Genomic DNA, 66,924 nt, shown 5'->3' with positions numbered 1-66,924 from the left:
ACTACAAAACATTGCTGAGACAAAGATTAAACAAATGAACAGATATATTAGTGGATTGGAAGACTCCGTATTTTCAAGATGTCAATTCTCCCCCATATTTATTTATAGGTTCAATACAACACCAATTGTAATCAGCAAGCTTTTTTATTTTTAAGAAACTAAGAAGCTGATTCTAAAATTTATATGGAAACACAAAGGAGCTAGAAGAGCCAAAACAACTTTGAAAAAGAACAAAGCTGTAGCAGTTACACTATCTGACTTCAAAATTTACTCTAAAGCTAAAATAATTGAGACAGTGTGATATAAGCTTAAGGATAAACAAACGAATGGAACAGAATAGAGTCCAGAAATATACCCACACTCACATAGTCTATTTTCAACAAAGATGCAAAATCAATTCAATGGGGATATTTTCAACAAACCGTACTGAACCAACAGAGTATCCAAACGCAAAACAAAAATGAACTTTGATCCCTATCTCATACTAACCCCAAAGGACTAGGAGACAAACCCTGGAGCTAAATATACAAGCTAAAACTAAAAAGCTTTTAGAGGAAAACATAGAAGAATGGCTTCATTATTTGGGTTCAGGTAAAGATTTTTTAGGATATAAAGCAATACCTCCCACCCAAAACAAATGATAGACTGTCAAAATTGACAAATTCTAACCAAAAAACTGAAGAAAATGAATTGACAAGCCTCAGTCTATGAGAAAATAGTCACAAAATCATTCTAAGAAAGGATTTGTATCCAGAATATATACTTTAAAAACTATAACTTATCAACAAACATTTAAACAGGCAAAAGACTTGAATAGATACTTCAGAAAAGAAGCTACACAAATAGCCAAGATGTGTGTTGACATGCTGAACATCATTAGTCATCGGAGAAGCACAAAGTAAAACCACAAATAGATACTAGCACCCAACCCACCAAATTGCTAAATGAAAGAGACTGATAACTCCAAGTGTTGTCAAAAAAGCATAAGCAACAGTAACTCTGATACATTGCTGGTAGGAATGTAAATTGCTTTAAAACACTTTAGGAAATATCTGGCAATTTTTAAAATTTTATTAGGGAAAAATTGACATACCATAGAATGCACATACATAAAAATGTGCATTCTGATACGTTTTGACATATATATACAGCCATGAAATCACCACATCAATATAACAAAAATATCCATCACCTGTAAAAGTTCCTCATGCCAGTGTGTGCGCCCTCCCTCCTGCATCTCCCTGCCCATGCCTCCCTAAACCCAGGCAACCACTCATCTGCCACTATAGCTTATTTTGCATTTTCTAGAATTTTATGTAAATAGAATGTACTTTAGTGGGTCATCTGACTTTCACTCAGCATAATTATTTTGATATTCTCTCGTTATTGTGTTTATCAGATCATTCATTTTTATTCATTTGCATAGATATACCACAAATTGTTTATCCACTCATCAGTTGAAAGTTACTTGACTTGTTTCCAGTTTTTTACTATTACAATAGACCTGATATGAACATTTAGGTATAGGTCTTTTTGATGGACACAGGCTTTCATTTGTCTTAGGTAAATACCCAGGAGTAGAATGGCTGAGTCATATGATAATTGTGTGTTTAACTTTTTAGGGAACTTCCAAACTGTTTCCAAAGTGGTTGCACCATTTTACATTCCCATCAGTGGTATATAAGAGTTCCAGGTGCTCCATATCCTTCATAACACTTGGTATTGTCAGTCATTTAAATTTTTAGACATTCCAATGGATATGTAGTGGTATTTCATGGTTGTTTTAATTGGCATTTCCCTGATGACTAATGGTGTTGAGCACTTTTTCATATGCTTTTTTGCAATCCATTTATTTTCTTTGATGAAGTATTTGTTCAAATATTTTACTCATTTAAAAAAAATTAGGTTATCTTATTATTGCATTTTAAGAATGATTTATATATTCTGGATATGAGTCCTTTATTAGATATTTTTCTTCCAGTCTTTGACTTTTCTTTTCATTCTCTTAACAGAGTGTCTTTCAAAGAACAGAAGTTCTGAATTTTGATGAAGTCTAACTTATCATATTTTAGTTTTATAAATCATGATCTTGGTACACATTTAAGAAATCTTTGCCTAACCCAAAGTCACAAAGATTTGCCCCCCTATCTTTTCTATGAGAATTTTTATATATGTTTTAGGTTTTACAATTAGTCCAAGATCCATTTTGAGCTAATTTTGTATATGGCATGAGATACAGATCACAGTTCATTTTTTCTTTTGCATATGAATACCCATCTGTTCCAGCACCATGTTTTGGAAAAGATTATCCCTTCTCCAGTGAATTACCTGTGTGTTTCTGTTGAAAATTGATGAACTGTTCACGTGTGGGTCTGTTTATGGACTCTCCATTTTATTCAACTGATCTATTTGTCTATCTTTGTGTCAACACCACACTCTCTTGATTACTGTAGCTTTACAATGTCCTCAAATCAGGTAGTGTAAATCCCCCAATTTGTTTTCCTATTTCAAAGTTGTTTTGTCAATTCTAGTCCTTTGAATTTCCACATGAATTTTAAAATTGGCTAGTCAATTTCTGGGAAAAAAAATGCCTGTTGGGATTTTAATTGGGATTGCATTGAAACTACATTGAAATTAGCTTTGGTAGAATTGGCATAGTTATCATATTGAGTCTTCTGACCGATGTACACAGAATCTCTCTCCATTTTTTTAAGATTTCTTTCTCTCAGAAACATTTTGTAGTTTTCACTGTCCTAGTATTGCACATCTGTTTTCAGAATTATCTCTAAGTATTTCATATTTTCAATGCTACTGGAAATGGCATTTTAAATTTCAATTTGATTGTTCATTGATAGTATATAAAAATACAATTGCAACCTTACTATTTTTGTCATTTTCTACATAGACAAATTTTCATCTGTTAATGGACTATTTTCTTTCTCACTTTCCAATCTGGATGAATTTTATTTCTTTTTAGTGCTTTATTACACTGACTATAACATCCAGTACAATACTGAATAGAACTGGTGACAGCAGATGTCCTAACCTTGTTCCTGATCTTAGTGAGAAATAATTAGGTCTTTCAGAATTAAGATGTTAGCAGTAGGTTTTCCACAGATGTACATTGTTAAGTCAAGGGTTTCCTTCTAATCATACTTTTTGGAGAATTTTTGTCAGAGTTGGATGTTACATGTTGTCAAATGCTTTTATCTATGTCTAATGAGATGATCACAATGTTGATGTGGTAAATTAGAGTGATTTGTAAATGCTAAACCCAGCTTGCATTCAAGGGATAACCCTTTGGTCTTGAGGTATTAATGTTTTTATACATTGTAGGGTTTATTAAAATTTTCTTCAGAATTTTTTCATCTATGTTCATGAGGGATATTATTCTGTAGATTTACTTTCTTGTAAAGTCTTCATGGTGTTGTTCTCAGGGGAATACTGGCTTCACACAATGAGCTGGGAAGTAGTCCCTCCTCTTCAATTTCTTTGAGTTTGTGAAGAACTGGTGTTATTTCTTCCAGAAATGTTTGGTAAAATTCACCAATGAAAACTATTCGGGTCTGGATTTTTCTTTGTGGAAAGGTTTTTAACTACAAATTCTATTACTCAACAGATATAAGGCCACTCAGGTTATCTATTTCTTTTTTTAAGCGAGCTTAGTAGTTTGTGTCTTTCAAGGAATTTGTCTATTTCATCTGAGTTATCCAATTTATTGGCATAAAGTTATTCATAATATTTATTATCTTTTTAAAATTTGTAGAAACTCTCTGGTGTCATCTTGCTAATTCCTGATGATGGTAACTTGTGTCTTCTCTTTTTTTCCTGATCAGTCTGGCCAGAGGATTATCAATTTTAATGATTTTTAAAAAGATCCATTTTCTCCATTGTTTTTCTGTTTCCTATCATTGATTTTTGCTTACTTTAGGGATGACAGCTCTTTTTTTTAACTTTCAGTACTTTAAAAGTGACATTGCACTGTCTTCTAGCTTGCACTGTTTCCAACAAGAAGTCTGCTGTATTCTTATCTTTAATTCTCTGTACATTTTCCTTTTTTTCTGACTTCTTTTAAAATTTTCTCCTTGTGATTGGTTTTAACCAGTTTGATTATGATGTGCTTAGTCTAGTTTTCTTAATATTTTTTGTTTGTTGGGAGTGTAGGTTTATAGAATTCATTACATTTTTGTTTTTATTTTTTGCCACTATTTTATAAATATTTCTTGTGTACCTGCTTCTCTCTCTCTTCCTTTGAGGTCTCCAATTAAATGTATAATAGGCCACTTGAAGTTGTTCCACAGATGACTTATTCCTTTTTAATTTATTTTCATCTTTTTTTTTTCATTGTTTCATTTTACATTTTGGGTAGTCTCTGATTCTGCGTCAAGTTCACTAATTTTTTCTTCTGCTATTTCTAATGAAGCTATTGATTCCACGCAGTGTATTTTTCATCTCACACATTGTCATTTTCATTTCTAAACATTCAACATATATTTGACAAAGGACTTGTATCCAAAGTAAAGAACTTTTATCACTCATTAATAAAAAGACAAACAACCCAATATAGAATAGGTAAAAAAACTTCAACAGACACTTCAGAAAAGAAGATACAGAATATGTGATAAACATGTGAAAACATCAACAGTCATCAGGGAAATGCAAATTAAAACCACAATCAAGTACTGTTACATAATCATTCAAATGGCTAAAATTTAAGAGACTGACAATATCAAGTATTGGAGAGGATTCAAAACAACTGGAAAGGCGGTATAGCTCAGGGGCATAACATTTGACTGCAAAACAACTGGAACTTTCATACATTGCTAGTGGAACTGTGAAAGGATAAAACCTCTTTGCAAAACAGTTTGTCAATTTCTTCAAAAGTTAAATATACAGTTTCTATCCAACACAGAAATTGAACTCCTGGGTTTTTACCAGGAAAAATGAACACATATGCCCATACAATGACTTGTACAGGAACGTTCATTAACAGCCTTATTCATAAAAACAAAAAACTGAAAGCAATTCAAACATCCATCAACGGGACATTGTTAGATAAACAAATTGTGACATATTCATATATTGAACTACTTCTTGGAAAAAAAGAAAAAAGAATAACTACTATTACACAGGAACAGGGATGAATCTCAAAGTCATTATGTGGAGAGAAGCTACATATAAAAATATACATATCTTATTATTCAATTTATATAAAAATCCAAAAAAGACATCTAAGGTATAATATCAAAAAGCAATAAATAGTTGGGACCAAAGTTTTTTAAATATATATATTTTTTGCAGGAGTGGGGCAATGAGGTTGAGGAGGGATATAATTGACTAAGAAAAGGCAAAAGAAACCTTCTTAAGTGATGGGCGTTTCCTATACCAGGATTATGATGGTTACATATTTGAGGTCTCACTGAATTGTACAAGATAATAAGTGAATTTGATAGTATATAAATTATACCTCAATAAGGTAAGGTTGATTTAAAAATCTATTCCAGCATTTTTAGTTGTTTTCGGTGAGTAGGCCTTGTCTGTCATAATTCCAGAAACAGAACATCCAACATAATTTTTTCATTTCTTTTATTATGTATGATACTACTTCCTGATTTATCTGTTTTAGACCTTATTCATGCGTTTTCCACCATGGTAGATACCCCCATACAGCTACCTTTTCACTTCCCGTCCCCCATCTCAACATAACTATCGCAATTTAAAAAATCAAATAGTGTTTATACCATTTATGACTATGCAAATGTTGTTCAATGCTACAAAATAGTGTACTATTATCACAGCTTCTTTCTTATGCAATGTAATTGTTTTTCCTCCTGTTAATACTTGCCTTTCATTTTCATTAGCCTGGTTTTCCATGTATCTAAGAATTATTTTTCTCCAAAGCTTGGACATTTCTGCCATATGTATATCATTGACATTCTCCATAAACTCAAACACATAATTTCTACTATTTTCCTGGAGACCTCCCTTCCTGAATCCTTCATCTTTCTGCTCCAGTCTGGACCCATTGACTTGGAGACTTCAAAGCAGTCGTGTTGGTACTTCCCTTCTCTGCTCTCCTATCTTTAGTTCCATGCCTTTCTCATTCTTGTTTTACTCTTCAGCTTTGGGGGAGTTCATCATCCAGGTGCCTCCCATTGGAGCTTTTTGGGGGGCTCTTTGTCTCTCTTCTATATTTAGACTACAACTTTCTTCCCTTTATTACGTCAGACATCTTTCTCTTTTTCTTCCAAAATATTCATTGAAATCTCTTGTCTATTGTTTTCTCTCCCTTTCTTCTCAAGAGTTAGTAATTTAAAAAATCTTTTTACTGTCATCTGACCAAGGTTTCAGGAGAGGGAAGAGAAACCTATGTTCTCAATTCATCATTGTAAACTGGAACCCAGGCATGACATTTGAAATGAAGGACACATTCTTGATTTTAACAAAGGAGAGAAAATGAGTACATATACAGTAGATTTGGTGCTATGAAGATGAAGGGATTCATATCAATGGGCTTCAGTTTTATCAGTGAAAGATGAGGCTAGGTCACTAGCTCAGGGTGATGATGAAGGAGGGCCTGTAGGCAGAAAGCTTCTGGAGAGAAGAAAATGTAAGAGTCATCTTACTGAACAGAAAATTACACCCATCAGAGAAACATATTATGAGCTAAATTGTGTTCTCCCCAAATTCATATGTTGAAGTCCTAACCCCCAGTACCTCAAAACGTAACCATATTTGGAGATAAGGTCTTTAAAGAGGTAATTAAAACGAGGCTGTGGGAGTGGGCCCTAATACAATATAGCTGGTGTCCCTATAAGAAAAATTTACACACACAGATTGATACCAGGTATGTGCAAGCACAGCAGGACAACCATGTGAAGACACAGTGAGAAGGCAGCCACCTGAAGCAGGAAAAAGAGGCCCGGAACAGATCCTTCCTATGACTCTCAGAGAACACTCACCTGCCAACACATTGATCTTAGACTTCTAGCCTCCAGAGCGGTGAGAAAATAAATATCTCTTGTTGAAGCCACCCAGCCTGTGGCATTTTGTTATGCCAGCCCTAGCAAACCAATACACACAGTAATGTTGCTGTGCAGTGTTGAGTTCTGAATTGGGGTTGTGGCCAGAACTTTAAACAGAAACTAATAACCCTAACAATGTGCTTTTCTACAGCAATATTCAGCAGTTAAGTGGGTTTCAAACAAGAAAAGGCAAATGGTAGAGTTCATCCAGAGGAATTTCCAGTGAATACATGGGAGACAAAGACACTGAAGGTGAATGCATTATCCTAAATAAATCATAAAGCACCCTCCACCCAGACACCCAAGGCTGAAAATTAGGAGTCATACAAACGGTCACAAACCTCTGTTGATTCTACCCGTTAAACTCTCTCCACCCCCACCATCCAAATTCAATACCTAGCTGGATTACTATAATAGCCACCAGGTCTCTCCATTCCCAGTCTCTTCCTCTACCAAGCCATTCTCCACAATGTTTGTTTTGTTTGTGAGGAAGATGGTCCCTGAGCTAACATCTGTTCCCAATCTTCCTCTACTTCGTCTATCAGACGCCACCACAGCATGGCTTGATAAGTGGCATGTAGGTCCACGCCTGGGATCTGAACCTCTGAACCCAGGGCTGCTGAAGCAGAGTGCACCAACTTAACCACTATGCCACTTGGCCAGCCCCAACACAGTGTTTTCCATTATTCAACTAATTAAAAGTTTTCAATGGCTCCCCATTACTTACGTGACAAAAGCCAAACTTAGTGTCACACAAGATCTTTCATGTTGTGGTCCCTGCCTACCTCTTGAGCCTCATCATCTATCACTTCTCTTCCCCACTCCCAAGTACCCTACATTGCAACTAAACAACTGGCAATTCCATGAATTATCACTAGACTGTTACTTCCGCCTGCAATTCCTGCCACCCATTTGCTTGACAAACAAAGAATCTGCTCAAGGATCACTTCTTCTCCTCAGGCAAGGCTGATAAACGGCCCTTTCCCTGGATTCTTTTTACAATCTATACTTATATCCATTAAGTCACTCATCACACTGTATTACTTATGCTGCACGTTTTACTCAGTGAAACAGTGAACTCCTTGAGGCTAACACCCAATAGCATCAGGTCTCAGTGAAGAAGGACCCTCTATAAATATTTGAGAAGTGGACAACTGGTTGAAACAGAGCCCCAGGAGCTGTGTTACAGATATAAGTCAAGGACTGTTCATAATGCAAGGTTGGCACAGATATATTTTATTACACATGTGATTATTAACAGTTCAGTAGCAATGAGCTTTGCTTGTTGGTAAAAAAAAAAGATTAACTCTATGATGGCTGTGGTGGTAACAGTTGCAGAGTTTTAAGGAGAAAAGTCAAATGTTTCAACAGTATTGCCTTGGCCAAGAAGTGACTGAAACAAAGCTACAATCTTTTATTTATAGTAGTTAGTGTGCTATATTAAAATGAATATGGTCTTCAAATAAACCTAGACCTGAATTCTATCTTTACAGAGTTTATTAGCTGTGTGAACATGGAAACGTTGCTGACATTTCTGAGCTTGCTTCTAATTTGTACAGTGGGGATATCTATTTCACAAGATTGTTTTAAAACTTAAATATGATTAACTGTGCATTAAAACACCTGTCTCCTCATGAATTGTCTTCCATTTCTTTAGATTCAAGCTTTTAATATCCTTCTGCTTCTCTGAGATTCAAGTTACCATTATTTTATCAAACTCCAAAGTCAAAGACAGCTTCTGAGTTATACAGAGATCAGAGCAATAGAAGTAGTTGTGGTATCAAGCACGTCCCCTGTGCCTTCTTTCCTCATCTTTCTCCTAAACAGCGTTAGCGCTCACCATTTCCAGGTATGAAAATAAAAGTTCAGAGATACTAAGTTGCCCATATGCACCAGAGACATTTCTGTGAGCTATAAAAAGCATTCACCAGGTACTTAGACAAGAATATGACCTACCAACAACATAGTTCAGCTTGGTTAGTCAACTGTCATGTGTCAGGAACTCTGTTAGGTGCAACAAATAAAAAAAATCAACGTCTGCACCAAAGCCTACACATACTAGTGGGAGATATTAAAAATGTGAACCCTGTAACTAACAAAACATGGTATTTTTTGTTAATGAAAAGAACATTCAATGAAAACATTCAGTGTAGGCAAATGAGATTGGCACTCATACATCAGTCTTGCTGTTTTACTACCTTCGTGGAAAGCCATTTGGCAACGTGCACCACAGCTTTAAATGGAGAGCTTTGGGCACTAAATTCTACTTATCCATGTGACCTCAATATATTTTCAAAAAGCATATGCAAATAAAAAGACTAAAAGAAAAAATATACGTGAATGAGGATTATCTCTGGGTAATGGGATTGAATTTTTTCTTCTACATATTTTGAAAATTTTCTCTTAAAAGCGTTTAAGTTACGATTTCTGGACTATACAGTAATTCAAACCCAAGTCGCTCTCATTACTGGGAGTGGGGTTTTAGACAAGTTCCTGAAATGTTTCCTCACATGTAAAATAATCCCAAGCAATAAGATTACCGTATTTGGTAACACATGTAAAGCGCTTGACTATTTTTACTATCTTTAGAAAAAGGTTATTTGAAAAAACAAACAATTTTCAACTGATGAATTGTATGGTCTGTTTATTATATCTGAACAAAGATTTCTTAGAATACACCTTCATGTAGCAATTCTGTCCACTTTAAGTAGCAAATCCCAGAAAACCCCGCTATTTTTAGGAGTAAGTTTAACTGGAAAAGCTCATTTTTTCATTTACATGAGGCCATCATTGTCGACAGATGGAAAGCAAACTAACGTTCCAAGACGAAGCTCCCAGCAGCCTCCCCGCTCTGAGGCTCGGGGCTCGGAGCCCGCAGCCCGCCCGCAGCGCTCCGCGCGGCCGCCGCCAAGACGCCCAACTCCCGCCGAGCGGCGCCGCGCACGCGCACGCGCTTCCGGAGGCTCCGCGCTCGGCTCCAAGTCGGGGACAGAGGGGCAGCCCCGGGGGCAGAGCCGAAGGGGGCTGAGGGGGCTTAGGACCACTTCTTGGTGACGTTGAGGTGGCTGAGCTGGTCGACGACAAGTCTGTGCGGGGGGAACCTGGACACGCCGGCCGCCTTGATGGCCTCGAAGGCCGCCGCCCTGCGGCCCGCGGCGTGGCCGAACTCCTGCTCCGCCGTGAGGTAGGGCGCGCTCAGCCAGTAATGGTTCTCAGCCTCTATCTCCAGGCGACGGCGCATGTTCTGTTTCGCGTGGAAAGACACGGCCCGCGGCCGCCGGTGCTTCCCGATCCACTGCCGCCCAGGAATGCGATTGCGGCGGAGCAGGGCGGTCAGGAACATGGCGCCTGTCGAAGAGGACAGAAGCCGGGAACGGCTGGCGACGAGCCGGCCGCGGCACCTGGCAGCAGGCGCGCGAACTCCGCTCGCTGCCACGCGCCATCCCGAGAACGCGCACCGCCCCCGACCCCCGACTCCCGACCCCCAACCCAGAAGGCCGCGGTCAGCCCACCCAGGGTGGACTGGCGAAGGAGCGGACGCCAGCAGCGCCGAAATACACCCACTCACTCACCACGCGCGGTCCTCAGGAGCCCCGCGGCGCCCCGCACGCCGGCCCACACGACGCCGGAAGTGCGCCCGCTGCGCGGAGCCTCTGGGCTCCTTCGCGCGAGACTTCAGCTATCGCGAGAGAGGATTTGTGCGATTCTGCGGGACCAATGACGCTTCCAGCGCCAAGAGTTCAAACGACTGGCGGGCCCTGAATCCGAGTGGCGGTGTTTCCTCGCGCCCGGGGTCCTGCTGAACAGTCCTCATCCATGGAGCTGATCCGAAGCTTCCATGGGAAGCTGCGGTCTCTGGCCATCACCCTAGACCGCGAGACGGCCTGGCTGCAGCGAGCGCTGCACGGAGAGGAAAGCGGTGAGTGAGGCAGGCGGGCGTTGGGTGCACTTGCGGGCGTTGGGTGCACTTGCGCGCGAGGGGCCCTCACGCTGTCCGCAGCCGTCCGGGGTGCGCGTGTCAGAGGGCACTAACAAGGGACAGTGCACGCACAGGAAACGAGACTTGCCTGCAGTGGGAGGAGCGCTTCGGAAGAGCTGTGGGGTGAGGTGGTACACCTATCAAGATGCTCGACCTCTCGTTAGCGCAGCTGCAAGGGGCCGCAAGTGCCGCCTTTTCGTTGCTTACTCGTATGACCCCGCAAGTATGACTGTTTTAGTTCTGTGTGCAACCACAGTACTCTCCTTGAATAGTGAAAGTAGCACGTTATTATGTTGCGAAGAGGAACAGCGGCATTTAGGAAGAAAAATCTAAATTAACAGACTGAGCTCATAATGCATACACTAATTTAGACATGATATGCTTTCAAGTCACATATAATGTGTGTTTATCAATAAAAATACAGTATAAGCAAAATTACACTTTCTTTTTAAAATGCAGCTATTTAGCACTGTTCTTTACATGTGTAGTGACTTTTGTCTCACCCAAATGGTCCATAGTTGCAATAAGAGTCTGTATTTTTCCCAACAAACCATATTTTCAACACAAACACTAGTACTTACTACTGGGGGGAGGGGGTTGTTTTTTGTTTTTTAAATAAATGAAGCAAAATTCTCTACTACAGACCTTTGTATTTTGTGGTCTAGCGGTTAAAATCTGGTGCCCTCACCGCCGCGGGTTGGTTCCTGGTCAGGGAACCACACACCCGTCTGTCTGTCTGTTGTCACATTGTGGTGGCTGCTGTTGCCATGATGCTGAAAGCTGTGCACCAGTATTTCAAATACCAGCAGGGTCACCCATGATGGACAGGTTTCAGCGGAGCTTCCAAACTAAGACTAGAAAGAAGGACCTGGACACCCACTTTCGAAAAAATAGGCCATGAAAACCCTGTGAATAGCAGCGGAGCATCGTCTGATAGAGCGTGGGAAGGGGAGAGGACGGCGCAGAAAGACCAGGTTCTGCTCTGCTGTCCCACAGGGTCGCTAGGAGTTGGAATATCCACTCTACGGCACTAACAACAAAACTTTCGTTTTATAGGTTTTTAAAAGTTATTGCAAGAGTAGTTCAGATTTTGAGATTATTTTATAAATGTCATAATTGTAATGTGCCTTAAAATAGTATACCCTATAGACACAGACTCCTTACTATAATTATATTGTGATTAGTGTTCCAGCCATTTAAAAATGTTTAGTCTTGTGACTGTAAAAACAATGTATGTGCATGGCAAAAAATTTGAAATATGGAAAAGTAGAAAGAAGAAAATAAATATGTCCTGTAACTCTGCCATCAGAAGACACCTCTATTAATATTTTAGTAGCTTTTCTACCATTCTTCTTTTTAGAGTTGCTTTGTTTTTGTTTGATTTTGTTTATATAGTTAAGATAATGCAATAAGACACAAAATTGTGTTAACATTTTTGGATTCTTGCTATATACGTGAATTGCTTTCCGCAAAGCTTGTGCTAACTTACCTTCTTACCAACGTATTACCTGTGTACACAAATTCTGCATTTTCTTTTAGCTTTACAAGAAAAAGTTGGAATAATTTTCAATTCTTGGCCCATATATATTACAGAAAATATGGAATTGTGACAATTAGAGAAAATTATCACAAAAAATTTCACCTTTTATGATTATAGTGATGAATCATTAAATTGGTTGACTTTTTAAAAACATCTTTATTGAGGTATAATTCACATAACATAAAATTCACTGTTCAAAGGATACAATTCAATGGTTTTTAGTATATTCACAGAATTGCACAACTGTCATCACAATAAGTTTGAATTTTCATCACCCCTAAAGGAAGCTTTTCCTGTGTGACTGTTAACAACCATTCCCCATAATCCCACCCTCACCTATCGCACTAGCCTTATGCAACTACTAATCTACTTTCTGTCAATAGATTTGCCTATTCTAGACATTTCATATAAATGAAATCATACAGTATGTAGTCTTTTGTGACCGACATTTCACTTAGCATAATGTTACAGAGTTCATCCATGTCTTAGCATATATCGGTACTTCATTCCATTTTATTGCTGAATAATATTCCCTTGTATGGATATATCACATTTTGTTTGTCTGTTCATCAGTTGATGAACATTTGGATTGTTTCCACTTTTTGGCTATTATGAACAGTGTTGCTGTAAACATTTGTGTGCAAGTTGTTGTGTGAACATAATGTTTTCAGTTCTCTTGGCTACACAATTAGAAGTGGAATTGCTGGGTCATATGGTAACCCTATGTTTAACTGTTTGAGTAACTGCCAAATTGTTTGCCAAAGTGGTTGCACCATTGTACATTTCCACCAGCAATGAATGAGGGTTGAAATTTCTCCGCATCCTTATCAACATTTGTTGTTGTCTGTCTTCTTGATTATAGCTATTCTAGTGTGTATAAAATAGGATATCATTGGGTTAGGTTTGCATTTTCCTAGTGAAAATTGGTCAATTTTTAACAGGTAGAAAGAGAAGATCTTCAAAACAAGCATGTTTTAGAAAAGAGAAATATAATCCTTTTTTAAAAACTGCTTTTACATTATATATATGACCAACTGATAAATAAGAAAGGTGACAGTGCAGTGGGTAAAGAATGTCTTTTCAGTAAATGGTGCCAGGTTAATTGGACACTAATAGGGAAAAAAAGAAGGGATCTTGATCCTTACCACATGCCATATACAAAAATCAATTGATTGTAGTTCTAAATGCAAAAAGCAAAACAATAAAGCTTTTAGAAGAAAACATAAGTGTTGCCATTGGCAAAGATTTTAAAAATAGGACCAAAAGGTTCTCACCAGAAAGGAAAAAATTGCTGAGTAGGACTAAAGTTTTAAAGAAAGGCCTAACACTTTTCTTTGTGATTGACAGGATATAAATTATAAGTAAATACCTATAAGGATTTTATAATTCTAAGAAACTATACTAAATCATATTTTCTATTCTTTTTCCTTATTGTACTTTTTCCTTTCAATATTCATATCGAAGACTTTGAAGATTATCCACTGAGAATTTTACATGACCTTCATTCAGAAGTCCGGACTCTAAAGGTATCACTCCTATAATAATAATTTATCATTTATATGTGGCACTTTTTAAAATCTAAACAGATTGTCAAAAGTTAGAGAAATTATAATGTACTTTCTTCTCTCATAAAAGGGTGATGTCAGTATTCTTCTTGATAAAGCAAGTTTGGAAACTCAAGAAAGCATTGGTTTCATAAAGGCAACAAAAGTACTGATGAAAAAAAATTCAGTGGATATCATGAAAATAAGAGAGTTTTTCCAGAAGTATGGATATAATCCGCGTGCCAAGAAAAATTCAGGTGTGAATAACTTGAGTTTTATAGCATTTGTTTTAGTATTAAAGAAAGAAGGCAGCATGATTAAGTGAAACTACTGTAGGCTTGGCCATGGTTTCTAGTTCTGGCTCTGCCGTTATATGACCATCATTTGATCATCTTTTATTCAACACTCACTGTGTGCTGGATGCAGTGCTGATCAGTGGTGCAATATAAAGACAGTCCTTGCTGTCCTTTCCAAAATGATAGATGAGCGCTAACACAGTGCCAGGTGAAAGAAGAGTATAAGATAAATCTATGTGACTTGAGGATAGTTGGTTTCTAATCAGCTCTGCCAATAAATAGCTGAGAGACCAACCTTCAGGCATGCTATTTCATTTTTCTTGTTCTCAGTTTCCTCTTCTGTAGAACAAGAGATTTTTGGCTATATAAATTGATAGCCCTTTTTAGTTTTAAAATTCTAATGAAGGGTAGTGTAGGACGGTGATTTAGAATTTAGAACCAAACTGCCTGAGTTCACGTCTGATTCCACCACTTACTAGCTGTGTTATTTTTGACCAGTTACTTAACCTTGTGCCTCAGTTTCTCATTTGTAAAGTGGAGATATTTAATAGTATCTACCTCTGAGGTTGTATAAGGCTTAAATGAGATAGAATTTGCTTAGAATAGTACTTGGCATCTTAATTACCCAGTGTTAAATATTGTTATTGTTATGTCCATACTAACAGTATGCTTCCGTGTCTTCATTTCTGTTATGAGAATGATCTTTGTACATAAATAAAATATTAATTGAATTCAACAAATATGTATTGAGGATATGTATGAAAGATATATTAAACAGTCCACATGGTATAAGGGACAGAACTCATTTGACTTTGGTGTGAATAAGCCATGGATTCAATTATTGGCCCCACCAGTTACTACATGTGCGACCGTTGGTATCTTCTCTAAATTGCTTTTTCCTCACTTGTGAAATGGGGATGATAATACATTCCTATGGGGTAGTGATAATGGTGATGATTTTATTTATATCCTTTTCCTTTGGACCCAAAAGATTCTGACAGGGATCTATAGCAATGTCTGATAGACCCCATTTCAACTCCAGACTTTCCTTTAAAAATGGAGTAAACAGAAACAAAAAAGGTCATTGTCAGACATATAAAAATGCATTTCAATTCATAACAAGAAAAGTACAAATATTTTCTTCTTAGAATGCAACAAACAGGAAATTTTAGAAAAAATTTTTCCCGTTTCTTTCAGTAAATATGTATGATTGTTACAATTAATATTTCTAATTTAGCAACCAAATGACATTTTTTCAATATCATTTAAAACAAATCTTTTTGTTAACTCCCTCCCTCCTAAAGCCTAAACATGGCAGCATTTGGAAGCAAAAGACATGGGCTCAAGCCTTGGCTCTTTAAATTTTATCAACTGAGTGTTCTCCAAAATGTTGTTTAGTACCCTCATATAAAAATGAGGAAAAAATATCCTAAGATAATTTGTGCTTGGAGCAGTTAATATGAAAACTAAATGGAGTGAAACATATAAAAATGCCTATCCCATGGGAGATTCCAAATACATTTTGTGTCTCTTCCTTCATTTCACCCTCTCCTTTCTCTTTTCCTTCTTTCCATCACCCCTTTCCAACTACTGATTCATACATTTCTTTTCTTCTCTTTTTTCTTTAAAGATTTTATTTTTCCTTTTTCTCCCAAAGCCCCCCGGTACATAGTTGTATATTTTTAGTTGTGGGTCCTTCTAGTTGTGGCATGTGGGACGCCACGTCAGCATGGCTTGATTAGCGGTGCCATGTCTGCGCCCAGGATCCAAACAGTGAAACCCTGGGCCACCAAAGAGGAGCATAGAAACTTAACAAGTCGGCCCACGGGGCTGGCCCCCATACAACATTTCTTTAACATACATGTTACATTTGTCCTTCTGCATTTTCCTACACCCATTGCATTCTCTACTTTATTACCTTGCTGTCTCACTGAAGCCCTATCGTTTGTTAAGTTAATCTCTGCCCAGATCCTGACCAAATCCACTTATCTTCTTTCTAGTTATCTTTTTGATTTTCTGTTGTCTCTTATACCAAAAGCTAGTATTTCTTCCTCTTGAACTCTTTCTTGGTGCTGTAGGTGCTATCCTGGATGTTTTAACTCCAACTTAAGTTTCACACCAAATTCATTAACCAGTGGTGTACCCAGGAAATGGCAAAGGACTGTGGGAAAAAGTACAGTTGTTAGTAAATTATTTAGTCTTAAATGTCCAGTGTAGTGATTAAGGGTATGGGGTCTGGAGCCATATATAACCTATAGAAGGTGAGAAGCTACAGGTCTGTCTAATGCTCTCCTATTAGTTCTCTCAACTAGGCTTTTGATACAGGTATTCCAGACTGAATGAGGATAAAAATTTATCTCTGTGTAACAGTCTTTCCTTTTTAACTTAGGCATCTGTAAGTTAAAAATCTAAAGTTATAATGTTATACTTTGTGTTAAATCCAGATCATACTTAATTCCACACACTGTAATTAATGTCATTAAATGATAAAATAGTTTCATAATATATTAAGAAAGACTGATAAGTCACATTAACTGGGGAAGAAGTAAGGAAAATGGACTTTTATTTGTGGGTATTGATTTTTCATTTTTTAACACTTTAGTGTATTTCCCTTCTCTACTGTGTCATCAAAATGGTATATGGGTAGACAAGAGGTACATGTCAGAAATTTACTAAATGGACAATTGAAATAAAACTTTTAGAGACTGAGGAGAGAATCAGGACTTTTGCTGATTTAGAACATTTCAAATGAAGCTATTTTATGTGGTTTTAGTACATGAGATTTCCTGGTTTGATGTTTGACCAGAATATGACCTCCTTGGTTTTTCCTCCCAGTGGATGAGCAGGAAGTCATTGAGTCTAAACCAGAGTCTGCTAAGCATGAAAATCTTCAAAAGCCTGATGTGAAGGATGATTTGTCTGACCCTGCTGTTCCAAGCGGTTCTGTTTCTGAGAAGTCTCCACGTAGTCCACAACTTTCAGATTTTGGACTTGAGCGGTACATGGTATCCCAAGTTCTACCAAACCCTCCACAGGCAGTAAACAGCCATAAGGAAGAGCCAAAGATCATAACTCCGTCTTCCAAACAATCACCAGTTAAGGTAATAAAGACTCCAAAATGCGCACTCAAGATGGATGATTTTGAGTGTGTGACTCCTAAATTAGAACACTTCGGTATCTCTGAATATACTATGTGTTTAAATGAAGACTACACAATGGGACTTAAAAATGTGAAGAAGAATAAAAGGTAAGCAGCTTCCTTACAAGGCACACTTTATGGAACTTTCTAAATCTTTTGCATTTATTGATTTTTCCTAGAAGAAATATGATGTTTCAGACACTATCTTTCCTTCAAAATGTTTTCAGATACTTCTTATTTCAAACTTTGCTGAATCGCCAATTCTGTCGGTAAATAAAGTGAGCTATTGGTTTCCTCAGTTTACATGAGGGCCTGAAAAAAGATGGCATTTGGTGGGATAGAGAATAAAATTAAAGGGGTAAAATTAGTAAGAATTTGTGACTTATTTTGTATGGAGACCTGGGAAGAGAAGCAGATCCAGGATGAATCACAGATTTCTGCTTTGTTGCCTGGGGTGATGCTCAGGGAAACAGCTAAGATAAGAGTGCCTTCTGGCTGGAGGTAAGGTGATGGATTTACATGTCGATTTTGGATTTTTGGGTGCCTGTAGAGGTGCTCTTAAGCCTAGGTTTTGTAACGTGAATTTGAAGCTCAGTGATGAATTTCATGCTACACTAAAGAGATTGGGGGTGATTTGTATGGAAATGGTAATTAAAGACTTACATTGAAAATGAAAATACCACGTTATCACAGTAGCCAAGCAATGTCTAAAGATAAATCCATATCTTTCTGAACTGTAATTATTAAAGAAGGAAAATAACCATTCAACTCAAAGAGTCAGGAAAAAAACACACAATTCTGGGGAAAAAAGAAGAGAATAAACACTAAAGATAAAATGTGATTATAAAAGATTTTTACAAGAGTAGAATTGATAAATCTAAGACTGGTTCTTAGTTAAACATAAATATAAATGACAAAATTAGGAACTAAGGCCTATATTTTTGATTTTTTTAAGCTATTAGAAATACTGCAGGATATAGTATTGGGAAATTTGGAAGGTTTAGATAAATGAAAGTTTTTTGAAAACAATACAAAATTATCAAAGCCGACTTGAAGTAGAAAACCAGGATAGAACAAAAGTCAGAGAAAAACTGAAAAAAGTTGTCAGAGAACTACCTCCAAAAAATTCTGGGCACAGATGGTTTTCTGGATTAATCCTTGCACAATTTCAGAGAACATATATGTTCTGTCTTACATAAGAAGTTCTTTTTCTAAGAAGAGTTTTATGTTCTAGTGCAGGTGCCAACACCTCACCTGGGGGGCTGCAGACCCACAAAACCTCTCCATGTTCCATTTCCTCACTAGTAAAATGGATGTATCATACCCATCCTGCTTACCACAGAGTCAGTGGGGGTATAATGTATACAAAATTATAAAACTGCCTTAAGAATGAGATACTATGAAAATAATGATCTTTAAAAAGAACTGTCTGTCTCAGGGGTCTACAAACTGTGGCCACAGGCCAAATCCAGCCTGCTGCCTATTTTCATAAATAAATTGTATTGGAACATAGACTCAAAAAAACGTTATTTTTCTAAAATAGAATAAGACAGAAAACTCTGCAGTGTAGTTTATGAGATTGGTATACCCTGATACAAACACTGAGAAAGCACACAAAAGGCAACTGGCCCAATCTAATTTGTGAATACAGATGTAAAAATCCTAATTAAAATACTCACAAATTGAATTCAACAGAATGTTAAAAGTATAATGGGCAACTTCCAAATTAAGCTTATCCCAGGAATGCAAAGATAGTTAATATTTGGGAACTCATAAAATACATTATTTCTATGACTCAATAATGAAAAAAAGGTACAATAATCTCAATAGATGCCAATAAGGAATAGGAGAAAATTTGACACCTGTTCTTCATTTAAAATGCTTGCTCAAACTCTAAATGAAAGGATGCTTCATTAACATCATAAACAATATAGAGATCTAACTCAGTAGTGAAGCTATCTGTCACCATCATTCAACATCGTTCTTGATGCTCTTGCCAATGTAATGAGATAGGAAATAGAACTAAGAAAGATTTCTAGGCCATTATTTTGTATCTGGGCAACTCAAGAAAGTCACATCTAAAACATCTAGAAATAATAAAAGTTCAAGAAAGAGGCTGACACAAGATATGTTTTATATGAAATAACTATTTAAAATAATATGCTTTCCTATATTTTATTAATAACTAGTTGGTAACTATAGTGGAAAAAGCCCATTCAAATTTGGAACAAAAAAGTAAAATACCCATGCCTGTTGTAGGTGAAAGGCCTATATGATTAAAACCTTAAGACATTTCTGAGTTATATAAAGGGGAAGTTAGGACGAAGATATTATATTCCCGAAGAGAATGACTGGATATTATTAAGATGTTTAATCATATCAAATTAATCTATAGATGTCATACAGTTACAACAAAGCCTCCGTAGGATCAATAGAATTTTTTTTTGAGTTGGAGAAAGAGGGATATTTGACAAAATGATTCTAAAGTTTATTTGGAAGAATAAAAAGTAAGGATAGCTAAGAAAATAATGAAAAATAATAGTAATGAGGGGACTTGACCTACTAGATACTAAAATATATAAAGCTATAGTATGTAAAATTGTATAAAACTGTCACAGAATGGACCTATAACTGGAACAGAATAGCCCAGAAGCACACTCTAATTTACATAAGAATGTAGTATTTCCTGAAGGTGTTTTTGAAGTAAAGATTATTCAGTGAGTTAGGCGAGGACAGTTGGTTGACTGAACCATCTTGAACTAGTCAGTGATACTCCTCAACTATATTTTAGACATCTGGGTAATTGCCTAAAACACCCTTAATAAGATGAGTCCAGAAAAATGCCAAGGTTTTAATCTGTATTTGTGTACTCGTAAAATTCCACTTTATGATTTTGAAGCCATGGGCTATACAATTCCCATATTGGAACTGAGTTGAACTTACAACTTTCCTTTAAGTCAGAGATTCTCAACCGACTTCTAAGTCAAAACTATCAATACAAAATGATTCTTAACCTTTTTTGGGCCATGGATGTACATTAAAAAATAAATATATATATATTTGTTCCATGGGATTTCTGTTCAATAAACAGAACTGAATGTTCATCCAGATTTGATGAAATATAATAAGATTAAATTTTTTCCCACAGATTTAATACTAACTTTTTTTTTTTACCTTATAATTTCCCTGTGAGTCATGCCAATGAGGAGGCCATAGAAACAGAACCAGTGACCAATGATAATTTCTTTGCCACTCCTGGCCTCGTAATCCAGCAGGTGGGAAAAAATGGTAAGTGTAAAAATCAAGTTACTTCTCAGCTATACTCCTTCTAGACTATCTTTGTACAAAAATGGTTCTGTCACCTTGCAGATGCAGCCTTCTGCATCTTCTCAGTTCATAATGTTGGATTATATTAAGTACCATTCCCTTCAGGTTCAGCATGATTTCATACACAAGGAAGATATAATTTTCTGGTATGTTTTTCATACGCTTGCTGATTATATTTAGTATTTGTCAGCTTGTTTTTAACATTTTAACTTAAAACATATAAATATATATAAATTCACCAATCTTTTGATATAGGGCCAGTAGTACCTTTTTTTAAGTTTAGCTTCAGCCTGTTGATTAGAGTTCTACATTATCTTTCTTATGTAAACCACACTCAGATTACCTCAGCTACCATTTCAAATTCTGTGTTTTTTTAAGTAGTACAAGAACTTAAAGAAAATTTTCAGTTGTGTTTTCATATTTGTCCCAGCAAACATGAAAACATTGGTTTCCATGAAAATAAAAAATAAAAAAATCCTGGAGTTTTATGATTTCTTTGAATAATTATTTATAATTGTTTGAGCTATACCAAATTCATTTTCAAGTTTTTTAAAGTAACTTGTCTTTATCAGGTCTTTACAAAGTTTTGGACATATTTTCAGAAAACTTCTCTTTTTCTTCTAATTTCAGTGACATTAAATTAACAAGTATTGCTAGCATAAACAGGAAAAAATACAACTGACTCATAGTAAGCTTACAGCTCGACTTATAAGTTAAAACATGATCATATTAAAGAGTAACCTATTTTAAAAAAGAGGGAGATTGGACCATCACCTCACACTATACTCAGAAATTAATTCCCAGTGAACTGTAAACTTTTTAGAAAATGATAAAGGAGAATATCTTTATGACTTCTGAAGTGGAATGGATTTTTTTTTTAGATTTTATTTTTTTCCTTTTTCTCCCCAAAGCCCCCCGGTACATAGTTGTATATTCTTCGTTGTGGGTCCTTCTAGTTGTAGCATGTGGGACGCTGCCTCAGCGTGGTTTGATGAGCAGTGCCATGTCCGCACCCAGGATTCGAACCAATGAAACACTGGGCTGCCTGCAGCGGAGCGCGCGAACTTAACCACTCGGCCACCGGGCCAGCCCCAGTGGAATGGATTTTTTAAAGAATAGTTACTAGCTGAAATCCTTCAGGATACCGTTGGTAATATATTTTATGGCAGGAATGGAAAGCTTAGGTTTATCCATTAGTAATTTGGTTAAGTGGAAGCTTATTATGAGAGTTTTTATTGTACTTTAGTTTGACCCTATTTTTATGCCACAAAGTACCATTATTAAATTTTTATAGCCTATACTTATTAAAATTTAGTAATTTGTTTACCATTTTCTATGTTTACCATTGCTTCCTATATCCAAGTCATTCCTTCTGGGTTTTATTTTCTTCTTGTTAAAGTACATCCTTTAGTAGTCCTTTCTGAAATGTTATTTATAGTCTGTGTGAAGTAATCTCTAGTTTTGTATGTGTGAAAACATTTTTTTCTTTTGTCTTCCTCACTCCTTTTAAAGATAATTTAGCTGGGTATAGACCACTAGATTGAGGACTGTTTTTGATCAGTATTTTATAGAAATTATTCTGTTGTGATCTGGTATCTGTTGCTGCTGATGAACAGAGGATTATTGGTCTGATCAGCTTTCCTTTGTAGAAAATCTGTCTTTTCTTTCTGGTAGTGTATAAGATTTTTGTCTTTGATAGTCTACATTTCATTTACTGTGTTTAGAATTTGGTGTCATTTTTCAAACTAAGGACTCATGTCATCAATTCTGGAAAATACTCTTGACATTATCTCCTTAATAATATTACCTCTCCCCTCATTCCTCAATTTTTTTCTCCTGAAATTCCTGTAAGGTATGTTTTAGAATGTTATGCTTCAGCCTCCTCAGTTTGTTAACTTCCCTTTGATGTTTTCCTTCCCTCTCTCTATGCTACTTTGTGCTTTTGTTAGAGTTTTCTTCCACTTTCCTATTTCTCTTTTACAGAGTCTAAATTATTGTTTTAATCCATTGATTGAATTTTTACTCCAATGAATACATTTTCTGTTTTCTAAGTTTTTTCTTTCAAATGTAACTGTTTCTTTTTTTTCCTTCCATTAATCATTCTCTTGCTTAGGATTTCTGTGCCATCATTTATCTCTGAATGTTTTAAACACATGTATCTGAAAGACTCTTGAAGGTGTTCATTCTCATTTACTGCTCTGATTCTCTTTCTTGGGTGGTGGTTTCCTCACATGCTTTTAATTTTTAACTGTGAACTCATCTTCAAATGAGGTTGTTTTCATTGGAAGTTCTGTGTGCCATTGTCAGGTCCCAGGGCACCCCTGTGGAGCTGTTTCATGCTTACGCTAGCCCAGGCCCCTTGGGTTTACCAATTGCAGACAAGCTTTGAGGTTAACTGCTTGGCTCAGAATACAAGCTCTGGACACAGGGTGAACTCGGATCCCACAACTGTACACTGTATGGACTTGATATTCTGATTTTTCAATATTTTTCCAAAGAATTTCTACCTTTAGCTTAGCTTGCTTTCATCTTGTTCCCCTGGAGCCAGTATCAGTGGGCAGATATTTTCTAGTCCCTGGTTCACAGCCTTTACTGCTCTTCTGGGCTTTCAGCTTTATGCATCATGCTGTGTTTCAGTTCCTCACACATCAGAGCCTGTGCTCTTAACTCCTGTCTGTGCTTGTCTTAGAATCCCAGGTGTTTAGGTGTATGCGGTTATCAACTACATGGCAAAATTCTGGCCAACAATGGACTGCATATATGACAGTGGTCCCATACTATTAGTACCACATAGCCTAGGTCTGTACTAGGCTATACCATCTGGGTTTGTGTCAGTGCACTCTGTGATGTTCGCACACTGATGAAACCACCTGAGGATGCATTTCTTAGAACGTATCCCCATTGTTAAGCAATGTATGACTGTACTTGGAAATATCAGATTAAATAGATGTTAACATCTTGGTATATTTGCTTCAAATCTTTTTTTTAATTAAAGTTATACATAAGGCTAAATCCCCAGCCCCATTCCGTTATTCTCCTTACCTTCCTCCCCCAAAGTAATGATTATTCTATAGTTACATTGTTTTAAAATTTCATAAGTGGCAAGATCTAATTCATACTTTCATATCTTGCTTTTTTCACTCAAGGTTATGTTATTTATATTAATCCATGTAAGTCCAGTTCATCTATTTTAATTGTTAAGCAGTATTCTATTGTATGAATTTTTAAATTTTTTTTTTTTTTTATTAATGTTATGATAGATTACAACCTTGTGAGATTTCAGTTGTACATTTTTGTTAGTCATGTTGTGGGTACACCACTTCCCCCTCTGTGCCCTCCCCCCACCCCCCCTTTTCCCTGGTAACCACCGATCAGATCTCCTTATCAATATACTAATTTCCACCTATGAGTGGAGTCATATAGAGTTCGTCTTTCTCTGACTGGCTTATTTCGCTTAACATAATACCCTCGAGGTCCATCCACGTTGTTGTGAATGGGCCAATTTTGTCTTTTTTTATGGCTGAGTAGTATTCCATTGTGTATATATACCACATCTTCTTTATCCAATCATCAGTCTCTGGGCATGTAGGCTGGTTCCACGTCTTGGCTATTGTAAATAATGCTGCGATGAACACAGGGGTGCAACGGACTCTTGAGATTTCTGATATCAGGTTCTTAGGATAGATACCCAGTAATGGGATGGCTGGGTCATAGGGTATTTCTATTTTTAACTTTTTGAGAAGTCTCCATACTGTTTTCCATAGTGGCTGTACCAGTTTGCATTCCCACCAACAGTGTATGAGGGTTCCTTTTTCTCCACAACCTCTCCAACATTTGTCACTCTTGGTTTTGGATGTTTTTGCCAATCTAACGGTTGTAAGGTGATATCTTAGTGTAGTTTTGATTTGCATTTCCCTGATGATTAGCGATGATGAACATCTTTTCATGTGTTTATTGGCCATATTCATATCTTCTTTTGAGAAATGTCTGTTCATGTCCTCTGCCCATTTTTTGATCGGGTTGTTTGTTTTTTTGTTGTTAAGCAGTGTGAGTTCTTTGTATATTATGGAGATTAACCCTTTGTCGGATAAGTGGCTTGTAAATATTTTTTCCCAATTAGTGAGCTGATTTTTTGTTTCAATCCTGTTTTCCCTTGCCTTGAAGAAGCTCTTTAGTCTGATGAAGTCCCATTTGTTTATTCTTTCTATTGTTTCCCTCAACTGAGGAGTTATAGTGTCCGAAAAGATTCTTTTGAAACTGATGTCAAAGAGTGTACTGCCTATATTCTCTTCTAGAAGACTTATTGTTTCAGGCCTAATCTTTAGGTCTTTGATCCATTTTGAGTTTATTTTGGTGTGTGGTGAAAAAGAATGGTCAATTTTCAATCTTTTGCATGTGGCTGTCCAGTTTTCCCAGCACCATTTGTTGAAGAGACTTTCTTTTCTCCATTGTAGGCCCTCTGCTCCTTTGTCGAAGATTAGCTGTCCATAGATGTGTGGTTTTATCTCTGGGCTTTCAATTCTGTTCCATTGATCTGTGGGCCTGTTTTTGTACCAGTACCATGCTGTTTTGATCACTGTAGCTTTGTAGTATGTTTTGAAATCGGGGATTGTGATTCCGCTGGCTTTGTTTTTCTTGCTCAGGATTGCTTTAGCAATTCGCGGTCTTTTGTTGCCCCATATGAATTTTAGGATTCTTTGTTCAATTTCTGTGAAGAATGTTCTTGGGATTCTGATTGGGATAGCATTGAATCTGTATATTGCTTTAGGTAGTATGGACATTTTAACTATGTTTATTCTTCCAATCCATGTGCAAGGAATGTCTTTCCATCTCTTTATGTCATTGTCAATTTCTTTCAAGAAAGTCTTGTAGTTTTCATTGTATAGATCCTTCACTTCCTTGGTTAAGTTTATCCCAAGGTATTTTATTCTTTTCGTTGCGATTGTGAATGGGATTGAGTTCTTGAGTTCTTTTTCTGTTAGTTCATTGTTAATGTATAGAAATGCTACTGATTTATGCACATTAATTTTATACCCTGCTACTTTGCTGTAGTTGTTGATTATTTCTAATGGTTTTTCTGTGGATTCTTTGGGGTTTTCTATATATAAGATCATGTCGTCTGCAAACAACGAGAGTTTTACTTCTTCGTTACCTATTTGAATTCCTTTTATTTCTTTTTCCTGCCGAATTGCTCTGGCCAGCACCTCCAGTACTATGTTGAATAGGAGTGGTGAAAGTGGGCACCCTTGTCTTGTTCCTGTCCTCAGTGGGATGGCTTTCAGTTTTTGTCCATTGAGTATGATGTTGGCTGTGGGTCTATCATATATGGCCTTTATTATGTTGAGGTACTTTCCTTCTATACCCATTTTACTGAGGGTTTTTATCATAAATGGGTGCTGGATCTTGTCGAATGCTTTCTCAGCATCTATTGAGATGATCATGTGGTTTTTGTTTTTCATTTTGTTGATGTAGTGTATCACGTTGATTGACTTGCGGATGTTGAACCATCCCTGTGTCCCTGGTATAAATCCCACTTGATCATGGTGTATAATCTTTTTGATGTATTGCTGTAATCGGTTTGCCAAAATTTTGTTGAGGATTTTTGCATCTATGTTCATCAGTGATATCGGCCTGTAGTTCTCCTTCTTTGTGTTGTCCTTGTCAGGTCTGGGGATCAGAGTGATGTTGGCTTCATAGAATGTGTTAGGGAGTTCTCCATCTTTCTCAATTTTCTGGAACAGTTTGAGGAGAATAGGTATTAAGTCTTCTTTGAATGTTTGGTAGAATTCTCCAGAGAAGCCGTCTGGTCCTGGACTCTTATTTTTGGGGAGGTTTTTGATTACCGTTTCTATTTCCTTACTTGTGATTGGCCTATTCAGATTCTCCATTTCTTCCTGAGTCAGTTTGGGGAGATTGTAGGAGTCTAGGAATTTGTCCATTTCTTCCAAGTTGTTCAATTTGTTGGCATATAGTTTTTCATAGTATTCTCTTATGATCTCTTGTATTTCATTGGTATCTGTTGTGATTTCTCCCCTGTCATTCCTAATTTTATTAATTTGCGATTTCTCTCTTCTTTTCTTGGTGAGTCTGGATAGGGGTTTGTCGATTTTGTTAATTCTTTCGAAGAACCAACTCTTTGTTTCATTGATCCTTTCTATTGTCTTGTTTCAATATCGTTTATTTCTGCTCTTATTTTTATTATTTCCCTCCTTCTACTGACTCTGGGCTTTGTTTGTTCTTCTTTTTCTAGTTCTGTTAGGCGTCGTTTGAGGTTGCTTATGTGAGCTTTTTCTTGTTTAGTGAGGTGAGCCTGTATTGCGATGAATTTCCCTCTTAGGACTGCTTTTGCTGCATCCCAAATGATTTGGTATGTCGTGTTCTCATTTTCATTAGTCTCCAGATAAAATTTGATTTCTTCTTTAATTTCTTCAATGATCCATTGTTTGTTGAGAAGCGTGTTGTTTAGTCTCCACATTTTTGCACCTTTCTCTGCTTTTTTCTTGTAGTTGATTTCTAGTTTAATAGCATTATGATCAGAAAAGATGCTTGATATTATTTCAACTCTCTTGTATTTATTGATGTTTGCTTTGTTTCCCAAAATATGGTCAATCCTTGAGAATGTTCCATGTGCACTTGAGAAGAATGTGTAACCTGCTGTTTTTGGATGAAGTGTTCTATATATATCTATTAAGTCCATCTGGTCTGATTTTTCATTTAATTCTATTATTTCCTTGTTGATTTTCTGTCTGGATGTTCTGTCCATTGGTGTTAATGGTGTGTTGAGGTCCCCTACTATTATTGTATTGTTGTTGATGTCTTCTTTTAGTTCTATTAAGAGTTGCTTTACAAATTTTGGTGCTCCTGTGTTGGGTGCATATATATTTATAAGTGTTATGTCTTCTTGGTGGAGAGTCCCTTTTATCATTATATACTGTCCCTCTTTATCTTTCTTTATCTGTTTTGCTTTGAAATCTACCTTGTCTGATATTAGTATAGCGACACCTGCTTTCTTTTGTTCATTATTAGCTTGGAGTATTGTTCTCCATCCCTTCACTCTGAGTCTGTGTTTGTCTTTGGGGCTGAGGTGTGTTTCCTGGAGGCAGCATATTGTTGGGTCTTGTTCTTTGATCCATCCTGCCACTCTGTGTCTTTTGATTGGGGAGTTCAATCCATTTACATTTAGAGTGACTATTGAGATGTGGGGGCCTACCACCACCATTTTGTGTCTTGTTTTCCAGTTTTCTTCAGTTTCCTTTGTTTCTCGTCCCATGGTTTAATCTGTTCTGATGTAGAGCTGCTACTCTCTGTTGTTGTCCTTCTACTTATCTCCTCTGCTCTTGGTTTTGTAGCCCCTTTCCTTTTTTGGATTTTTCAGGAATGAGGGTTTTCCTGAGGATTTCCTGAAGAGGAGGTTTTGTGACAATGAACTCCCTTAATTTTTGTTTATCTGGGAAAGTTTTTATTTCTCCATCGTATTTGAAGGATATTTTCGCTGGGTAGAGAATTCTCGGCTGTAGATTTTTGTCCTTCAGGTTTTTGAATATATCATTCCACTCTCTTCTAGCCTGTAAAGTTTCTGCTGAGAAATCTGCTGATAGCCTGATGGGGGTTGCTTTGTAGGTTAGTTTCTTTTGCCTGGCTGTCCTTAGTATTTTCTCCTTATCGTTGACTTTTGCTAGCTTCACTACTATATGCCGTGGAGTTGGTCTTCTTGCATTTTTTGAATTTTTAAATTTTATTAATTCACTTTATTTATTCATTTGCTTATTAAGGGATAGTTAAGTTGTTTTTATTTTTTACTATTACAGGCAGTGCTCTAATGAATTGTCCCCCGTGCACATGTGTTTCTCATATCTAGGAGTAGATTTCTAGATCAAAGGGGATGCACATCTTCACTTATTCTAGAAAATGCTAACTTGTTGCCTAAGAGTGGCTGTTTTGATTTATTCTCACCGGCAGCAGTATTTGAGTTCCTGTTTCTCCACCTTTTCTAACACTTGATTTTTAGACTTAATAAAATTTTGTCAATCTGATCATTTTTCTAATATGTTTACTTTTTCTATTTGATTTTTTTTAAAGATTGCTTTCATGATACTATAGATATCAAATGTCTGTACAGTAGTCCCCCTTATCCGTGGTTGCAGTTACCTGCAGTCAATCGTGGTTCAAAAGTATTAAATGGAAAATTCCAGAAATAATTTATAAGTTTTAAATTGCTCACCATTCTGGGTAGTGTGATGAAATCTCAACTGTTTTGCTCGCCCAGGATGTGAATCATCCCTTTGTCCAGCATATCCACGCTGTATGTACTACCCACCTGTTAGTCACTTAGTAGCCATCTCTGTTATCAGATGGCGGTCACGGTATTGCAGTGCTTGTGTTTAAGTAGACCCTTACTTTACTTAATAATGGTCCCAAAGCACAAGAGTAGTGATGCTGGCAATTCAGATTTGCCAAAGAGAAGCCGTGAGGTGCTTCCTTTAAGTGAAAAGGTGAAAGTTCTTGACTGAATAAGAAAAAAAATCCTATGCTGAGATTGCTAAGACCTACAGTAACTTTTATTATAGTGAACTACTATAATTGTTCTATTTTGTTATTATTGTTGTTAATCTCTTACTGTGCCTGATTTATAAATTAAACTTTATCATGGGTGTGTATGTATAGGGAAAAACATAGCATGTATATGTATGGTTTGGTGCTATCCCAGTTTTCAGGCATCCTCAGGGATCTTAGAACGTACCCCCTGTGGACCAGGGTGGGCTATTGTGTGTGCATGGTGCTGTTTCTAGGATCTCTTTTTTTGTTCCAATAGTCAGTTTTTCCATCCCTGTCTAATGTTACTCTATTTATAATTACTATAGCTTTAGAGTAAGTCCTACTATCTTGGAAGGCAAGTGAGCTCCTCACCCTCTTCCTCCTCCTTTTTCTTCTTCAGAAATTTGATTTTCTCCATAAGGTCTTACACAGTTTTTAATAGATTTATATGTAAGTATTCTTTTTTGTTGCTATTGTGAAAATATCTTTTTTCAAATTATTTTTGTTTGTTTCTCTTACACTAGAACTATTCATTGTTGTATATTGTACTTATACCTTGCAACCTTGCTGAACTGTTACTAGTGCTAATGGTAATTAGATATATGAATATGACAGTTTTGTTTTTTCCTGTCCAATCAAGCACACACTATAATTTCTTAAATTAGTAAAAATAAAGTACACAGATTATATTGACACAGATTATAGCTTAAAAGTTGAAATCTTTATTTCAACTTTATTTTAAAATATTTATTTTCAACCATTGTATGTGTCTTCTAGATGCTGAGTATACAGATTCTCCTTTGGCACCCACATTTTGCACTCCTGGTTTGAAAATTCCTTCTGCAGGGAACAGTACAGCTTTGGTAATATCTCCATAAAAATGAAAGGTCTACTCTTTTTCCTAATAACTCAGATATACTACTTTTTCAGACTCAAACAATCTGTTTAAAAAACTTAGACTCATGCAGCCTTGTAATATACTTCTGGAGAATAATTCAGCAGCATATATCAACAGCTTTAAGAATTTTTCATACCCTTTAACAATGTCTCAGAATTTATTCTAAGGCACATTGGGACAAAGAAGTTAGAGGAAGGAACAGCATTATTTTTAAGAGCAAAACATGGGAAATAATCTAAATGTCAAATAAGTGAGGAGAGGCAAAATACATTAAGCTATACCCGTAAGATCTGGCATTATGTAACTATCATATGTTTTGAAAAACATGTGAACATAGAATGTTTTCAAGAAATATTTAATGATATGGAAAATGACATTTGTGTATGTATACACACACACTTATATACACATACACATGTATTTTATTTTAAGGAAAAAGAATGGATGGAGACAAACCAAAATGTGGTTATCCATGGGTGATACATTTATGGGTAATTTTTATGCTATTTTTTTCCCAAATTTTTCCCAGTGAACAAATTTACTATAATCAAAACTTCATCCGTTTTTAAAGTTGGTGTGAACACTTAAGACAACCAATACAGTAGATTGGGCTGTCCGATAGAACTTTCTACAATGAGGAATGTTCCATAATCTATGCTGTCCAGTATGGTAGCTACTAGTCCCGTGTAGCTAGCTACTGAGCACATAAAACATGACTAGTGCATCTGAGGAACGACTTTTTAATTTTTTAAAATTTTATTAATTTAAAATTAAATTTAAATAGTCCCATGTAGCCTTGTAGCTACTATAGTGGACAGTGTAGCTATAGATAAACAAAATGCCGAAGCTATCAACTGAAGTATCAGGTTATCTGCCTGCCGCCTGCCATTTACAGTTAACCCACTTCTGATGTTCCTGTTGATGTGGAAGGCGCTCTACTGATGTGACTCCCTCTTTATTAGCTTTATTAACTCTGACCCTACGGAGATGGAGTGACTTACCCGACTGCTCAAATCTAGCATGAGTGACTGCATGCTAAGCTTCCCTCAGGGCTGCTTTCTTCCTCTAGGGAGTGAGAGCGTGTGGTAACACTTCTGCTCTTCCATGCTGTCTGGGCCAGTTTAGTGTTGCCTGAACCTGGATGGGTGAATCTGTTTAAATCTGGGGTTCAGTCAGCAAGTCCATTTAGTTTTCATATTAAGCTCTAGCTCAGCCTTTGTTAGTAATGAAGATGGTACTTTGTCATCTATGTGCCATTGCTTTGTTTTCTTGATTTTATTTATTACTCATTCAGGGAAGAAGGGGTCATTTTTGGGCCTACTTAGAGACCCCAAAAGAACTAATAATTTTTATTTACTATATTACTTTATACCATCATAATTTAATGGTTTATTTTTATTCAACAGGTGTCCACAGATTATCCATTATCAAAAACAAATAGTTTAACAGATGATTTGGAAATGAAAGACTGTGCATCATTAGTTTTAAATTCAGACGAGTGCTTTGAGAATTTTGCAAATCCCTCTTCTCCTACGATTTCTTCTTATGAGAATCTGCTCAGAACACCTACACCTCCAGAAGTAACTACAATTCCAGAAGATATTCTCCAGGTTATTTTCCCAGGCTGTTTTTTTTTTTTTTTTTTCTGATATTTTCTTTTCAAACTTGGATATTTATATTAAAGACCTGAAACTTATATAAACTGTATTATTTATCATTGGGCTAATATGCTGGTTTGGGTATCAAGAACATCTAAATTCTGAGCTTTTAGGCCCAAGCTAGTGACATCATCATACTTTTATGCCCTCTTGGGGCATTTTCTCTTTACCTTTAACTTCATGTTCGGAAATGTATCCTTACAATATTTTCTAATAGTTGTTCAACAATGGCCATGTTGACCGTTGTCTCCATTGGAGATGTTGCTGGCAAAGTCAGAAATGTCATTTACCCTTAGTATTTCAGAGTGGGTTACGATGAATAACTAGATCAGTATTTCTTTTTTTTTTTTTTTTAAGATTTTATTTTTTTCCTTTTTCTCCCCAAGCTCCCCGGTTCATAGTTGTGTATTTTTGGTTGTAGGTCCCTCTGGTTGTGGCATGTGGGATGCTGCCTCAGCATGGCCTGATGAGCCGTGCTGTGTGTCCACGCCCAGGATTTTAACTGGCGAAACCCTGGGCCGCCAAAGCAGAGTGTGCAAACTCAACCACTCAGCCACGGAGCCGGCCCCCATATCAGTGTTTCTTGAACTTGAGACATCCTGGACCTTAGTTTGAGAAATACTGATTTAAATATATTGGGATATTTGATTCTTTAGGACAACATCATTTACCACTTGTCTACTACTGATTTATAATAACTGCCAACCCTAGAACCAGTCTGATTCTTTGAGCATCCCCTCCCTTAACAGAAGTTACAGTGTCTGGCAGTTATTGCTTGGGCAAATGAATTCTTTTTTTTTTTTTTTTTTTTTTTTTTTAAAGATTTTATTTTTCCTTTTTCTCCCCAATGCCCCCCAGTACATAGCTGTATATTCTTCGTTGTGGGTCCTTCTAGTTGTGGCATGTGGGACACTGCCTCAGCGTGGTCCGATGAGCAGTGCCATGTCCGCACCCAGGATTCGAACCAACGAAACACTGGGCCGCCTGCAGCGGAGCGCGCGAACCCAACCACTCGGCCACGGGGCCAGCCCTCTTTTTTTTTTTTTTTTTTTAAGATTTTTATTTTTCCTTTTTCTCCCCAAAGGCCCCCGGTACATAGTTGTATATTTTTAGTTGTGGGTCTTTCTAGTTGTGGCACCTGGGACACCACCTCAGCATGGCCTGATGAGCGGTGCCATGTCCACGCCCAGGATCCGAACTGGCAAAGCGCTGGGCCGCCGAAGCACAGCGCATGAACTCAACCACTTGGCCACGGGGCTGGCCCTAAATGGAATTCTTTTTTTTTTTTTTTTTTTTAAAGATTTTATTTTTTCCTTTTTCTCCCCAAAGCCCCCCGGTACATAGTTGTGTATTCTTCGTTGTGGGTTCCTCTAGTTGTGGCATGTGGGACGCTGCCTCAGCGTGGTCTAGACGAGCAGTGCCATGTCCGTGCCCAGGATTCGAACCGACGAAACACTGGGCCGCCTGCAGCGGAGCGCGCGAACTTAACCACTCGGCCACGGGGCCAGCCCCCCTAAATGGAATTCTTAATAACCATTCTAGAAACCTTCCTAGCTTATGGAGAGCCATGAGAAAGATAAAACTACTTGGGAAAATACCCAAATGCCATTAGAATGGACTCATCCTAGGAGATCAGTAAAGTATTTGTTATCCTCCTTCCTCTGTCTTCTCTGCTTTCCTGGGCATTATAATAAACTAAATGAGGAAGGAGTATCTTCTGTCTGCTTCACTGTGGGTGATCCTGCTTTTTATTTCTACATTAAAGCAGAGAAACCTTGTATTTAATGTATCACATTATGTATGAAAAAAAATCATAGCTGACATTTCAGATTCTTCTTTTTTTCTAATCCTTATTGCTGATGATCTTTGTTTTCAGTATTTATTTCACCTCTTTCCTATATATATTTTCTTTGTAAAGGCTTAATTTGCTCTCAGGGATGCACTGCTACCTGTTTCCATTAACCTTAGAGTACATTTTATTAGAAGGCTTTAGAAATCAAGACTCCACATCCCAGTTACATTTCTAATATCTTCATCTTTTTCTGTGCTATTGAACTGTCTGTGCAGCTAAAAAATTCTGTACGTAACCCATATCCTCAAATTTTCTATGGCTTTTCTTGAATGTTTTATAACAAGTTATATGTATGTTGTTCATATGACCTGATAAAAAGGAATTTGCTTTGTTTTAGATTTTATCGAAATACAACTCAAACCTAGCTACTCCAGTAGCAGTTAAAGCTGTGCCACCCAGCAGAGTATTTCTTACTAAATATGAAGGACAGAACATCCAAGATGTTGGCAACAAAGAAAACTGGTGAAAGTGAGTATATTACCATTCTAAAGAAAGTACATATGTTATTTAAGGAGAACATTTAAAAATTAACAGTTGATTGGTAGTAAAAACTTTTTAGTTGACATTTGCCAGCTTAGGTTAACAGCCTCTCTCTTTTTCTTGATGTGTAACTTATGATCCCTGTAACTGAAACTCCCACACTAGCAACTTTGATGATATCATTGGGAATCTATTCCCAACTATTTTATAAGTGTAAAAATACATGGTCACAACATTGTCTCATTGTTTTGTTGATGGCTACTAATTATACTTGATATTTTTTATTTGTATTTTTTGCAGAAATTCTAGTGGATCCATCCATCCATTATAGAAATGGAACAGAATGAGATGAAAGCAAAGCTGGACTTATTTTGTAATCACATTCCTACATCTTTCTCCCTTTTTAAAAACCAACCCATATTAAAGATGAACATGGACACTGATGTCATATATGCTTTTTCTTAAGTTTTGATTTAGTTTAACCTCAGTCTAATTGACATGTTGCTCATTCATTCAGTTTTTAAGGATCATTACTATTTCATTGATTTCAAGTTTATGCTGCCTAATTTAATGAATGGTTTAAGTAATATTAAGAAGCAGGATAAATAATTTTTAAAATTCAAATGTTACTGTTTGCTACTCAAATAAGGCCACTTCCAGTATTCTCAGAGCTTAATGGTTATTATTGTCTGCTAGAGCCAGGCTTCTTCCCCGATTCTAGCTCTGCCCTTCTCCTGTCTCCTCTCCTGACTGTCCCACAGTCTTTTACACCTTTTATTTCAACAAGGTTCTTTTAAGACACTGTTGTTACAAATGACAGCTTAAATTAATTTAGGAAAAGAGGAATTCGCAGGCCTAGGTAACTGCACTATAGTAGGTCTCAAGTGGAATCAGGGACTTACCTGCTGTCAGGATGTGTTTTTCCTCTTTCTCCTCTCAGCTTTTTATTTCATGTCAGCTCTTTCCAGCACATGGCTGCTGACCTCTCCAGGTTCCCCTTTCCAGCTTGGCTACCCAACAAAGCCTGAGCCTCACTTTCTCTGGAAGGTCCTGATTCATTCTGGGCCAGGTGCCCTTCTCTGAACTGTCAGCTGTGGCCACAGGAGACAGGAACCGGATGCTTCTAGAGCTGATAGCTCCAGACTGCCCTGGGAGACCGGATGCCTCTAGAGCTGATAGCTCCAGACTGCCCTGGGGGACCGAATGCCTCTAGAGCTATCTGATAGCTCCGGACTGCCTTGTTCATCAAGCCTAAGATCCTTCCTTCCAATTTAAGTACAACTGGAAAGTAATTTTATCTAATTAAATTCATGAAAGTACTGTTGGCAAACTTCAGATTACAGCCAATGGAAAAATACAGGCCTGGCATATTGTGGAGACGAGTTAAAAATCCGAGAAGAAATAATTGACAAGTAAAATGACAAGATGCTTCAGAGGCTTAGCTTTCAGGACAGTAAAGATTACCCTCTTTTATGATTGTGCCTTGCAAGTCAAATATGAAGACTTCACATTGTGCTCTCATTTTAAAATTGTCACTAAAACAAAACTTTGTTTATTCTTTGTTCTAGGAATTACTGTGTAGTTATAATTTCTGCTAAATATGGTGTAAAATAAGTTATTTTTAAGATCTTTAGTTTTATTTTTCACGGTAAAGCTATAGTCACCCTTATATATGATGATGACTCTCAAATGTCTGTCAACTTTGTTTCCCTATTTAAAATACCACAGTTATATGTATGTAAATCCACAGAATGGATGTGACTGCTTGAGGAGGGAGGGGGTGTATTCAAAGAGTACTAAGGGCTGAATCCAGAAGTTCCACTAACTTTAGAAGATGGAAAGAGGCAGAGCAGTCTAGCAAAGGAGACTGAGAAGAGGCCAATGAAGTAGGAAAAAAAATATTTCAAGAAGAGTGATCAATTCTGTCAGTATTGCTGAGAATCCAAGTAAAAGGACAGAACTGACCACTGGGCTTGGCAAAAATGATGTTATTGACAGCACTAATTTTGATGGACTGCTAGGAATAGAAGTCTGAAGTGGACTGAAGAGAATAAAGCTGAGGAAGCAAAGAATGGATTGAGACAGCTCTTGTGATGAATTTTGCTGAAGGGAGGAAATGGTGTTGCAGCTAGAGAAGGATATGGAGCAAAAATGGCTTTTTTTAAAAAAAAAAGATGGGAAATGTTACATTAAGCATTTCTGATTGCCTGGTAGCGCTCTCCACTTGTTTTGTGATGGCCTCTCAAATTCAGTTTATCCAAAATTTCTCTTTCCCTGACCCTTACCACTTTCCTATGATCTTAAGTTTCTGTTACTTAGAACTGTTTCTAGCTTATCAAGTTCAAATGTTAGGATCTTTCAAGCATGTCTCTCCTTGCTTAAAATCCTTCAGTGTCTTCCCATTGCTCCTCAAATGAAATCCGAGATCCATAAGAGGACCTACATAACTCTGTATAATTTGTCCCTGGGTTACTTCTCCCTCTTTTCTTCTAACTTGTGCTGTAGCACACTAGTCATCTTTTTCTTCCTTTCTTTCCTGCCTCAGGGCTTCACGCGTACTGCTCTCTGCCTAGAGTACTTTTTCCCACCCACTCTGCTTAAGTAACTCTCCCTCTCATCTTTATGCTGTAGATACACATTTTTGTCTGCCCACCACTATTGCCCCTTTACAGGAAAACAATATTCTGATTTGCCTTGAAGAAGTCATAGTCCAGCTCCCAGCTTAACCAAGCAGCATCAGTCCCTGACGACACCAGTCAGTCAAGTCAATGAAAGCCAATGCTGGGACTGGGAGCAGCACTTCCCTGGATATACAGAGACGTACACCTGGAGCTGCTGGCTACCCTCTTGCCACCTCCAAGGGAGAACCTGCCTGAGAATGGAGCCAGCACACACAAGCCCTATCGAGAGCAAGTGAGTTGAGCTGTGAGAACTTTCAGCCCAGTGATCCAGACGGGCCTGAAGCCAGCTGGCTCTAACTCGAGACCTTTCAATTAAATGATTCATGATTTTTGAAATCATTCAAAGAATGATTCATTAATGTGCTTAAGCTAGCTGGAGCTTTCTTGTTATTTGAAACTCTTAAGAGTCTTGGTTTATCCCCTTCAGGTCTGAGATTCATCATTTTATCAGACTTTACCTGTTTTCCCAGGCTAAAAGAAGTCCTCTCTCTCAGTTCTTTCTCAGCACCCTATTCTCATCCTTCATATAACATGGTAGAATTTGTAATAAAATATTTGAATGTACATTAGTGTTTGTCTCCCCCACCGGACCATAAGTTCATTGAGGGCAGGGATCTTCTTGGTTCTTTACGCTGGTACCTAGCAATTTAAAATATTTATTGAATGATTTAGTGATAACATCACACACTTACTGAGGTCTTACTATGCTAGGCACAGTTATAAAAACATTTACTGAGTTATTTCTTAGTACCTACTTTGTAAGAGTTAAGCTATCATCCCGATTTTTCAGATTAGGAGATTGTGGCTTTAATGATTGATTTTCCTCTCCCACGTCCCATTTCCCACCCCAAATCTTACTGATGGCCTCTAACATCTCTGGGATGTGTCCCCTCCCCTCTACCACCATCTCAATTCTCACCTAGATTATTCCAACAGCATCTGACATTCCTCTTTCTCCTGAACTCCAGGCAAAATTAGTACATAATGAGTGCTCCCTTGATTGTATGAGTTCCCATTTCCACTTCCATGCCTTTGTTCATGCTGTACCCTTTATCAGGAGTATAAACCCAACCCCTCTTTTAGGAGTTGAAGCAGGCCAAACGCCATCTCCAGTAGCAACCGTTTCTCGCAACACTTTCCTAACTACCTTTTATCATCAGTATTTACACCTTCTTTCATTACTAGACATTGTAGGACTGAGGAAGGATCTGTATTTGTGTCAGATTTCTCTGTGTATCACCAGGCCCACAGTACCTGCTGAGAGGCAGTCATTAAATCTATTTTATTCTCTGGCAAAGTAGTGGAAAGTGTGAGAAGAGTTCGAGTAATTGGGCACACTACAAATTCTGACAATTTCCAATAATTACTCTGGAATTTACACACATTTTGGAAATGTTTCAGGAGGTTCACCTTATTCATAATTTAAACTGCTTTAACTTCATCAAATACCATCTGAAGTTTTGTTAGGAGTTGGTTGTAACTGGGCTGGCCTGCCAGCCTGGGTAGGGTAGGAAATTCTGAACAACTAAAGGCACAAAGTGAGGGGCTACAAATGCCTTTTTTCTTCTTTTAAAATAGCTATTTATTGAACATTCACTATCCACCAGGCATTCCTCTAAGCACCATTTCATTGGCTTCTCCCAACAGTCTGATGAGGTAGGTATGTAGTAACACCTTTATACAATAAATTCTGCCTAACATTCCCAGGCTGAAGGGAATTTTTAGTATTAGAATTATTAGTATTTAGGTAGTATTAACTAGTACTAAGTATTAAAATTGCTTTTTAGGTTTTAGCTTATGGGGGGAAAAACCCATGACTTTGTCTTTATAGACTAGTTACCCAGTCATGATGAATCCCTTCTAACAGAATAAACATACTTCCTTCAACTTTACTCCATTTCAGACTCCAAGAAATTAACAGCTATTGGCAAAACCTGTATCTAAGCAATAAAGTACAAATCAGAACATGAAGACATCATTTGGCTGCTCTAATACTCAGTCTGGAAACCATGACCATATCATTTCTTTAAAAGGAGGTGTTTTGGTTTGTACAAAAACAAACAGGTCCACGTACTGTACCTTGACTGTACCTTGTCAGAAATTTACAATGCACAGGATAACTTCACTGTAAGAGCTGTAACAGTGTAGTGTGGGTTGAGGTCAAAAGAAACTATGAAAGAATTATTTTTGGAAACGTATGTTCCCACTACTCTACTGTCGGCTATCTAGGTTCATATGCCTCACTTGTGAGCTGCTGTTTAAAGCAGGTCTCAATTTCAAATGTAAGTGGAAACTATAGTCATAGTATCTCAGTTGTAAAGGTCAAATGAGAGAATGCCTAGTAAAGATCCTTAGCATGGTATTTGGCACAACTAAGCACTCAAATTATAATTATTATGATAACCTTAGGTTTAGGGTGTTGACTTCTCAGTTTCACAAAAACCAAGTTTGGAATTTGTGTTTGAATAGAAAGAGGTAGGCTGAGTTCAGCTTTTTATTTAACAGTTTAAATTTTAGAGAATTTTAGACCTAGCCTAACAGTTTAATAGCTTTCCCTTCCCTTCACACCCGCCCCTCACATGCACAAAATTGATATATGAAACATTAGCTGAAGAGCTGGGCCTGTGGCCGAGTGGTTAAGTTCGCGCGCTCTGCTTCAGCAGCCCAGGGTTTCACTGGTTCGAATCCTGGGCGCTGACATGGCACCGCTCATCAGGCCATGCTGAGGTGGCGTCCCACATGCCACAACTAGAAGGACCCACAACTAAAAATACACAACTATGTACCAGGGGGCTTTTGGAGAAAAAAGAAAAAAAAAAGAAACATCACCTGGGCCAATGATTACTATGGGTATGAGAGTTCCGGTTATGTTTTGTAAAATTTAAGTATAAACTTAACGTTGAGACTCCCTATTAAGGATGTGGTAAAAAAACGAAAATACCAAGTTCACGTATGCTGTGAGAAAAATGAAAAGATATTACAGGCAATGCATATGCTATTAACTCACATACTCCAAAGGGAAAATTTCAACTCCAAAATACCTTACAAGCAAGTGAGGCAGTCAGGATACTAAAGCACTGAGCGTGGTAACCATTTATTTCTATTTTATATTTGAGAAGACAGCTCAGTTACTCCAAAGCCATACTTCCCAAAGTCAGAGGTAAATAAGGACCAAGTAAGTCTTTTGATTCTTAACATTATATTCAGTAATAAATTCACTAGGTATTCTTTAACTGTACTTTTGGTGGAAGACTGAAATCTTTAAAAGGAAAAATTCCATGTTGGAACCAAGCAAATAAACCACTTTATTTCAACTAGGAGAATAACCTGGAATTACAGGAGAGCCCTCACTGTATGAGTTCACACCATTATGAAAAATTGGCTTACGAAGGTCCTGTATTTAGTTCCTGCCTTCTTGATCTGCGTAGTAAATCAATTACTTCCCCACAAATAGGAAGGTAATCATGGCTCCTCTTCTCTAAAATATTAGGTATAAATTAATTTTAAGACTTAAAGAACTCAAGCTTATCTAGTCTGAATGAAGAAAGAATCTAAGGGTTTGGAGTAAAACACAGGGTACGAGGCACTAGGCGAGATTCCAGGCTTGTCTCTGCCACCTGCTGACTGACTTTGCAACAGGGACCCAATTCCACAGAATCATTTTAGATTTTAAAAGGCTGCTTTTGTAAGATAAAACTGCAATTTTGCTTTGAAAATCACTGCTAGAACATACATATTTTTACATTTTGGAATACACATTTTTAATTTTCTACTGTAATAGACTAAAGGTAATTAGGTCTATCACATACTGTCATACTCTACAAACATCAAAATGAGAATGTAATAGTGCCACGGAAGATATGGTCCCAGTTTTGACTGAACTCCACTTTACGGCTAATAGCTAACATTTGTTTCTTACACGTCAGGCACTATTCTAAGCCCTTTGCAAATATTTAATCCTCACAATCCTAAGGACTGCTATCTCCATTTTACAAATTAAAAAAACAAACAGATTCAAGTAACTTGTCCAAGGTTGAAGAGATACAGGTGCAACCGGATTTCAACGTTTGGCCTAACTGGTTTTAACCGCTACGCATACTGCCTCTCAAATCAGATGTCAGATACAAACCAGACCCTGCACTTAACGGGAGGGGTGCATATCCCCTACTGACTCACCTTGACCTCATCCCTGGCTCTTCTCCCTTGGTCTTAAGTTCCTCTTTCGTCCCTCCCTCCATTTTCAGATCTTCTTCAAGGTCAACTTTCCACCCTCACCCTAAGTTCTAACTCTTGTTTCCTCTATACTGCTTCCTGTCCTCAAGATGCCATGTTCTCTCCATTTTTGAAACCTAAAAAGCCCTCACTGTGGCAGCAGTTCTCCTTTTCTCTTTTTATGTCACTGTACTTTGATTCAGGCAGGCCAATCTCTTCAAACAGACAGCTTCTTCAACCTGCCTTGGCTCACAGTATTCTAAAATGCCTCTGCTGCCACGCTACCTCACTCATACAGGTCCTTTTTCTAACTGCATACAATCGTCCGGGTCACGAACTCTATTTAATATAATCCCCATGGCTTTCTTGTTCTGCCCCATTTGGGCTTAAACATACCATCCTCCACTACTCAGCTACCCCAAATACTAAATGAAACCCTGTTCCCATGCATCCATTAATTTTCACACTCAGGTGAATTGCACACATATATTTAACAATACAGTTTTACATAGAAGGCTAAGAGCACTTTTCTTCATATTTTACAGAAGGACTTGAAACATATGGACTTTCTATTAATTTTCATACCATAGCACAGCCAAATCTAACTCCTAAATAGATGCATTACAATTTGTTTAAAGGCTTAATGGCAACAATGAGGGGAAGAAAAAAGCATAAGTTTATTTTACATAACTGAATGAAAAATAAATTCAAGAAATAGTAAATAAAATTTAATATGGTCTCATGCGCCCTGAAGGAGGTGGTGCCCGATTTGGAGGGGTAATTGCTATGTCCAAATAATCTCCTATTTGGAACTTCTGCGACTGCAGGGTCATGGAATCGTCAGTCCCCTTTCTCCCAGACATGGTGCTGCCAATCTCCTTTACTCTGCAGAAAAGGAGATCAACTATTAATGGATCACAAATCAATGCAACTTAATATGTACTACAAAGTGAATATGGGACTGGATTTGGTCCATTATCTTATGGGACAGTTAAAAATTTAAGTACTATATTAAGCCAAACCAGATATTAATACAAATCTATATTCCCCCCACTAAAGAGATTCATTAAAGGGGTTATCCCTATCAGTTAAAACATATCAAAACCAAAAAGAGATTATAGGAATTAAAAACAAAAAGTTACTTACCGATAGCCAGGTCTTTTAAGATCCGTAAAAACAATTGCAAAATTGAAGTGTGTGCCCTTCTTTCTAGCTTCTGGGTAGACTTCTTTTACTAAACTAGTCAGTTCTTTCAAGGTTGCATCCATCCTGAATTTTTTTTAAAAAAGATAGTACATTTGATTAATCAGCAATAATATAACAAGGATATTGACATACAACGAGTTATTTATATGTGTCTGAACTACAACTTATGTTAGAAACTGTCCAGGTCTTATACTTGAGTTAATTTTAAAGCACCTAATATTACTATTTGCCCTCAAATACTCCCCCCCTTACCAGCCTCAATGTCTGAAATCGTGATGAATTTAAAGTTTAGCATGTCAGTATGTTGAAAGGGACTTCAGAATTACATATGTTATCTTTTGTTGCTATGTAACATCTTATCGGCCTAGTCATTTACCCCTTCAAAGTTAACTAGTCCAAACACTTAAAAGAACTGTATTTCATTATTTCTAAGACACATACTTTTCCACATTTTAGCTTCTCTGAAATTAGAATGCATCTTAGAATCAATGTGATAGGAAAGCATTTTCATAAAGATGTGCCGTATCTTTCCTTTCTAAGATGGAATCTTATGATGAGTTTCACAATAGATGGGTGTCCTAAAGCTAACGAAACATTAAATTTTCTCAAGACCAAACATAGTCTCCTTTCAAAATATATATTCCTGCCCTGCAAATACTTATTTCAACTCAGAACTTAAGATAGTCCTTTGAGCTAATATGGCACAATCTGGAAAAATCTTTTAAAAGATAAGCATCTTGGAAACAGTAACAAACCAGTATAAATTTTTACATTGATTTCTTTTATGACAACAGGGAAAAAGAAATAGATGACTTGGAACTTGAAGGAGCACTGCCTATAAGGTGCTACAATATGACACAAGGATACCAGGCACTCATGAAGAATGAGAACTCCACTGTATACCATCGAGCAGGGAATCAAATGCCCAAGAGGCCATTTAGTTTTAACTCTGCACCCCATATACAAATCTCCACCAAATCATACTCAAGTAAAACTAGGGCTTCAACTGCTACCACCATTTTACTGAGAGTAAAAATATCCAGGATGACCACATCATCTTCCGTTCCCTACTGCTGCTGAATCTTTCTAAATATGCTGGTAACAGATTCAACAGTATTCCCCCCAAAACATGCCCTTCCTCCCCTATTACCATCAAAACTACCATCACCCACTTAGTTGCCCACGTCATAAACCTAAGCATTGTTAACTTCCTTCCACCTCCATCCCGTCGTTTCTACCTCCCATACAGATCAAATCTTTTTTTCTCCATCCCCTCCATCACTGCTTTATTTTAGCCTCTTATTTAACTGTATATGTTGCCTTCAACTCATCTCCATCTCAGTTTTTTAAAGTTCCTGTTTTTGCACAAAACAAATATGCCAAGTAAAACCTGTTACCACCTCCCAGGGAGGAGTCCAACTGTGTAGAGGATAGCAAAGAACAATGCCTCCTACCAGGAGCAGCAGTCCCAGGATGCCAGCCTACTGCATGGTTGCAGGTGCTGGGGTTGCCAAGAAAGACATGACTCACTCAGGCACTGGATGGAACAACGCTTTACTTGCAGCGAGCAGGGTCAGCTTCAACAGTGAGTGTGGGTCCCCCACTGCCAGCAGGCCTCACCCTGCAGCTGATGCACAGACACGTCTGCACTCATTCCCGTTGTGCTGCAGGCGAAAGACCCCCCTTCCCTCCCCACTAGGAATGGATATAGCAGTGGGGTTGGTGAGGTGCCACATGACGCACATGTTTAAGGAAAACAAAGAAGAACATATCAAGCCCAGAACAGGGAAAGATACTCCCAAAGAGCAATGCCCAGTAGAGGCAGTCAGGATTCTCTCTCTCTGTTTTCAAGGAAAAGTTCCAGGCCCAAGGCCACTCAGGTGGGCATGAAAAGGGCAAAAAACTGCACATGACTGTCTTTCTCAACTTGATACGTATTCATTACTTAAACAAGGGAAAAGCCATATCCAAGAATTCAACAAATTATTTCACCAACCAGAAATAACCAGTGATGCTAACATCCCTCTAGGCATCTTTTAATGCATACACAGTGCTACAGAAGAAAATAGTCTTAATATTATCAAGCATGTTATACATGCTGAGACTATAATACAAAAATGTAACTCACACTTCAAACATTATACATATTTTTAACAAAAATTAATTTTACTTGAAATTTAACAGAAGAAAAACTAAAGTGAAATTGAAGGAATTCTTAAAGTTTCAGATATTCACATTGTTACTCTTCCTCTCACCTTCTAGTTTTGCAGCTAATTTTTACTTTGTCAGAGTTCATATTCTGTTCTGTAACAATTACCCTGGTTATTTTAACTTTGTCCTCACTCATCTCCAGTGTTGGCATGAGGTCTGAGGCCAGAATGATTTTTTAAATCTGTTTGGAGGTGTTTTTTTTCACCTGATATTCTGAGATGTTTATTCTATATCAATTATTCCCTCGTACACAGTATAGACTTATGAGGTGTACGAGAAAGGATTCTTTCTTCCTCTCTAAACAAATTGCCAAGTGTTGCTTTCTGACAACTAGTCTAAAGCTTGAATACACAGGTGAAGAACACAAGAGCTCCCTTCAGGCTGAACTCTTTTCTGGGTGACTGTTAGGGTCAGTTTTGTGTCAATTTGGCAAAGCTACAGCCCCTGGTTATTCAATCAAATGCTAAGGCAGGTATTGTGTATGGTACTTTGTGGGTGGGATTAAACTCTATAATCAGTTGACTTTAAATTAAGGAGATTATCCTAGATAATAAGTAAACCTCACCCAATCAATTTGAGTCAGTCTGATTCAATCAGTTGAAAAGGCTTCATGAGCACAGCTGAGCCTTTCCTGAAGAAATTCTGGCTATAGCCAGCAGCTTTAGCTCATGCTTGAGAGTTCCAGCCTGCCCTTCCTGATAGCCTGCCCTACAGATTAGGGACTTAGGTGCCTAGGCAGCCCCACAATTGTGTAAACCAATTCTCTGCAATAAATCTCTTATAATATATATCTCCTACTGATTCTTTTTTTCTGGTTGAACCTTGCTACAGCGACCTACGTCATTATCTTCCAGTAACCTGTTTAATGACCACCCAAGTGCAGGAGATATACCACTCCTGTGGTATGTGGCTTGTTCCCCCAACTGCACACAGTGCCTTGGACTTTGGCAAACTGACTTTGCTTCTGCTGGGCTGGACTTCCACTCCTTTTCCCTGACTTGTCTTGGGGCTGCCTACTTTAGCCCCTCAGGCTACTTCTACAAATTGAGAATTCACAAGATTTGTTCACTAATCTTCCCTCCTCACTGCTCCTGGGAGTGGGAGCAGGGCTCTGTGCTACCCCCACACCAACCATCAAGTCTTTCAGAGTCTTTGTCTTCTTTAGCCACCATTCTGAGGTACAACATAAGGCTGTCTTTCCTTGTTTGCTTGCAGTTTATGGACAGCACAGTTTAGGAGAGGATTTTTTTGTAATTTTTTTTTTCTTGATTGGGAGTAAAGGGTCTGTGGAACAATCTCACCCTGCCATCTTCACCCTAAAGTCTTAGTATTTATTCATCTGCTTCCTCCATTCAACTGAGCTTACTACAGTATAGGAAGGGGCAGTGCCCTCTCTACTTTGTACTTTCAGGGTCTTAAGCACAGCACCTGGCAAATAGGAACTCTCATTTGTTGGAGGAAATATACACCTTAATCTCTGAACAGAGGTGTTCCCATCAATCCATTAACAACAGTTCTTCCCTATAAGTTAAATCAACCTTCCTGGAACTTTTATCCCGGAATGATACTGAATTAGAATCTTACTATTACATACATTTAACAAGCACCTCCAGAAAGACAAATAAGGTCCCAATCTTTAAAGAACTGAGTTCGAGTATACTGGGCTTCCAGTTTAAAATCACACACCTTTTTGGGAATGTAAAATGCTGTGTGAAAATAGCGGTTCCTTGAAAAGTTAAACAGAATGACGGTAGGATTCAGCAATCCCATTTCTGGGAATATACCCAAAAGAAGTGAAAGCAGGGACTCAGACACATGTACACCCATGTTCATAGCAGCCTTCTTCACAATAGCCCAAAGGTGGCAACAACCCCCAAGTGCCCATCAACAGATTCATGGACGAACAAAATGTGCTATGTCCACACAATGAACTATTATTCAGCCATAAAAAAGAACGAAGTTCTGACACATGCTACAACATGGATGAAGCTTGGAAACATCATACTCAATGAAACAGGCCAGACACAAAAGGACAGTAATTGTATGAATCCACTTATACAAAATACCTAGGATAAAATTCATAGGAATGGGGAGTTACTGTGCAACAGAATTTCTGTTGTGGAGGGGAATGAAAAAGTTTTGGAAATAGATAATGGCAATGGTTGCACAATGTGAATATATTTAATACCACCAAATCGTACAGTTAAAAAGGCAAATGTTATATATATATTTTACCACGACAGACATATTTTAAAAAATTATACACCTTTTCCTGCTACTAAAACGACATTATGATGTCAAACCAAGGCATTACATGCAGCTTGCTGCACCTAACGGTCCTGCTCAGACTTGAGGGTAGGGAAGGTACACATAAGACAGACATTCGGGGGCAGGTCTTCACTAAACACACATCAAAAGCTTATCCATTAAGCACCAGATGAGAAATCACTCGGTTTTTGTTTCTGATGCTATAGCACCGAAGGCGTCATATTACGTGGAAATGCTCTTCAAGGATAACTACTACCACCCAACAGCATCACTCCCCCCACCATGTTATTCTAGTACCATTTACCCAACCAGGAGCCCCTTAAGGGCGGCTACCGCATTTTAATTACCTACCTATCACTTTTGTACCCAGCAGCCGTAACAGTGATAGCAATCTTGGGTCTGTCAGTTCTTTACAACCCAAAAGTTTAAATACTAAACGTTAAAAGAATTACAAAGCAGGCAAATCCCCGTCTACCTAACAGCTAAAACCTCTAACTTTCTGAGAGCTGCCGCAAAAGCCCCGAGCGGGAGAGACAGTGAAGACGAGGACAAGCGTCCCCGGCAAGGGCAGCGGCCCGCCCGCGGCCTCACCAAGTGTAGATCTGCAGCTCGCTGGACGGCACGTTTCCGCGGGAGAACTCGTCCATTCGGTGGTGGCGGCCGTTATTGGTGGTGAACACACGCAGCAGCAGCGGGCATGTCTGGCGGAGAGAAGAGGAAGGGAAAGGGCAGGAGTTAAAGAAAGCGAGTCCGGAGCTCGCTTCCCTTCCGGAGGCGTCGCGGCCTCCGAGCCGCCCTGGGAGCAAAAAGCCCGCCGCCTTCAGCGCACCGGCCCCGTCGGGCCCACCACCATCTCCTTCCGGACCCCACACCTTCTCCCGATCGATCGGCTTTTCCGGCTCCTTCTTAATTTCCTCCTGAGTAACGCGCGACTCCACCGCCATCTTCCTCCTACGGCCCGCGAGACGCTCGCTCTGACCTCCGACCCCCGCAGCTAACATGAGAACGAAGCCTCTCGCGAGGAGAAACTCGAGGCTTTATAGAGGACCAAGGGTGGGGGCGGGGCGTTCCCTAGCGCAGGCGCAATTCATTGTCTGGCGCGTGGCCCCTGGCCCGGCCGCGCCTGCGTGTTGCGTCCTCAGGGAAAAGGCGGGCACTGGCGCCCACGGGGCGGAGCCTCAGAGGGAGGTGCCTGCTGTCGTTCGGTGGTCCCTGTTGCCGCGGTGTTTGTTCCCTGAAACATTCACAGGCCAGATTAGGTTACAGTGGCGTGTTCACACGAAATGATGAAAACTTAATGAACACAAAACAGTACGGAAGGTGAGTGAACAAGCAAAACCATGACTTTTCAGCAAGATAGCCGCCTCTTCTCTGGTGAAGGAGTGAGAAGCGCGCGCGGCCGCGGCCACCGGCCGTCTGGTCGGGAGAAGGGGGAGGGGACTCTCCACACCACACGCGATTGCAGGCGCCTCAGGGACGGAAGGGCCACCGGCAAAGCTAGGACTGCCTGGAACTAACTCACGGAACTGTCTTCGCGACGGCTGGGTCGGAATGCCTGAAACGAAAAGCGCTAACCAGAAAAGAGTGATAAAGTTGATATGTTAAAATTGAAGAGAAAAGCTGACCTTCAAAATACCATCATAAAGAGAGAAAAAAGTAAACCACAGACTGGGAGAAGAGATCTGTGATGCGTGTCATGGGCAAAAGCTAGTGTCCAGGATATACCAGAACTTCCAAAGAAAATGCGGACAGCCCAACAGAAAAATGGGGAAGAGAGGTGAACAGGTGCTTGTGAAACGAAGAAATCCAAATAGCCAATAAACGCGTATGTGCCCAGGCTCGGTACTAGCCAGGGAACACGTTTAAATCACAGTGATTGGCTTTAACCAAACCACACCCGCTAGCTTGGCAAAAATTAGAAACTCTGACATCAACAATTTTTGGTAGACTAATGGGAATTCTCTAATACTCGAGGGGAGAGCACAAATTGGTATACCCACTTTGGAAAGTAGTTTTGGATTATTTAGCAAAGTTAAAGATATGTATAATTTGGACTTAACACTTCTACTCCTCTAGAGAAAATCTTGCTCAGGTATATCCAGAGAGGTTACAAGAATGTTCTCAACAGTATTGTTCATAAGAACAGAAATCTGGAAACAACGCAAGTGTCCATCAAGGGTACAATCGTTCAGTGAATTGTGGTATACTATACAGCAACAAGTCTACCAAACAGCTGTGGAATACTATACAGTGACAGAAATGAACAAACTACAGATATGTGAAACCACAACCAGGTGAAACAACATGAAGTTCACAAACATGATGAGTGTAAGAAACCAAAGACAAAAGAATATCTACCACGTGAATCCATTTTTATAACATTCAAAAGCAGGCAATGCTAAACTATATTGTGCAGGATACATTCCCAGGTGATAAAACTATAAAAAGCAAAATGATGAAGTAATTACCAAAAAAGTCAGAATGATAATTACCTCTGAGAACAGAAGGGGATCGAGACCAGGGAGGGGCAAAGGAGGTACTTCTGGAGCGTTGGCAGCATTGTTTTTTTTGACCTAGTTGGTGGTAACACAGTCTTTGATTTTAAATTATTCTTTTGACAATAAATTTATGTTTTACACACTCTTCTGTGTGAATACTGTATCTTCCTATTTTAAAAACTAGCACCTGAAAGAAAAAAAGAATGCCTGTGAATCAATACCAGCCCTCATGGTCTAGTGGTTAAGATCCGGTGCTCTCATCACTGTGGCCCAGCTTTGTTTTCCCAGTCAGGGAACCACATCACCGGTGTGTCATGGTGCAGAGGCTGTGTGTTGCTGTGATGTTGCAAGTTAGGCCACTGGTATTTCAAATACCAGAAGGGTCACCCATGGTGGACAGCTTTCAGTTTCCACCCACTTCTGAAAAATCTGGCCATGAAAACCCTATGAATAGCAGTGGAATATTGCTGATAGAGCAATGGAGGGTGAGAGGATAGCACAAAAAGACCAGGCAGGGTTCTGCTCTGCTGTCCACAGGGTCGCTGGGGTTGAAGTGGACACGATGGCACTAACAACAACAAATGAATCAATAAGAAAAAGGCAAACAACCCAATAGAAAAATGAAGAGGCATGATAGGCATTTCACAGAGGAAAAACTACAAGTTACGTGTAAACAGGAAGGATACCAAACCTCACGAATAATCCTAGAAATGCACTTTTAAACCATGTTAGATAACATTTCACTCTACAGTACTAGATTGGCCGAAACACAAAAGTCTGACAACCAAGTGCTGGCAAGAACAGAGACTTCTTACAGATTACTCTCATCCACTTTGGAAAAATTGGCATTATGCAGAAAAGCTGGATATATGTGCACACCTTAAGACCTAGCTATTCCACTCCTATTTGTATTCCTCTGAGAAACTGTTACACATGAGCACCAGGCAACAGGTTGAGTAATGTTGTAACATCTTTATTCATAATACCTAGAAACAACCTGAATGTCTACCAAGAGTATATTCATAAAAAGAAACACCCTGAAGACTTGGACGCAAAGACTAAAATATGGGTTTTTTTTTTAAAGATTTTATGTTTTCCCTTTTTCTCCCCAAAGCACCCTGGTACATAGTTGTATACTCTTAGTTGTGGGTCCTTCTAGAAGGTTTGATGAGCAGTGCCATGTCCGCACCCAGGATTCGAACTGATGAAACACTGGGTCGCCTGCAGCAGAGCGCGGGCACTTAACCACTGGGCCCCTAAAATATGGTTTTTTTAAAAGCTAGAATTAAAAAAACAAGTCATAGAAGAATGTATACAATAGGATTCAACTTATGGAAAGTTCAAAAATAGGAACCTGCAAACCCCCCCGCCCCAAATATTGTTTAGGGAAACAAACACAAGCAGCAAAACTATAAAGAGAAGCAAGGGAATGATTAACATAAATTCATGGTAGTGTTACCTTTAAAAGTAATCTTGGGTGATGAAATTCATGGAGAGCATTTAGAGAGCTTCTAAGGTACTAGTACTGTACTCGTTCTCACTAAGAGGGGTGTGGGTTTTCATTCTTTACAGGCATACCTCAGAGACGTTACAAGTTCTGTTCCAGACCACCACAATAAAGCAAATATTGCAATAAAGTGAATCACACGAATTTTTTGGTTTCCCAGTGTATGTAAAAGTTATGTTTCCACTATACTATAGTCTAAGTGTGCAATAGCATTATGTCTAAAAAACCAATGTAGTATCTTAATTAAAAAATACGTTATTGCTAAAAAATGCTAGCCATCATCTGAGCCTACAGTGAGTTGTAATCTTTTTGCTCATGGAGGGTCTTGTAAAAAATGCAATATCTGCAAAGTGCAATAAAATGAGGTATGCCTGTACACTGTAGATACATTTTAGATACTCTCTCGTGTGTGTGATTTAGATCACTGTTAAAAAAAAAAGTTTTTAACTGCTTAGGGATGGGAGCTTGCATGTCATCAGTATTCAGTTTTTTAAAAAGATGATATTTAAATTTTCCACACAGTTCTGTGATCCTAATAAGTCTTTTCCAAAACCTCCATAGTGTAAAAATACAGACACATGAGGGCACTCTAGTCAACCAATTCAAGGGAAAACATTGAAACTGAAAATGAAGTACCTCACAACCTTTTATTGGTTATATTGGGGAGGTTTAGTTTCTTATATGTAAGCTGTCATTTCAGACATTTCCAAATGACAAGCTCTCATCAAAACTGAGTTTTCCAATACCTTGGGGCAGTGGAACTGCAGTATGTTTTAGAATAGTGGTTAAGGTAGCTTTTTGACCTCCTTCAATCCACCTACTTAGCCTTCTAGGTCCAGGTCTGAACACAAATTATAATATTTAAGCATATGCATCCTTTCTCTTTAAAATTTACACAAACAAGTATTACATTTCTAGGTATATACCCAAAAGAATTGAAAACAAGAACTCAAATAGATATTTGAACACCAATATTCATAGCATCATTATTCACAATAGCCAAAAAGTGGAAACAACCCAAGTGTCTGTCAACATATGAATAGATATAAATACAGTGGAATATTATTCAGCCTTAAAAAGGAATGAAGAACTGAAACATGCCAACACAGGGAGGAACCTTGAAAACATTATTCCAAGTGAAATAAGCCAGACACAAAAGAGCAAATATTGTATGATTCCACTCATGAGGCACCTATGATAGGCAGATTTATAGAGGCAGAAAGTAGAATAGAGGTTACCTGGTCTGGGGGCGGGGGGTGTGATAGGAGTGGGGAGTTATTATTTAATGGTACGGAGTTTCTGTTTGGGACAATGAAGAAATTCTGGAGACGGATGGTGGTGATGGTTGCACAACACTCTGAATATACCTACTGCCACTGAATTGTGCACCTAAAAATAGTTAAAATCATAAATTTTGTTATGCATATTTCACCACAATGCAATTTTTTTAAAAGAGTGAACATTTGAGGTATGTTAAAATAAATCATCAAACTTTCTCCACCTTTCTTTTTCTCTTTTTTATATATTCTGGCATTTTGAATTGGGGGAAAGGTAGATTATCCCAATTAAAATCAGAAATATGTAATGGGAAATTTTACAGAATATGCCTCAGTCAGTCACTACAGTTCCGTAGCTTTTTCTGCTGCTGAGAGTAAGGCTTTCTGATGGCAGGAAAATAGATATTCCTGAACATGTACAAAATGTCTTTCTGGAAGAGATTAAATAGAATATGTTTTTCGTAGGATTTTCTGACTCTTTTTATAAAAGTTGTGGATTGTAAATTTGAACCTCTCTGGGGGTTTATTAAAGCTTTTCAAATTCCTAAAATGAGCTTCTTTCCTTTAGGTGCATCTGTGGGAGACCGGGTATATGGCATTTATAAGCACAATATTTATTTCTGTGGTTCTATTTCTGAAAGAAGCGTATGTAAACACTCAGTAAAGCATCTACTTGTTACCAAGAATAGAAAAAATATATAACTTTCCATAACCATTCCTAGAAGAATTAAGCCTGGAGACAGTATAATTATTACTTAGAAGATAGGTTGTTTTATATTACCCTAAAAACTGTATTTTTACAAATAAGCATATATGTGTGTTTGGTATTAGCAGTACAAGCATTAGTGAACCAGTGCTGCCATGAACCAGTCTTGATACTCCTAACTGGTCTTGCTGTGTCACCCTACAGTCGGTCTTCACATTACAGCTGGAGGGGTCGTGTTTTTAAAGGCTGCTCCCGCTGAAATTCACTGTGAGGTAAGGGGTCTGGGAGGCCATTTTTTAACTAGCTTCTCCAGTTGTTCTGAGAACCATCTCATTTAGAGTACATATTAAGCCAATGGGACAGAATGAGGGATCACATTGGCTTTTCAGGGAGTTGAAATATCTCTCATTTTACCCCCTATTTTAAGCATTTGAATGATTAAATTGAAAGTGGTCTTTTTCTGTGTGTATGTGAGGAAGATAGGCCCTGAGCTAACATCTGTGCCAATCCTCTTCTATTTTGTGTGTGGGATGCCTTCACAGCATGGCTTGATGAGCAGTGTGTAGGTCCGTGCCCAGGATCCAAACCTCCTTAAGAGGAGCGTGGGAACTTAACCACTATGCCACCAGGCCAGCCCCTGAAAATGTTTTTTAAACAGACATCTTCTTCCTCAAGAGTCTGCAGAATGTCAACACATATTTACCAGAAGCAAGTTGTAGAAGGCTACTAAAAAGCTTAACTGACGGTTAAAAGCTTAGGCTTTGAAGTTAGATAGATCTTAAATTTAAACTTTAGCTCCATCACTTGCTAACTGGTTAATCTTGAAGCTCTTAACAGCTCTAAGTCACAGATTCCTGATCCATAAGTTAGGTAACGAAATAGTGAATAGCCTGTTATGAGGAATAAATGCATCTAAAATAGCTGGCACAGTGTCTGCTATATACTAAGCACTCAACAAATGTGAGCCATTATAATCATCATCATCACCAGAATCATGTAGATTTGATCTCCTTTCGCAATGAGGCAAGGGGTGAGAATTAAGAGGCTAATTTCCTGTCAATTTTCTCTATTGCCCAAGGATAGCTGATTCCATGAAAACTTCATGAAAAAAATAGCATTGCTGTATAATTATTTAATTATAAATCTTCATCAATTTATTATCATGCACATTCAAATAAAGATGCACTAATCTTCAACCACTGCAGAATACTAAGAGCATGTTTATTCAATTGGGAAAAGAAAAAAGCAGCTGTGGGAATTATTTGGTTTAGGTATTGAACCATAAAATCTGTAAGGAGTGCTTTTTTAGGAGACTTGGGGTGGCTCTTCTGGCCCTGATTCTAAGGTTGCACATGAAGAAAGATCGCCAACAATTTATTAGTTCTTTGGCATTAGACAATGTATGTGGATAGATGTCTTTGTGGTATTGATGTCCACCATGGCATAAATAAAATTTAAGGCCCTGCTTTATATATACCTAACACTAAAATATGTATTAAATGATTAAACACATTTTAAAGTGCTTAGGTAACTATCTCAGTATCATATTCTCACCTTTTAGATTTATGGGTAATAATAATATTAGTTAATATTCATTGATCACTGTATTGATTATCTTTTTATTGCTGTGTAACAATCACCTGAAAACATAGAAGCTTAAGACAACAGACATCTTATTTGGGCCAGGCTCAGCTAGCAGTTCTACCCGTCTCACCTCACTTCCCTCATACAACTGTAGCTACCTGATAGCTCGACCTGAGGGCAGGGGGATTCGATGATCCAGGATGACTTCACTTCCCTGTCTGGATGTTGGTGCTGGCTGTTGGCTGGGCCAGGTGTCTTTAACAGGCTACTCCAGGCTTCTTTACCTCCTAGTATCAGGGTTCCAATAGAGTGAGAGCAGAAGCTGCAAGGCATCTTGAGGACTGGGCTCATTAGCAACACAACTTCATTTTTGCCACATTCTTTTGGTCAAAGCAAGTCACAAGGCCATGCCAAGGATCAAGAAAGTGGAGAAATAGACTTCACTTCTTGGTCAGAGTTGCAGCTAAGACACACTGCAAAGGGACATGTGCACAGGGATGGGAGGAATTTGTGGCCATTTTTTTACTATGTACATGCTAGGCACTTTGCTACACATTTTGTATACATTATATCATTTAGTTTTCACAACTATCCTGTGAGATGTGTATATTATGAAACCTATTTTACAGATGAGAAAACTGAAACACAGAGACGTTATGTAACTTAAAATTTCTAATGAGGGAAATGTTTATTAAGAGTTCTTAATGAAGGGCTGTCCCCGTGGTGGAGTGGTTAAGTTCTCACGCTCTGCTTCCGCAGCCCAGGGTTTCGCTGGTTCGGATGGTGGGCGCATAAATGGCACCGCTTATGAAGCCATGTTGAGGCAGCGTCCCACATGCCACAACTAGAAGGACCACAACTAAAAATATACAACTATGTACTCGGCTTTGGAGAGAGAAAGGAAAAATAAAATCTTTAAAAAAAAAGTTCTTAATGAGTAAAACTATGCTAACGTCAAGTTTAAAAGGATAAAAATATAAATATATATATAAATATAATAAATATAAAAATATATAAAGTAATTCAATTATGTTTTTAAAATATGTACACCCATATACACAAACATCCTAGAAGAAATATTCAAAAATATTAACAAATTCCTCTGAGTTGGAACATAATGGATATTTGTGATTTCCCTCTTTTTCGTATTTTCCACATTCTTCATAATGAGTATATATTTACTTCTAGAAATTAAAAAGTAATGTTTTAAAACGTAAATCTCTACCAAAGCTCACATCAGAAGAAATAGATTATCTGAGTAGACCAATATCAAAGGAATTGAATTCAATAATTAATAACTTTCCACAACAGAAAGCACCAGGCCCATATGGGTTCACTGGTAAATTCTACCAAACATTTAAGGAAGAAATTATACCAATTCTTTACAATCTCTTCCAGAAAATAGAAGCAGAAAGAATACTGCTTAACTCATTCCATGAGGCCAGCATTACTCTAATACCCAAACCAGAAAAAGACATTACAAGTAAGTAAAACTATAAACCAATATTTCTCATGAACATAGATGTAAAAATCATCAAAAAATATTAGCAAATCAAACCAAATAATGTATAAAAAGAATTACACACTATGACCAAATGGGATTTAATCCCTGGTAGGCAAGGCTGGTTCAGCTTTCATAAATTAATTAATGTAATCCATCACATCAACAGGCTAAAGAAGGAAGATCATATGATCATATCAATAGATGCAGGAAGAGTATTTGCCAAAATCCAATACCCATTTACGATAAAAACCCTTAGCAAACTAGGAATAGAGGGAAATTTATCAGTTTGATAAATAACATCTACAAAAAACCTACAGCTAATATCATATTTAATGGTGAGAAACTTGAAGCTTTCCCACTAAGATCAGGACAAGGGAAGAATGTCCCCTCTCATCACCTCTATACAATTTTGTACTGGAATTCCTTGCTGATGAAATAAGGAAATTATAGGAATATAGTTTGGGAAGGAAGAAATAAAACTGTCTTAGTTTGTAGATGACGTGATTGTGTATGTAGATAAATCCAAAATACTGACACTACCAAATGCTGGCAAGGATTCTTGTGGAGCAGTAAGAGCTCTCATTCATTGCACGTGGGAATGCAAATAGTACAGCCACTTTGGAAGACAGTTTGGCAATTTCTTACAAAACTAAACATACTCTTTCCATAGGATCCAGCAATCATACTCCTTGATATTTACTCAAAGGAGTTGAAAACTTACGTCCACACAAAAACCTGCAGACACAGATGTTTATAGCAGTTTTATTCATAACTGCCAAAATTTGGAAGCAGCCAAGGCATCCTTCTGTAGATGAATAGATAAATAAACTATGGTCCATTCAGGCAATGGAATATTATTCAGCACTCTAAAGAAATGAGCTATCAATCCATGGAGGACCCTTAAATGCATATTACTAAGTGAAAGAAGCCAATCCAAAAAAAGCTACATGTTGTATGATTTCAACTATATGACGTTCTAGAAAAGGCAAAACTATGGAGACAGAAAACGTTCAATGGTTGCCAGGGGTTGGGAGGAGGAAGTGATGAACAGGGAGATCACAAGGACATTTAGGGCAGTGAAACTATTCTGTATGATACTGTAATGGTGGATACATCCTATTATACATTTGTCTAAACCCATAGAATGTACAACACCAAGAGTGAACCCTAATGTAAACTACGGACTTTAAGTGACCGTGACTTGTCAATGTAGGTTCACCGATTCTAACAAATGTATCACTCTGGTGGGGGATGTTGATAGTGGAGGAGGCTGTGCACGTAGGGAGACAAGGGTTATATGGAAACTCTCTATACTTTCTGCTCAATTTTGCAGTGAACCTAAAACTACTCTAAAAACTAAAGTCTATTAAAAAATGTTTAGAGAGTTTCAAAATCATGAATCTCATCCAGTGAAAAGTCGCTATTTACATTATTCCCTTGAAGTCTTATTCTCATTTATATTTTCATCATTGTGTATATCTAATAATTTTCATATCTCAACATTTTTTGCCATTTTTCACCATTCTAATGTTGAAGGTCTCAGAACTTACCCTGGTAATTTCATTAATAGTAAGTTTAATAAAAATGGCCTGCAAATTGGGGCTGGCCCTGTGGCCGAGTGGTTAAGTTCGCGCGCTCCGCTGCAGGCGGCCCAGTGTTTCGTTGGTTCGAATCCTGGGCGCGGACATGGCACTGCTCGTCAGACCACGCTGAGGCAGCGTCCCACATACCACAGCTGGAAGAACCCACAACGAAGAATATACAACTATGTACTGGGGGGGCTTTGGGGAGAAAAAGGAAATAATAAAATCTTAAAAAAAAAAAAAAAAAAAAAAATGGCCTGCAAATTGGTGAGGGCCGCTTGTATGAAATTGTATATTTGGTCACTAATTGTTTCTTAAATTGATATCTATTGCATTCAGAAAAAGTTCTTAATCCTGAAAAAAATAAAATATGTTAATTTTTAAAATGTAATTATGTTTTTACAAAAGTGAATCTCAAATAATTTTTACAGTTTTATTTTGTTCTGCTTTCAAACACCCTCAGTTAACTAAGTTCTACTTAGTATCCGATCCGGTTGAGATCTCTAGGCAAACATCTCAATGTTTCAGCTTTAGACAGTTTACTGAATGGTTCCTAAATAATCTCCAACGGCCTGAAGAAGTTCAATGCACTAACTGCCTCATTTACTAAGGGAGAACCTCCGGCCTGGCAACTTTAAAGTCCATTGAAGGCAGATTCAGTATCATACCTTAAAATCACGTGGTCAAGCATGCCAAACTTTTGAGCAATTTTTCCCAGCAGCCTGAAAAACCAAGAACTACAAAATTATAAAATTAAGAATTGCTGCCAGAATTTGAAACTGGAATTCATTAATATGGATTGTCATTTCTCTATAAAAATATACCTGCTTGAGTGTTGCAGATATTTTTAGGTATTCCATAGACTAACAAAATTTTTTTATAACAGGCAAAATTCTGCTAACTAAATATTGTTTTTCTCATTTTTAGCATTAAATCACATAGGTTTGATCATTATATTACTTCCCCTTAGTAAATAAAATTTTCTTCTACCAAGTGAAATATTATGTTAGAATGATTCCATAAAATTATTTAATTATTGGGCAAAAAAATTCATAAGAAAGGTCAAATTTTTCATAAAGTGTATAAAAAATACTGAAAAGAAACTGCTCATTTTACATCTTTACAAGCAGTTTCAATGTTATAAAAGTAAGAAACCATAAAAATAATTTAGATTATTCACCAGTATCCACGTGCTGAATCAAATTTCTTTACTAAATATTACGTGAAGTATAATTTACATTGCAAATTTCATTAAATAATTGGGAAATCAACTCCTAGTACTTATCATGATTTCACTTTTGGTTTTCAGACAAGAGTTGTACAAATAGGAAAATTAGGCATGTTTACTTTGATTCATATGTATTTTTAAAATTTTAAAAATATCTCAAAATTTATTTTTTCTCCTATCTAAGCATAATACTAGTATCTGCATTTTTTTCTTTTTTTTGAGGAAGATTAGCCCTGAGCTAACTACTGCCAGTCCTCCTCTTTTTAGCTGAGGAAGCCTGGCCCTGAGCTCACATTGTGCCTGTCTTCCTCTACTTTATATGTAGGACGCCTACCACAGCATGGCGTGCCAAGCGGTGCCAAGTCCACACCCGGGATCCTAACCGGAGAACCCGGGCCGCCGAGAAGCCGAACGTGCAAACTTAACCGCTGCGCCACTGGGCCAGCCCCATAGTATCTGCATTTTATTAAGTGACACTCAATTTAAAATATGGTCACCACTACCACCACCATTAAAACCTGAGGTCATCAGGCAAAAATATTTCTTTCCTTAAAATGAAGCCTCCGCTTATCTGTTTTTGCAACTAAGCATTTAATATAAGATCTCTCCTACTCTGCAAATATTAGGATCACAAAGGCAGAGCTGAGAGTTTTGATAGTCTTTATAATTTACCTGCTTTCATGAAAAACCAAAAACAAACACCAGGAGTAGGCCAAGGCTGACTCAGAACAAAGCCCCAAATTACTGTCAAGGAACAGGCTGACCTAGGGAGTGTAGCCTGCATGTCTCTCTTCCATCTTCGTATCTGACCCATCAGCAAGCATGTTGATCCTGCCCTTCACTTTCAAATCCCTTCACTTCTTTCTGTATCCACTGTCATTATTTTAATCTAATGAATGGGCTGGTCCCAAAAGATATGGCTTGTACAGTGGACGCTGTTTTTATAGACATTTTGATGAGTAGATTTGGTCCTTAGGTATTTTGCTAAGAAGTTTTCGTTTTGAAGGAAAAAGTAAGATCTTTTTGCTTTGGGTTTTTTTTTTTTTAATACCTATAAAGTATGGTATGACATAAAGAGTATTTGATTTTTTTCCATAAGAGCATTAGGAAATAATGACATAGAAACTAGTCTGAGCCTGGCTCTTCCCTGTTTTAGTTGCTGTCTGGAGGGAAGACGCATGTCCTCCCTGAAAAATGGAGATGATAAGAAAAGACACATTTACCTCACAGGATTATTGTGAAGAGCAAATAAAGGTAGTGTGACACTGTAAACCAATTCACCTAATAAACAACCATTTACTGAACACCTACTCCATAGCATGCCCGGCACTATGTAGGTGCTGAGCACAAGGTGGTGAAGAAGGACCAATTCCCTCTCTCTTGGACGGGGACATTAGGGTAGATGAGACAGCAAATAAAAAAGAACAACAAAGACACGTGTGTGTGTGTATGTGTGTGCGTGTGTGTGTGTAGTTTCAGATTGACAAATAGAAATGGCGAGCAATAGGATATATTGGAGTATATGAGGAAGACATTTAGTGTAAATCTAATTTGGCCTGACTTTGTTTTTCCAAAAAGGCCTGACATGGCCATTGACCACGCATAGTATATCTGCCTTAAACATTTCCTAGGCAAGAACAATGGCCCTTGAGATAAAGGTACAACTTCCCCCCACATTGGCATTTCCTTACGGATAAGCATCTTTCCTTAGACTAGGAACTGATTGCTGGGCTCACCTGTGACCACCTAGCTCGAGACAACAGATGTGCTTCCTGCTATGCCCACAGAGACAGCAGACCCGCTACCTGCTGTGTCCATCAATCGCTGTGCCCACAGGGCAAGTTTGTGACTATTGTAAGAGGGACTTTTTAATCATATGTGAAACATCCTCTTTGATGGTCTATAGCCACCCCGTGCACCCCCACTTCTTTGGAGTGCTCCGTTCCTTTGTGGAAGGACTCTCCTGAGCTATATGGTCCTCATATTTCAGCTCAGAATAAACTCACCCCAATTTTGATTTATAGATTGGTTATGGATTACTTGTGTCGACCACATCAAGGTACCTCGATAGAGGAACAAACAGGGCGATGTGCTCTCAAGCAATACTCCTGAGGCAAAGCAGGCAGGCAGATGAAGGTCTGGAAAGTGGGGGTTCCAGGCCGGAGGGGAGCTCTGGGGTGAGGCTGACATGCCTCAGGCAGAGTGTGCTGGAGACTGAAAAGCAGCCAAGATGACTGAGGCAGCGAGAGCAAAGGAAAGAAAGGAATCAGACGAGGCCGGGGAGGCCTCACCTATCAGAGGCCATGGCAGGAGTTTGAATTTTAATTGGAATAGGAAACTAGTGGCTGGGATGCTTATTGCAAGGAAAAAAAGACTGGCCAATTTGAGAAAAGGAATTGACTGAAAAGAAGTTGGAAAGTTCACAGGACCACCAAGAAGCCTGATGAATCAGGCTTGGAAACCGGGCAACTGCTCAGTGAAGTGGGCAGTGGGCAGAACAGGCAGAATCATGTTCCAGAACGAGTGTGGAGGAGATGGCTGCTGCCACCGAGTGCATTCCAGCAGGCCTGCCTCCACACCACCTGCTGCCCCCAGATAGCTGGAGTTCAGGAAAGTGCCTCCAATGGATCCTTTCCGCCTCTGAGGGAGAGAAAGATGGAAGAGGCTTCAAACACAGGGCTGCCAAAACATTAGTGTCTGCCCTAAAGGTGCTCCTGAGCATTTTAAGCACAACTACAACTGCACTAGGCCAGGCATTACTCACCGACCACCCGTGTCATTGATCCACTTTGCAGACAATGCCTGAAGAAGAAAGCAGATGGTTCTGGATGCCCTTGTTCATACTCACATCACACACGCTGATGGTCGTAACGTTTTCTTATTCTAAGACCAAACATTATGACATATTTTAAAATATTAGATGTTGCAGAATTAAGACATAACTTATTTGAAAGAAAAGCATTTGCTTGCCTGTTGCAATGGTAATGTTTTCTGTTAAAGGAAATCTGAGCATTCATTGTAGGGAGAAAATTTTTCACTGCTGAGAGTCTTCCTCATTGGGGATGTGATTCACTTACCTTCTTGGCAACCAGATGCAAGTCCAGAAGAATGTCTGCGTTAATCAGTCTCTTTCAAAATCCTAAATTCTGAGCAAGGAACAGAGAGAAAAAGCCAATTTGAATAGGTTTGTATTGTATGCAGAAGACATTTCAAAATGGCTGGCCAAGAGAGTAGACAGTAACAAGTGTGCATACATGGTTTTGCCCAGGGAAAGTCATTGCTCTTCAGTAACAAAGATCAGCCTTAATACTAGGCTTCTGAAAGGAGGCAAACAGGCTGGCAGTTATAGGCCAAGTGAAGACAACTTTAACTGGCATAAGTTCAAGACGATAACATTGCAGGACCGGAAATTGTGACCAGATTACTTCTGGGAGTAGTACAAGTGGTGGAGTAGTACAAGTGTTGGAGTAGTACAAGTAGTGGATTAGTAAAAGTGGTGGAGTACAAGTGGTGGAGTAGTACAAGTGGTGGAGTAGTACAAGTGGTGGAGTAGTACAAGTAGTGGATTAGTACAAGTGGTGGAGTACAAGTGGTGGAGTAGTACAAGTGGTGGAGTAGTACAGTGGTGGAGCAGTACAGTGGTGGAGCAGTACAGTGGTGGAGCAGTACAGTGGTGGAGCAGTACAGTGGTGGAGCAGTACAGTGGTGGAGTAGTACAGTGGTGGAGCAGTACAGTGGTGGAGCAGTACAGTGGTGGAGCAGTACAATGGTGGAGTAGTACAGTGGTGGAGTAGTACAGTTGTGGAGCAGTATAAGTGGTGGAGTACAAGTGGTGGAATAGTACAAGTAGTGAATTAGTACAAGTGGTGGAGTAGTACAGTGGTGGAGTAGTACAATGGTGGAGTAGTACAGTGGTGGAGTAGTACAATGGTGGAGTAGTACAGTGGTGGAGCAGTACAGTGGTGGAGTAGTACAATGGTGGAGTAGTACAGTGGTGGAGTAGTACAGTTGTGGAGCAGTATAAGTGGTGGAGTACAAGTGGTGGAATAGTACAAGTAGTGAATTAGTACAAGTGGTGGAGTAGTACAGTGGTGGAGTAGTACAATGGTGGAGTAGTACAGTGGTGGAGCAGTATAAGTGGTGGAGTACAAGTGGTGGAATAGTACAAGTAGTGAATTAGTACAAGTGGTGGAGTAGTACAGTGGTGGAGTAGTACAATGGTGGAGTAGTACAGTGGTGGAGCAGTATAAGTGGTGGAGTACAAGTGGTGGAATAGTACAAGTAGTGAATTAGTACAAGTGGTGGAGTAGTACAGTGGTGGAGTAGTACAATGGTGGAGTAGTACAGTGGTGGAGTAGTACAATGGTGGAGTAGTACAGTGTTGGAGTAGTACAGTGGTGGAGTAGTACAGTGGTGGAGTAGTACAGTGGTGGAGCAGTACAATGGTGGAGTAGTACAATGGTGGAGTAGTACAGTGGTGGAGTAGTACAGTGGTGGAGTAGTACAGTGGTGGAGTAGTACAGTGGTGGAGTAGTACAGTGGTGGAGTAGTACAATGGTGGAGTAGTACAGTGTTGGAGTAGTACAGTGGTGGAGTAGTACAATGGTGGAGTAGTACAGTGGTGGAGTAGTACAATGGTGGAGTAGTACAGTGGTGGAGCAGTATAAGTGGTGGAGTACAAGTGGTGGAATAGTACAAGTAGTGAATTAGTACAAGTGGTAGAGTACAAGTGGTAGAGTACAAGTGGTGGAGTAGTACAAGTAGTGGAGTAGTACTGCGAAAACCATTGAGACATCCATGTCATTTAAACAATAGTCACTCGCTTTTGGGTTGTCAATCCTGGTTGCACATTAGAATCACCTGGGGGGAAAAAACCCACAAAACTGAAACAAATGAAAAATTTCCAGGGAAAGGCCCGGGACTCTGCAGCTCTAAGAGCTCCCCAGGTGACTGCCATGTACAGCCAAGACTGGGAATCTCTACTAAACCTCCATGCTTGCTGACTTGGGAAAGCATGAGCTTTGAAATTCAAGAAGCTGGGCAGTTTCTGTGCAAAGCTATTAAGGTCTTGGATATCTTTGTTATTTATGTAGTTCTAAGTTCAAAGAATTTTTAAGAGTTAGGGCCAGATCTAATTTTTGCTTGATCTATCTTGGTGGGTAAAATAGCATGCCTCTGTTTTTTCTTGTTGTTGTTTTTTTGTTTTTTTTTTTAAAGATTTTATTTTTTCCTTTTTCTCCCCAAAGCCCCCCGGTACATAGTTGTGTATTCTTCGTTGTGGGTTCTTCTAGTTGTGGCATGTGGGACGCTGCCTCAGCGTGGTCTGATGAGCAGTGCCATGTCCGCGCCCAGGATTCGAACTAACGAAACACTGGGCCGCCTGTAGCGGAGCGCGCAAACTTAACCACTCGGCCACGGGGCCAGCCCCTTTCTTGTTGTTTTTTAAACATTTAAATTTTAATTGGCTGTACATAAGAAACTAATCGAAGCTTGGGAATTTGTAATAGATGTATTTCTCTTCATATCCATCATCTTTAGACTTTAAACACCTTCTGATTTGTAACTCAGCTTAATTTTTTTTCTCTGCTAAGGTATAAAGGCATGTAACTGTAAATTTGTACTTTCTACAGAGGGTATGAATTGCGTATGATTGGGTAGCACCTGGAACCCTACAGCAGACTAGTTGTCATTCTTCAGGAAGAAAGGGAACTTCCTGCTTTGTACTGGGACACACAGACTGGGACTTATGGGGAGGCTGGCGAAGTCTCGGGTGCCTCCGGTGAGTGGAACATCCCCACCTGCTCCTGACTACACGAGCTGCCACTCTGGGCAGAGCCAGTGCCCACGCTGGATGGGCAGGGTGCTGCTGGGACCTGAACCAGACACCTGCTCAGCGAGTGCTGTGAGCCTTGCAACGTTATAAACTCCTGAAACCTTAGCTTCCTAGCTGGAAGAAAACGAAAAGCCTCTCAGAGAGCAGCATGGGCTACCCATAGTGTTGGTAGTAAATGTGCTTAAGGGTTCCAGTAAGTTCACCTGCGGAGTGCATGTTTTACGACGTCTGGAGTGAGACCCGGGGAGCTCGCCAGGGGACCAGAGGCAGCTGGCCTGTGGACCTGTCTCTGAGAAACACCAGCCATGGGCAGGGCAGGGGCTTCCCCAGGAAGAGCGAGTATAACTAAGAGAGCTGAATTCCTGATTATAAAAGATATTTTTGTTGTTGCTGCTGTTTTTCATGCGGTGTGCTAGGCATGGTGATGCTTGCTTTCCCTTTTTTTAATCTTCCTTCGTTTGTCCTCCGTTTATCTCCACTGTCTTCCGCGGAAGCCTCAGACCTACATTTCCCAGAAACCCTTGCCGCCAGGGTTATAGGATTTACATTCTTCCCATAACAGCAACTTGTGCATTATTTGAAAGGTAAAAGGACACAGCAGCCGCTAGCAGTGGGCCGACGTGTGGAGCTGGCAGCGGGGCGGGTCCTCGGCGAGCCCGGCCGCTGCCCGTGGGTGGCGGTGCCTGACCCGAGGCTGCAGCGCCCGCCCCGAGGCTCTGTCCCGCAGCCGGGACGCGTCTGGAAACTAATACCTGCTTCCCTCGGCTTTTGCTCCTTTAGAGCTACCAACAGATTTTTAAGCACCTGATTCCATAAATTAAATTTCCCACTTGATGGGAAAACAGAGGGGCTCCATGAATTGTAATGAGGGCATTAGGATGGATTTGGATGGATGCAAGTACCCTGAACCTCTAAACCTCACTGATTATTTCTTGCCAGCAGAAGCAGCCTTTCCTATATGTCTGAGGCCCTGAAAAATCTGCCTTGCTTGAAGCCCTGAAAAATCTCTTCTCAGGATAGTACATTTTAAGGAAATGTTCTCCTCAAGATCTAATCCCACCTACTTGTTTTTTTAGACTGTAATCAAAGTCAACAGTCCCCAGGGACCAGGTTCAAATCTGACGCAGGGAGGCAGAGGAGTCTATATTATGTGCAGAAGAATGCAAAATGTTTTGGGAACTCGATACCATTCACAACCTCCCAAGTCTTTCCTGGGAAGGCCTCCAACATTCCTGTGAGCAGGTCCACTCCACCTGCATCACCAATGCCGCTGAATACCCATGGGCCAAGGTGTAGGAAGGTCTGAGGCCAAGGGCAGCATGCTTCGTCCCCCGAGCGTCACACTATAGTATAAGGGAATCCAGTTCCTCTTGTGCCCCAGTTGTTCCCTGGTACTTGGTGGAACAGCTCCTTCGTTTTTACTTTTTAGTCCCTCGTACTCCCCATCAAATTAAAAGTGAGTCCAGACGAACTGAGCTGGGAGACAGCTGGAAGGGGTGAACCGAATGCTCTGGTGTCCATCACGCTCCCCTCAGGCGACCAAGACCTTCTTTTGCTTTTCAACAAATCCAAGACCTATCAGTTGTGAGATGCATGGTTACTGTATGTACCACTAAGAGGGCTTGGAAAGCATTGCGAACTGTAGTTGGAAGATGCCATCGATTAGAAGACACATCCTGATCCAGAAGTGTTAAAATGAGAAGGAAGAAAAAAGCATTTCTTCGAATGGGTGGGAAATAGTAAATCAAGCTCCTTGGACCTGGCTCCTCTCCTCAGAATTCCTTGTTTCCCAGCACGTACCCTCTTTCTCATAAGAAACATCTGGACATTCCTTCAGTTCACAAGACATGCCCAGACATGGCAGATTTCTGCTTCTATCAACTAGGAAGCCTTGATTTCAAAGATTTTTAAAAGACATGGAAACTGTCTATGGTCATGTTAAGCAAAAAAGTCTATAATATAGTATGTAAAATATATTATCAATAGTTTAAAAAATGCGTGGAGAAAACTGGAGACAAATATTCTCAGAAAAAATATTTACAACCTATTAACAAAGGGCTAATATCTTATGAAAAGAATTCATAAGAAAAAAGATGAAAAATCCAATAGAAAAAGAAAACAACAAAGATTATTATTAAGTTCAGCTATTCAATAAAAATTTATTGAACACATTATGTTTCGGGCTCTGTATAGGCTCTGGGGATGTTCAGTAAATCAGAAAAAAACCTCTGTCTCAGTGAAGTTCTAGTGTTCTGAAGGAAGACGGGCAATGAACAAATAAATAATACATTAGAAAGTGATCATTGCTATGAAAAAAGTAAAGCAGGGTAAGGGTATTGGGAGTGCTTGGGTG

The 66,924-nt window shown here is 38.6% G+C and overlaps 3 protein-coding genes across 4 annotated transcripts; 1 reads left to right on the top strand and 2 right to left on the bottom strand.

Moving 5' to 3' along the window:
• Positions 1-9,641: 9,641 nt before the first annotated feature.
• MRPL57 (mitochondrial ribosomal protein L57) lies at positions 9,642-11,085 on the bottom strand. Its single transcript, XM_014837152.3, has 2 exons — positions 10,598-11,085; positions 9,642-10,373 (listed from the first exon to the last, which is right to left on the bottom strand). Exon 2 carries the CDS (start codon positions 10,366-10,368, stop codon positions 10,060-10,062), a length of 309 nt encoding a protein of 102 aa, XP_014692638.1. The 5' UTR covers positions 10,369-10,373; positions 10,598-11,085; the 3' UTR covers positions 9,642-10,059.
• Positions 10,812-34,711, top strand: SKA3 (spindle and kinetochore associated complex subunit 3). Of its 2 annotated transcripts, none has more exons than XM_014837150.3 (9): positions 10,812-10,944; positions 14,009-14,070; positions 14,180-14,345; positions 17,220-17,631; positions 20,717-20,811; positions 30,163-30,248; positions 31,690-31,893; positions 34,131-34,261; positions 34,574-34,711. In XM_014837150.3, exons 1-8 carry the CDS (start codon positions 10,842-10,844, stop codon positions 34,257-34,259), a joined length of 1,257 nt encoding a protein of 418 aa, XP_014692636.1. In that variant the 5' UTR covers positions 10,812-10,841; the 3' UTR covers positions 34,260-34,261; positions 34,574-34,711. The 2 variants fall into 2 exon arrangements, with proteins under 2 accessions (XP_014692636.1, XP_070376481.1); XM_070520380.1 differs by lacking the exon at positions 10,812-10,944 and adding an exon at positions 11,921-11,978.
• Positions 34,712-40,032: 5,321 nt separating this feature from the next.
• SAP18 (Sin3A associated protein 18) lies at positions 40,033-47,928 on the bottom strand. The gene is made up of 4 exons (XM_014837151.3): positions 47,724-47,928; positions 47,443-47,552; positions 42,313-42,435; positions 40,033-42,051 (listed from the first exon to the last, which is right to left on the bottom strand). The coding sequence occupies exons 1-4, from the start codon at positions 47,850-47,852 to the stop codon at positions 41,895-41,897; spliced, it is 519 nt and encodes a 172-aa protein (XP_014692637.1). The 5' UTR covers positions 47,853-47,928; the 3' UTR covers positions 40,033-41,894.
• Between the last annotated feature and the right edge of the window lie 18,996 nt (positions 47,929-66,924).

The sequence above is a fragment of the Equus asinus genome, chromosome 11 (genome assembly GCF_041296235.1).
Source record: "Equus asinus isolate D_3611 breed Donkey chromosome 11, EquAss-T2T_v2, whole genome shotgun sequence".
NCBI classification, from domain to species: Eukaryota; Metazoa; Chordata; class Mammalia; order Perissodactyla; family Equidae; genus Equus; species Equus asinus.
The sequence above is the reverse complement of the archived record's forward strand: the minus strand, read 5'-3'. Positions and strand labels throughout refer to the sequence as shown.

Coding starts and splice junctions, on each gene's coding strand:
- MRPL57 (XM_014837152.3), bottom strand. CDS start 10,368: ATGTTCCTGACCGCCCTGCTCCGCCGCAATCGCATTCCTGGGCGGCAG.
- SKA3 (XM_014837150.3), top strand. CDS start 10,842: ATGGAGCTGATCCGAAGCTTCCATGGGAAGCTGCGGTCTCTGGCCATC. Junction 14,071..14,179: donor CAGAAGTCCGGACTCTAAAG/GTATCACTCCTA, acceptor CTCTCATAAAAG/GGTGATGTCAGTATTCTTCT. Junction 20,812..30,162: donor CCAGCAGGTGGGAAAAAATG/GTAAGTGTAAAA, acceptor TGTGTCTTCTAG/ATGCTGAGTATACAGATTCT.
- SAP18 (XM_014837151.3), bottom strand. CDS start 47,852: ATGTTAGCTGCGGGGGTCGGAGGTCAGAGCGAGCGTCTCGCGGGCCGT. Junction 47,553..47,723: donor AGCCGATCGATCGGGAGAAG/GTGTGGGGTCCG, acceptor TCTCTCCGCCAG/ACATGCCCGCTGCTGCTGCG. Junction 42,436..47,442: donor GAGCTGCAGATCTACACTTG/GTGAGGCCGCGG, acceptor AAAAAAATTCAG/GATGGATGCAACCTTGAAAG.